This window comes from Achroia grisella, unplaced genomic scaffold (genome assembly GCF_030625045.1).
Source record: "Achroia grisella isolate CSIRO2021 unplaced genomic scaffold, CSIRO_AGI_Agris_v1 utg841, whole genome shotgun sequence".
NCBI lineage: Eukaryota > Metazoa > Arthropoda > Insecta > Lepidoptera > Pyralidae > Achroia > Achroia grisella.
The window spans coordinates 1333019-1405107 of record NW_026713039.1 but is presented as its reverse complement, the minus strand read 5'-3'; the positions used below and the strand labels follow the sequence as shown (position 1 = coordinate 1405107).

General features: G+C 32.9%; 3 protein-coding genes and 1 long non-coding RNA gene across 4 annotated transcripts; 2 read left to right on the top strand and 2 right to left on the bottom strand.

Annotated features, from left to right (window-relative positions):
* Positions 1-13423: 13423 nt before the first annotated feature.
* On the top strand, positions 13424-29486 carry LOC131852307 (cysteine dioxygenase-like). The gene is made up of 7 exons (XM_059202982.1): positions 13424-13569; positions 15402-15496; positions 18409-18561; positions 21394-21540; positions 23495-23742; positions 25220-25374; positions 28726-29486. The coding sequence occupies exons 2-7, from the start codon at positions 15405-15407 to the stop codon at positions 28735-28737; spliced, it is 807 nt and encodes a 268-aa protein (XP_059058965.1). The 5' UTR covers positions 13424-13569; positions 15402-15404; the 3' UTR covers positions 28738-29486.
* Positions 25890-27724, bottom strand: LOC131852308 (uncharacterized). Its single transcript, XR_009357920.1, has 2 exons — positions 27201-27724; positions 25890-26749 (listed from the first exon to the last, which is right to left on the bottom strand). It is a non-coding gene; the product is annotated as an uncharacterized LOC131852308 (long non-coding RNA).
* Positions 29487-34973: 5487 nt separating the features above from the next.
* LOC131852306 (cysteine dioxygenase type 1-like) lies at positions 34974-55718 on the top strand. Its single transcript, XM_059202980.1, has 7 exons — positions 34974-35087; positions 41507-41610; positions 42951-43100; positions 50143-50289; positions 52130-52386; positions 53938-54104; positions 55532-55718. The coding sequence occupies exons 2-7, from the start codon at positions 41510-41512 to the stop codon at positions 55568-55570; spliced, it is 861 nt and encodes a 286-aa protein (XP_059058963.1). The 5' UTR covers positions 34974-35087; positions 41507-41509; the 3' UTR covers positions 55571-55718.
* A 5407-nt stretch (positions 55719-61125) lies between these two features.
* On the bottom strand, positions 61126-70734 carry LOC131852203 (chondroitin proteoglycan-2-like). Its single transcript, XM_059202845.1, has 9 exons — positions 70708-70734; positions 69642-69884; positions 68838-69086; positions 67771-68013; positions 67117-67368; positions 66490-66568; positions 63558-63724; positions 62413-62757; positions 61126-61665 (listed from the first exon to the last, which is right to left on the bottom strand). The coding sequence occupies exons 1-9, from the start codon at positions 70732-70734 to the stop codon at positions 61126-61128; spliced, it is 2145 nt and encodes a 714-aa protein (XP_059058828.1).
* Between the last annotated feature and the right edge of the window lie 1355 nt (positions 70735-72089).

The window sequence follows — 72089 nt, the reverse complement described above, 5'->3', positions numbered from 1 at the left end:
TGTTTTGTATATGATAATGGAATGGTTTACGCTGGTGGGGCACCAGTGGAGGATGATAAGATGAGCATGAGGTCAGGTCAGTTAGCCAATCGTGACAAATTCACGAAGAATTTATCACGATGGTTTCCAGGGGGAACCGCATGGAGGACAACTTGACATGGTACATTTTTAGCACCCCATTGCTACTCAATTGCTCCACATTACTAACAATCTTGTTTTCCCCAAATTATTATGTTATATTTATGTTTCCTATTTTTGTATGTTGTATCATAAAAAAATGAAAACTAAAAATTTTGTCTAAAAAATAAAAAAAAAATTTAGTGTTGGATTACCCCTAACTTTTAGGGGGATGAAAAATAAATGTTGGCCGATTCTCAGATCTACTCAATCAAGCCGTTTCGGAGGAGTTGACCGATTCTCATGAAATTTTGTGAGCGTATTAAGTAGGTCTCGGAGCCGTTTCGGAGGAGTATGGGAACGAAAACTGTGACACGAGAATTTTATATATAATATATATATATATATAATCTGAATATAATATTACTATTATTAAGAAGAGAAGGAGGCCCGAAATTCGCTCTTCGATGAAATTTTTGGTCCCGATACAAGCCGTTACGGAGATGTATTGTTACAAAGAGTGCAAATCTGATAACTAAGATATTATTTTTATAAAGCTACAAACATCATTAATAACGAATTCTGCTCAGCATTACATATTAAAAATTTTGTATGAATATATCCAATTAGATGGATCTTAAAATTAAATAAATTTAATAACTAATTGAGTCACAAAATAATCAAGATCTGCTTACCGTGGGACTAGATGGCGCTGTGTTAATTATCCAGGATTATAATCTCAAGGTCTGGAAATTGTCTCAGATAATCTCGGGACAAAGCGCCATCTAGACTCAAGTTAAGCTAGCTAAAGCTTGTGTTATAAGCACTAGATAACTGATACAAATACATTTTTTTTTTCATAAATATTAAACATATATACACATCCCACCCAGATGGATACAAACAATTATACTCATGAGTACATATGATTGTACCGTGCGAGGAATCGAACCAGTGTTGTTAGGGTTGTACCGAAACTATAAAGATTCTGATAGGTAAAACTGATAAATTATACTGATAGAAACTTGATTAAAACTATGTTGAAACTAAAAATATAACTGATCAACGATTGAAATGATTACACACGGCGTTCTTGGTGATGATTGCAAATGAAATATGAAATTTAAATATATATAACTCAAAGGTGACTGACATAGTGATCTATCAACGCACAGACCAAACCAATGAACTTGTCTGTTCGCTTAGATCTTTTAAATTACGCAACGGATTTTAATGCAATTTTTAGAAATAGATAGAGTGATTCAACAGAAAGGTTTATATATTTGATAATATGTCTGTCTGTTTGTTACTTATTTTTAGCTAAACGGCTGAAAGGATTTTGATGAAATTTGTCATGGAGATAGATTGTATCAGTAGATCAGATATAGTATATGTTTTATCTGAAAAAAGAATCTGAAACCGAGTGAAATAGGGGATAAAAGTTTGTGCAGACGCTGTCATGGGTACTAGTTAGTCATTAATATTAGGTATATAGAGAGAATCGTTACTTTGCTACCCTGATAATTAATACATGACAACCACAATGGGGGGGTCGCGGGTTCGATTCCTCGCATAATGCAAATATTTATATTCATGAGTATGATTGTTTGTATCGGTCTGGGTGTTTTCTGATTTAACTAATACACCCAGCTCAAACAGTTGTATTAGTCAATTTAATAGTGTCAATAAATTAAAAAAATATATAAAAATAAACAAATTTATTAAAAAGTCAGAAAAGTTAGTGAGAACTCATACTAAATGTTTAAAATCTATAAATATTAGAAGACAAAAATTAGACCTGTTACAAGAACTTAAAAATTGTAAAACAAATTTACATGATAAGGATTTAGAACAAAATAAATTAAAGAGTAAAATTCAAGAGTTAGAATCTTCATTATCTAATTTAACAAAAAAATATGAGTGTGCTCAACTTGAAATTAATAATTATAGTAAATCGCTGGATAAATTAATTGAGTTGGGAAATTACAACATGGAGCGGTTCACCTCATTGACAGAGAAATGTTGTTGTGAGACACCTGAATCTCCTAAATCTTGTCAGTATAGCCCTAATGGAAATAACAATAAGTCAATCACATCGGTTTTGACTGAGTCAATCACTCCTTGTTCTAGTTTACTCAATTCTAACTTGTCTTTAAAAACTGATAATTGTAATGTTGCACCAGTACGAAGGACAATTATTTATTCAGATGAATATGGTAAGGGTCTGGGCCGTTCATTATCAGAAAGTCTATATCAACATGTCATAAATAATTGTCTTCCTGGTGCTTCATTGCCTAATATTTTAAATAAGGTGGTTAATGGTAGGTATGATAAGTTAACCACATTAGTCATTGCTTTAGGCAACTGTTTATATGTAAAAAAAAGTCATGTAATTAAACTTGTAAACTCTTTGCTTAATATTGCTGAGCTGGGCATAGGTAAAATAATATTATGTGCATTTCCTTACTGTCGTTCTCTGACCATTGAACAAAATAAGTTCATATATTATATTAATAATTTAATTTATAATATGACATGTCGTCATAATGACTTTTTATTTTTTGATAGTATCAAATTTGTTACAAACTTTTGTATGACTGGAGATAGATTTTATCTGCCTAAAAAACAAATAACAAATATAGCTAGTTTACTAGCTTATAATATAAATGACCCCATTATAAGTAATATAATGGGTTGCATTAATCCAATTAGTAGTACTTGTACTAATGTTAATACTAAACATACTGAAAATATTGACATAAATATTGATTCTAGTAAGAATCCTTTTATTTACAAAAATTTTAATATGACTGCAGATTTAAACTGCTGAAAAAGACAAAGGGAAAGCTATCAGAATTGAAAATTGTTCACCAGAACATACAAAGTTTTCTCGGCTGTGAATTAATTATTCAATTGTTCTTAGAAAAAAATAATATAGATGTTCTATGTTTAACTGAACATTGGCTCAAAGTGAGCAATATGATGTTCAGCTTAAACAATTATAATATTGTCAGCTGCTTTAATAGAAAAATAGTAAATAGAGGAGGTTCTATGATATTGGTGAAAAATAATATAAAAGTAAAAGAACGTAGTGATATTGGCAATCTTTCTGTTGAATGTTGTATTGAAATTTCCTGTGTGGAACTAGACAATTATATAGTTATATGCGTATATAGACCTCCAAATAGTGATTATAATTTATTTGAAGAGGTAATGGAGGATATTTTAAAAAGAGTATTTAATATTAACAAAAAGATTATAGTATGTGGTGATTTCAATGTTGACATTTTATCACATAATACCACAAAAACTAAATTAATGAGTTTATTTCAATCTTTTGACTTGAGTAATGTCTTCCACGAACCCACTCGTATCACTGCCACGTCTGCTACTTGCTTGGATAACATATTTAGCAACAGTGAGTATTTAGATAAAATAATAATAAACAACCTTCCTTCTGATCACTGTGGTCAAATAGTTATTTTTCCAAATCACTTAAACAAAATTGGGAAAATTAATTTATTAAAAAGAGACTTGACTAGTTATAAGATAAATAAATTTAAAATATCAGTTCGTAGTAAATTAGATTTTTATCTTCCATCTAATGAACCTAACAAACTTTATACAGATTTCTTCAATATTGTTTCTAACGAATATAATAAGGCTTTTAACAAAAAAACTATCAGTATTATTAACAAAACAAAATTTTCAGAATGGGCTACAAAGGGAATTCTTAAAAGTAGAAATATATTATTTGATTTATATGCTCAAAAAAAATACCGTTTCGATAGTACATTCGTAAATTATGTAAAAAGATACTCAAAAACTTTTAAAAAGGTATGTAATGTAGCAAAGTCTAATTATCTAAATAAAAAAATTAAAGAGTCCAAGGATAAGATAAGGACAGTGTGGAATATTATTAACAAAGAAACTGGCAAAGTTAAAAGTCCATATAACGATTTTACGTTAAATTATAATGATAAACTAGTAACGTCCACAAAAGAAATTGTCAATATTTTTGAAAATTTTTTCGCTAATATTCCAACTGATATTACTTCTTTAGAATAGAATAGAATAGAAAATCATTTATTCAAATAAACTTAATTTAAGCACTTTTGAATAGTCATAACAATTTGTTTTTTATCTACCACTCGTTCGGAAAGCTGTCTCATCACAAGAAGAACGAGCAAGAAACTTGTGTGTTGCTCTTTTAAATAATCCTTGTAAGTTTACATTTACAAGTCGAAACGTGTGAATACAAACTACCAACAAGCACTAATTTTTTGGGTCAAATATAATCATGCAATAAGATTAAATCAGTCGTAGTGATAAGAGCAGACCAGTCCCTACAAGCAGCACTCGTTCACGAGTATGACGGATGAGCCAGCCATCACTGCGCTCGACCATATTTTAGGGAGCCCATTGACCCGGCCCACCACGCCGCCACATGTCTGGACATTTTAGTGAGCATGACTACTCATTCCACACGACCACGTCACAGCTACAAAAATTGCTATATGGTAGTTACAGTATTCGCACTTTACATAAGGATGCATGCGGCAATCAATACAAAAGCCGCTACGCTATCATATATCAAGAAAGCAGTATGAAAATTAAAATTATAACGTTGTCCGCAAATAAACTTATTCTTGCTATATATTGCTATCATCTATAAATTCATCTATCTTATAATAGGCTTTTTTACATAACATTTGTTTAATATAAGATTTGAATTGCCTCTCTGTAAGATTTAGCGTAGACTCTGGCAGTTTATTATAGAATCTTACGCAATTACCATAAAATGAATTACTAACTTTGTGTAGACGGCATTTAGGTAAAATTAGCTTATTTTTATTGCGTAAGTTTCTACTTGTACAGTCTTTAAGTTTCTTGAAACTATCTAAGTTTTTCCTTGTATACATAATATTTTCATAAATGTACTGTGAGGCAACGGTGAGGATATTTGATTGTTTAAAGCATTGACGTAATGACTCTCTAGAACCCATACCATAAATAGAACGTATGGCTCTCTTTTGTAAAATAAATATAGTATTTATATCGGCAGCTTTACCCCATAGCAGTATGCCATATGACATAATGCTATGGAAATAACTAAAATATACAAGTTTTGCCGTCGCCACGTCTGTTAATTGCCTTATCCTTCTAATTGCATAAGCAGCAGAACTAAGTCTACTGGCTAATTTTGAAATATGGGGCCCCCATTGTAACTTCGAGTCCACTGTTATTCCTAAAAAAACTGTATCATTAACAAAATTTACTATTTCATCATTAAGCAATAGCTGCGTATTTACTTGTTTTACATTAGGCAGCGTGAATTTAATGCACTTAGTTTTGTTGGAGTTCAATAATAGATTATTACATGCGAACCAATTTAGTATAGCAGAAATAGCATAATTTACATCGTCTAATTGATTACATTGGCGACCAATTTTAAACACTAACGAAGTATCATCCGCAAATAACACTATATCTGCAACTTTCTCTACCATGTAGGGAAGGTCATTTATATAAATTAAAAAGAGAAATGGGCCTAATATTGAACCTTGAGGAACGCCCATTTTTATATTAGTTCCCTTAGACTTTACACCATCAATATCTACAGTTTGCACCCTATCCTCTAGATAAGTTTTCATCAGACTTAGGTCATTATCTCTAATACCATAATGTTTGAGCTTGTACAAAAGTGTTTCATGATCTACGCAATCAAACGCCTTCGACAAGTCACAAAAAATGCCGAGAGCATCTTGTGAGTTTTCCCATGATTCGAATATATGTGTAATAAGAGCTACACCTGCATCAGTAGTAGACTTGCCGGCAGTGAAACCATATTGCTGACTGTGAAGCAGTCCGTTATCCCTGAAGTATTTTAACATTTGGTTAAACATAATCTTTTCAAATACTTTACTTAGAACTGGCAAAATAGAAATTGGTCTATAGTTGCCTAGCTCAAATCTATCTCCAGATTTAAAGAGTGGAATTAATTTGCTAAATTTCATTAATTGAGGAAACACGCCATTATCAACACATTTATTGAAAATAGTAGCTAGATAAGGAGCAACAATATCTATGAATGAACTAACTACTTTAACTGACATGTCCCAGAGATCTTCCGTATTTTTTAAATTTAACTGTTTGAATATTTTTATGACATGAAAAGGGCTGACATGTGAAAATTTAAATGTTAAAGAGCAAGGGCTAACATTAGCCTCCAGTAATGTGTTTGCTCGAATTGGAGATGAGTCTAGAGAAGATGTTATATCAATCGGAATATTAGCAAAAAAATCTTGGAAAATATGAACTATATCTTTTGTTGCTGTTATTAACTTATTGTCATAATTTAATGAGAATTGATTGCAGGCTTTTTCAGACCGTCCAGTTTCTTTGTTTATAATTCCCCAGATGGTCTTAATTTTGTCAGAGGACTGATTAATTTGTTTATTTATAAAATTAGATTTAGCTGCAATACAAACTTGTTTGAAAATTTTTGAGTAATTTCTCACATAAGTCGTAAATTTGTCATCAAATCTATATTTTTTTTGATCATATAAATCAAATAAAATGTTTCTACTTTTAAGTATTCCTACTGTTGCCCATTCTGTAAATTTGGATTTAACACAATATTCTCTTTTCTTGAAAATATTCTGGTATTCTTTTGACAAAAGACTAATTAACTTGGTGTAAAGAATATCAGGATTATTAAGACTGACAGATTGCAACTCTAAGTCTAATTTATATTTAACCGTGCTTTTGTATTTATTAATATTGTAAGCATTTATTTGTCTTTTTGATCTTTTATTATTGGTATTTTTTTTAGTCTGATTACTAAACTTAACAACTTGACCACAGTGATCCGAAGGAAGTTTATTTATTATTAATTTTTCAATATACTCACAGTTACAAAAAACATTGTCAAGACAAGTAGCAGTCGTAGCGGTTACACGAGTGGGTTCCTGAAAGACATTACTCAAATTAAAAGACTGAAATAAACTAATAATTTTTGTACATGTGGGTGTATCACAAAGAATATCAACGTTAAAATCACCACACACAATGATTTTTTTACTGCTATTAAATACTTTTTTTAATATATCCTCCATCACCTCTTCAAATACATTATAATCACTATTAGGAGGCCTATAAACACATATAAGTATATAATTATCTAGTTCTATACATGAGATTTCTGTACAACACTCAATAGAAAGTCTAACAATGTCAGCACGTTCCTTTACTTTAATATTATTTCTTGCAATTATCATAGACCCACCTCTGTTAACTGACTTTCTATTGAAGCAGCTGACAACATTATAATTATTTAAACTGAACATCATATTGCTTTCTTTAAGCCAATGTTCAGTGAAACAGATAATGTCAATATTGTATTTTTCCAAAAATAATTGTATAATTAATTCACTGCCGGGAAAACTTTGTATGTTCTGATGAACAATTACCAATTCTAATTGTTTTCCCTTTGTCTTTGTTAGCAGTTTAAATCTGCAGTCAAATTACTTATATCACTATTTAAACAAAAATTAATAGAATCATTTGTTATGTCACAATTTTTATATTGAAGTTTACCATGTAAACTGTTCATGAAGTCAATATTATAAGCCACTAAAGTGGCTATTTTATTCTTAGAAGATTTAGAAAGATACATTGTATCTTTTGTCAAATAAAAATCACTAATAAAACTATTAGTGTCAAAAAATGTAAAAACGTCACTATGACGACATGTCAATGTATGTAATAAATTATTAAGGTAATGTACCTTATTGTTAATTTTTTTATGATAATGGCTACTTGTATAAGGAAGAGCGCACAATACAATCTTATATACATTCAATTGTAACAACTTCCTCTTTGGACTCTTCTCCTAGTACAGCTAAATCATTCCTTATTGACAATGTTGTTTCTTGTCCGGTTACATTTAAATTTACATTTATTGACATTGCTACAATTACTAAAACATTTAAACAATTAAATTTAAAAAATACTGAAGACCATTGGGGCATGTCTGTTAAAGTTATTAACACCGCTATAGATGTTATTGCTCCATATTTAGTAATTATTTTCAATAAATGTATTTCTGATGGTGTTTTTCCCAATTTAATGAAACATAGCAAAATAACTCCACTCTTTAAGTCAGGAGAAAAAACTGTGGTAGGTAATTATAGGCCTATATCTATCTTACCAGTATTGAGTAAGGTGTTTGAAAAAATTATGCTCAATCAAATGCTGCAACACTTTAAAGTAAATAAACTGCTTCACAGTCGACAATTTGGTTTCACGGCCGGTAAATCAACTACTGATGCCGGTGTAGCTCTCATTAAATATATATTTGATTCTTGGGAGAGGTCTCAGGATGCAGTCGGTGTATTTTGTGATCTTTCAAAAGCATTTGATTGCGTTGAACATGAAACACTTTTGCTCAAACTTGAACATTACGGTATTAGATATGAAGCACAAAGCATGATGAAATCCTATCTAAATAATAGAATGCAAGTTGTCGAAATAAATGGTGTAAAGTCTGAGGGAACTAGTATTAAAATGGGTGTTCCTCAGGGCTCTATTTTAGGTCCTTTCTTATTTTTAGTTTACATAAATGATCTTCCTTATATGGTAGAAAAGATAGCTGACATAGTTCTGTTTGCTGATGATACTTCATTAGTATTCAAAGTCAATCGACATATTGATGATTTGGACGAAGTAAACGGTGCTCTTTCTTATGTTTTAAAATGGTTTACGGCTAATAACATGTTACTAAATGCAAATAAAACTAAATGTATCAAATTTACTCTCCCCAATGTAAGGCCGGTAGATTCAAAAATCACGTTGGACAATAAACCTATTAATTTTGTGGATGATACTGTATTTCTAGGTATCACATTAGATTCCAAGTTGCAATGGGGCGCTCATATTACTAAATTAGCGAGTCGACTTAGTTCCGCCGCTTATGCGGTAAGAAGAATTAAACAATTAACAGACGTGGCAACGGCTAAACTTGTGTACTTTAGCTATTTCCATAGCATTATGTCGTATGGTATTTTGTTATGGGGCAAAGCAGCTGATATAAATACAATATTTATTTTACAAAAGAGGGCCATTCGCTCCATTTATAGCATGGGTTCCAGGGAGTCTTTGCGAGAGTGCTTTAAGGAATCAAATATCCTCACCGTTGCTTCTCAATATACTTATGAAAATATCATGTATGCCAGGAAGAATATAGACAGTTTCAAAAGAGTTAGTGATTGCACTAATAAAAGCTTACGTAACAATAACAAACTGATTTTACCTAAATGTCGTTTGGCTAAAGTTAGTAATTCGTTTTATGGCAATTGCGTAAGGTTTTACAATAAAATACCAGAGTCTGTTATAAATCTGCCAGAAAAAAGATTTAAATGTCAAATAAAACACTTCCTTTGCAAAAAAGCTTACTATAAAATTGAAGAATTCGTTAACGATAATAATGTTTTTGTAGAAAAATTTTAAATACATAGCACTGACAATATTATCTGATTACACTAATAATGAGTGCGTAGCGATTTCTATGTTGATTGTCGCATGCCTCTTACTTGTTACACTGTAATTATTTATATAAAAAAAAAACATCTATTAAAAAGAGCAACACACAAGTTTCTTGCTCATTCTTCTTGTGATGAATCTGCATTCCGAATGAGTGGTAGAATCAAAATATGACTATTCAAAAGTGCTTGTAATGAGTTTATTTGAATAAAGATTATTTCTATTTCTATTTCTATTTCTATTTCTATTTCATACAAATTGTGCCGTGCGAGGAATCGAACCCGCGACCATCGGTCGTAAAGGGGTGTGCTAGACCGCTAGACCACCGAGGTCGTCAATATAATAATATACATTTTTTTACAGAAAATGGACGCCCAGACAAAATACCTGAACTGCAAACTGAATCTTTCAAAAAACACCGACGTTTCCTGCATGGTTCCACGGCCTGTTCTGAAGGAGTGAGTCGTTTTTCTCTCTTCTAGGTTGTCTGTAGGAAATTGATTATATGTTAAAAGTTTTTAAATATTAAATTATTATATATTGAAATTTTAATTTAAATTTTTTTATATGTAATATCGTTTATATTACATATAAAAAATTGTTTATATGTTTTTATCATTACATATTGCGGTGAAACGCGCTCAAATTTACATATATAAAAAAATCTTTATATATAACAATTACGTCTCATGTTGTTTGTCCGCGATGGCGAAAAATTGAAATAAGAAACATATAATTCTAATTAAAAATGAATATATAATTAAATAAAATATTCATAAATTTTCTCTAATTAGAATTGAAGCTAGTATTCACCCTAAATTATTAATAGATGAAAAAGTTAATAGTTTGCGAAGGGAAGTTTGATTTAACCCTCCAATAGCTCCAATAATTGTATTTAAAATATGATGGAAACAAAATCAGAAATACACAATTCACATAGAACATTTTAGACGCTTATGAATATCAATTACTTTATCATCGGCCTGGCCTTGTAATTCCTCGTTAATTTTCTGCGCCTTCTCGAATATAGCCTGTGCGTCTCTGTCTCTCTCGGTATCAAGTTCGTATGTTGCCGTCGCATTCTCTCGTTGCTGTTGTACCGAAAGTGTTGTCCTTGATTCTTCAGCCTGGAAATAAATATTACTATTAAACTTAACAATAACATTGTAAATAAAGCGATATGCTATAATTAGTCACACCACCGAGCGCGTCGATGTTTTTGAGGTTTTATCTACACATATAACTAAAATTAGAGTGTCTGTTTGTAATATTGAAATAACCGTTTTTACTGCATGCATATGTGTATATATGCATAACACCAAAATAACAGTTATTACAATTATTGTCTCTCTGTTTGTTCCGGTTAATCTCTGAAATGGCTGGACCGATTTTGACAGGACTTTTATTGGCAGGTAGCTGATGTAATAAGGAGTAGCTTAGGCTACTTTTATTTTAGAAAAATAAAGTTATATTCCACGCGGACGAAATCGCGAGTAGGTATATAGATACATATGTTGGAAACTATGGATTTTCCATTTAATTGGTTTTTCGGGGCTTTCTGACTATTAGTAACAAACATCTCGCTAGGCGGGCCGCCCCCAAACAGTGTTGCCAGCTACATGCTTCACTAACCGGCTAGAAATTGAACAGAAACTTGCTAATTGTATATTGGCCTCGGTGGTTAGCGGTTTAGCACACCGCTTACCTTCCGATGGTCGCAGTTCGATTCCTCGTACGGACGAAATATTTGTATTCATGAGTATTGCTTGTATCGGTCTATATATATTATGTATGTATTTACAAATAAAAAATATATCTAAGTATTTATATCAGTTGTCTAATACCCATAACACAAGCTCTGCTAACCGTGGGACTAGATGGCGCTGTGTTAATTGATTGGGGTTTATTTCTTTATTTATTATTTGTTATTAATTTGATTTTTTGTATTACTACTCAACTCTGGACAATTCACACAGCACCACCTAGTCCCAAGTTAAGCAGAGCTTCTGTTTTTTGTTCTTATGGATTATATTCATTTGTACACAATAAGTGCTACAGTCTGTCTCCTTTGTCGGGGCTACTTGGAAGCCAAAGAAACCGCTCACTAATAATAATAATATATAATATCTAATCCTGGAGAGCTTGCAGTGTCCACACAACGAACACAAACCTTCGGAACGATGAGGTCGCTTCGTGAAGCCTGTGAAGACACCAGGACTTCTGCGTTCTTGGGAGGAGCTTGGCTGGCTACTCTAGTAGTCTTCTCTACAGGTACAACGGCCCAGATGAGAAGCTGATTGTGGGAATGGAGTCTACCTTATGCTCATCTTATCACTGGTGCCCCGCCAGCGTAAACAGTTAGCACCCGCCTGCGCTAACGGTTTACGCTGGCGGGGCACGTAATCCTGGAGAGCTTGCAGTGTCCACACAACGAACAGAAACCCTCGGAACGATGAGGTCGCTTCGTGAAGCCTGTGAAGACACCTTAGACTTTCTACACGCACAACGGCCCAGATGGGAAACTGATTGTGGAAATGGAGTCTAACTTACATTTTACATTTACATTTATGTCTTTTTTTAATGGTGATCAAATACAGACCATTGGGGGGAAGAGTATTAGTAATGTGAATTAATAATCCCCTTGCTAGCAATTTACCAAGTCAGGTCAGTCAGAAAGCTTGTTAAATTTCTGGTGAAATTATCACGATGGGCTATAGGACCTGGCCTTATGCTCATCTTATCATTAGTGCCCCGCCAGCGTAAACCGTTAGCACCCGCCTGCGCTAACGGTTTACACTGGCGGGGTACGTAATCCTCCAGGATTACGTACCCTGTTAATTATCGAGTAAAATCCATTAAAAAAAACCCATGTTTTTTTAATGGATTTTACTCGATAATGGTCGGAACTTGATCATCAATGTTTTTTGTTCATTTTTAATTATCAACATGGTAAATTAAGTTTAATTATATATATACATTTTATTTAATCTTTTTTTTTTCGTTTGCTTGTTTTTTATATTGTAACATTTTTGAATAGCACTGAATAAATATTTTTTCTTTCTTTCATAGAGAACGTCGTGGTCAGGTTTTCACACTGAATGTTTGTGCTCTCATACATACTAATTGTAGCGGAATTAAAGCAAAATAATATAGAACCGATAAGTAGTAAATCTGTCTTTTTAAAAAAAAAACCGGAGAAATTATTGCACTTTGTGAGGTTGGAAGGTTAATTATTACCGGAGTTTCCAAGGCAAACCTAGATATCTATAACCTAGGTTATACGGTTTTACCACTAAACTGATATAACAATCAGACCCGGCCACGCGTAACTGTGGCTAACGTTCTTGAGTAAAATAATATTGCGACTACAAATTGAGATGTAAGCTATCCTATCTTTCAAGTTGGATCAAAGTGTATTCGGTTCAGTAGTTTCAGTAATTTTTATATATAAAGATCTGACTTTCTTTATAGAAAAAAAAATAGAATATACTTGACTGATTAAAAAAAAATTATACAACGGATAAATTGCTAAATCGGCCTGTATAATTGCTAATTTAGCAAAATCCCCCAGCGTGAACATCACGCTATCCTCAATGGTAACAATATATGAAGACTCAAATGACTCACGCATGAAAGGACTGGCGTGATCGTATATTTTTTCTGTAGTTAAACAAATTCATGGCTCTCAGACGGGGATGGTCTCACTCTACAGTCTACACGGACCAAAATAACCGCTAACAACCGATAGTATATAGCCTGCACGATGAAATCTATAGCTTCATTCCTTAATTTCATCTTGGAAACAACACATCCAGTTTATAAAGTTTTTGCAACCCGTGCAGTTCAAACGTTTCAATTTTTAATTTTGATTAAATAAAACCTTTGAGTTATTGTGAAACTTTTATATCGGTAAGTTTATTTTGTATTTAATTAATTAAATATAATAATTATATTTATTTAGTTTTGTTTCTTTATACATCAAAATAAGGTAGCCATGATGTAATTTTATATATTCTGCTGAAGTAACTTGTATGTACAAGTTATAAATTGTGAAGATACTTGTGGGTTTTTTCAATTGTATATTTAAATACAATATGATTTTTTTTCTTCTCACATGGTACATGATAGATATTATTAATAAAAAGAAAATTAGAACCGACCGAAGAAAAACAGTTTATTTCGGAATAATAAAGTTAAATTCCACGCGGAATAGAAGTCGCGGTAACAGCAAGTTTATTTCTATAATTAAATTAAATAACATTGCAATGAATTAAATATAATAATTATATATATTTAGTTTTGTTTCTTTATACATCAAAATATATTACCATTGTATACGATGTAATATCATATTCTGCTGAAATAACAAATGTACACAAGTTATAAATTGTGAAAACACTTATGTTTTCTTTACTTAGGTTTTCATAATTGTATATTTAAATACAATATAATTTTTTTTACACGCTTCTCACATGGTACATGATAGATGTTATTAATAAAAAGAAAATTAGACAACCGATTATATATACATTTAAATAAAATTGGAGTTTCTGTTATGTTGTATGTACCGTATGTAATATTTATATTCATAAAGAAAGAAAGAAAGAAAAATATTTTATTCAGTGCAATGTAAAAAATGCAATATAAAGAACAAACGAAAAAAAATAACTTCACAATAAATAAAAATAATCGGAAACTTACTATTGATCATCTTATCTATAAAATTCTCGTGTCACAATGTTACCATACTCCTCTGAAACGGCTTGACCGATTTTAATGAAATTTTATATGCATATTTAGTAGGTCTGAGAATCGGCTATTATCAATTTTTCATACCCCTCAGTGATAAGGGTTGTCCACCTCTAACATTATTTCTTTATTGTGTCATTAAAAATACATACAACCCAAAATTTTTATTCTTCTATCACCAAGCCCTATTTTTTTTATAGCGTTATTAATTTATATGGCAAAACAACGTTTGCCGGGACAGCTAGTTGTCATATAGATTTGTTTCTTCTTTATATCTCCAAATAAGGCAGCATGCGATGTACATACTGACTTTAAATAACTTGTATATACAAGTTACAAATTGTGAACACACTTCTGCTCTCCGATCGATCAGATGGCGCTATGTAAATAGTCCTGAAAAAAAAAGTATAATCGAAATATCGGAAGATGTTTATGGGTCACAGTTACCTCGATACATCAATGTAACTCTTGCAATTAATTAATGATAGTACGACACGAGAATTTTATATATAAGATATTTTAAAAGTACAAGAATGTTTCTCTATTTTACTCAGTATGATATTAAGATACAGATAAATAATTTTTTTAATTATTAAAATGTAATTATTTTGGTTATTTAATTAATTCTTTTTACCAACCAGTGGTCTAGTACTCATAACACAAACTCTTCTATGCATAGGGACTAGGGAATAGTGGAAGAAAGTTAAAAATAATAATCTCAGGACAATTCACACAGTGCCATCTAGACCGAATTTATGCTAGCTAAAACTTGTGTTACGGCTACTAGATTACTGATACAAATACATAGATATATTTTTTGCAAATACATACATATTATACATAGAAAACACCCAGACCGATACAAACAATCATACTCATGAATACAAATTGTGCCGTGCGAGGAATCGAACCCGCGACCATCGGTCGTAAAGGGGTGTGCTAGACCGCTAGACCACCGAGGTCGTCAATATAATAATATACATTTTTTACAGAAAATGGACGCCCAGACAAAATACCTGAACTGCAAACTGAATCTTTCAAAAAACACCGACGTTTCCTGCATGGTTCCACGGCCTGTTCTGAAGGAGTGAGTCGTTCTTGTCTCTTCTAGGTTGTCTGTAGGAAATTGATTATATGTTAAAAGTTTTTAAATATTAAATTATTATATATTGAAATTTTAATTTAAAATTTTTTATATGTAATATCGTTTATATTACATATAAAAAATTGTTTATATGTTTTTATCATTACATATTGCGGTGAAACGCGCTCAAATTTACATACATATATAAAAAAATCTTTATATATAACAATTACGTCTCCTGTTGTTTGTCCGCGATGGACTCCTAAACTACTGAACCGATTGCAAATTTGATTTGCACATTGTGTGCAATTTGATCCAACTTGAAAGATAGGATAGCTTACATCTCAATTTATAGTCGCAATATTATTTTATTCAAGAACCTTAGCTACAGCAACGCGTGGCTGGATCTAGTATATATATAAAAAATCTTATATTATCTTTGTATTCACACGTTTCGACTTGTAAATGTAAACTTACATGAATTATTTAAAAGAGCAACACACAAGTTTCTTGCTCGTTCTTCTTGTGATGAGACAGCTTTCCGAACGAGTGGTAGATAAAAAACAAATTGTTATGACTATTCAAAAGTGCTTAAATTAAGTTTATTTGAATAAATGATTTTCTATTCTATTCTATTCTTAATCTTAATAATATTATAAACGTGAAAGTTTGTGAGTATGTATGTATGTTTGTTACTCTTTCACGCAAATACTACTGAACGGATTTTGATGAAACTTTAAAGTAATATAGTTTATACGTCAGAATAACATTGGGGCTATGATTTAAAAGGATACTATGCAACTTGGGCGTAGTATAATAATAAATGTTGCAGACGAAGTTGCGCGAGTCAGCTATATCTATACATATAAATAAAATTGGAGTGTCTGTTTGTAATATTGAAGTAACCGTTTTTTACTACATGCATATGAATATAAATACGGTACATACACCAAAATAACACTTTTTACAATATTTGTCTGTCTGTTTGTTCCGGCTAATCTCTTAAATGCCTGGACCGATTTTGACCGGACTTTTTTTGACAGGTCGCTGATGTAATAAGGAGTAACTTAGGATACTTTTATTTTAGAAAACAAAGTTAAATTCCATAATAATTAATATATTAAATAATTAATAATAATAATTACAAAATAAGTTTCTAAGTATTTATATCAGTTGTCTAGTACCCATAACACAAGTTCTGCTTAGCTTGGGAGTAGATGGCGCTGTGTGAATTATCCTGGAATAATTATTTTACATCACTTTACGTTTTTAAATTTCCATTTAAAATCTCGAAAATAATCGGTATCATTTATTATTATTATTTCTTCTTTTTTTTATTTAAAAGAAGGTATGGTAAGGTAAGGTATTGGCTAAGAGTAGGTAAGGCTTCTAGCTTTAAAAATGATGATACTTCCATAGAGCGTTTCATCTCCTCTTTCAACCCCTTAAAACACTTTCTTCGCATTAAAACGTAGCCTATATCCTTTCTCAGGGTCTAGACTATCTGTATACCAAATTTTATTCTAATCGGTGCAGTAGTTTTGGCCTGAAAGCGAGACAGACAGACAGAGTTACTTTCGCATTTATAATATTAGTCAGGAAGTAAGGATGTAACGAAGAGAATATGTCAAAAACATATGTATTTATTTATTAATGGAAAACCAAGATCAGCTAGACATATATATTTACGAAAAAGTTAGTAATTCATTTTATGGTAATTGCGTAAGATTCTATAATAAACTGCCAGAATCTACTCTAAATCTGACAGAGAGGCAATTCAAACTTTATATTAAACAAATGTTATGTAAAGAAGCCTATTATAGGATAGATGAATTTATAGATGATAGCAATATATAGCAAGTATAAGTTTATTTGCGGACAACGTTATAATTTATTTTTCATACTGCTTTCTTGATATATGATAGCGTAGCGGCTTTTGTATTGATTGCCGCATGCATCCTCATGTAAAGTGCGAATACTGTAACTACCATATAGTAATTTTTGTAGCTGTGACGTGGTCGAGTGGAATGAGTAGTCATGCTCACTAAAATGTCCAGACATGTGGCGGCGTGGTGGGCCGGGTTTTTTTTTTTTTGAGGGTTGATAATGGAATGGTGCACCCGCCTGCGCTAACGTTTTACGCTGGCGGGGCACCAGTGGAGGATGATAAGATGAACATGAGGTGAGGTCAGTTAGCCCATCGTGCAAATTCACCAGGAATTTAACATGATGGTTTCCAGGGGGAACCGCGTGGAGGTCGACCTGACATGGTACATTGCTAGCAATGGGGTTATCAATCCACATTACTAACAATCCCCTTCCCCCCTGGTGGGCCGGGTCATTAGGCTCCCTAAAATATGGTCGAACGCAGTGATGGCTGGCTCATCCGTCATACCCGTGAACGAATGCTGCTTGTAGGGACTGGTCTGCTCTTATCACTATGACTGATTTAATCTTATTGTGTTTTTATATTTGAGCCTAAATAAATTAAACTGGCTGGTAGTTTGTATTCACACGTTTCGACTTGTAAAATGTGAACTTACAAGGATTGTTTAAAAGAGCAACACACAAGTTTCTTGCTTATTCTTCTTGTGATGAGACAGCTTTCCGAATAAGCGGTAGATTTAAAAAAATGTTGACTATTCAAAAGTGCTTAAATTAAGTTTATTTGAATAAATGATTTTCTATTCTATTCCAAAAAAATAATGTATATTACAGTTATCTACTACCCGTAATACAAGCTTTAGCTAGCTTAACTTAGGACTAGATGGCGCTGTGTGAATTGTCCTGAGATTATTATTATTATTAAAATTATTGTTATAAAATACCAGACAGTATGATTATAAAATTCAAAAGTTTTTATAAAAACCTATCAACAAACAAAACATGTCTACAATTATTAATTTTCGTTTCAGGAAAATCGAGAATCTGAACACTTTGATCGAAGAACTCCAAAAACTGTTTGAACACGATGGCGTATATGCGTCGGAAGTTGAAGCCCTGATGTTGCAATACGAATCCAACAAAACCGATTGGGAACGATATGCATTTTTCAACAGCAAAGGACTGTGAGTGCATATTTTACAAATTTTTTTATGGATGAAAATGGAAAGGTAACATCTACTGGCATGCCAAATTTCAGCCCGATCCGTCTAGTGTTTTGGGCTGTGCGTTGTTAGATCTCTATGTCAGTCAATCACCTTTGAGTTATATATATTTAGATAACAGAATGGTGCACCCGCCTGCGCTTACGGTTACGCTGGCGGGTCACCAGTGGAGGATGATAAGATGAGCATGAAGTGTTAGATATACGAACTCTATGTACTAGTAAAAGTATGTATTATAATAAAATAACAACTATAAAACATTAATTTAACTATGTCTCTAACACAATTCATTTTAGCAGTTAAAATACAACCAGCACATCCTGTGCTCAAAGACCAAATGCCGCGGCCTACAAAAACCCTCCCTTTTATACAGAGAAGATATGAGTGGGGGTTATATGCAACTAGTTTAACGATACCGAGTAATAATGAAACTACATTCTTTTAATATAAAATATCAGATTTTTCGACAATATCGATGTGAACCCTAACAGAAGTCAGACCAGTTAGCCCTTCTTAACAAATTCACTTAGAATTTATCACGATAGTTTCCGTGGGGCACCGCGTGGCGGTCAACCTGACATTGTACTTTGCTAGCAATGAGGTCAACGAATGAATTACTAACTTTCGACAAACGGCACTTAAAGTAAGATTATTAATTCCAGTCAGTATTTCAAAAGAGCCACACACAAGTGTCTAGCTCATTCTTCTTGTGATGAGCCTGTATTCCGAATGAGCGGTATCTAAAAACGACTTGACCGATTTTGATGATATTTTATCTGTATATTCGGTAGGTCTGAGAACTTAATTTTTTTATTATGTCAGCCTCCCTAATTATACCTATCTACCAAACCCTATTTCCTTAAAGATAATACATACAATATAATCATATAAATAACAATTTATCAATACTTATGTATATAAAATATGATGACCGTATATAAATATATAATAATAATAAAAATATGAAATAAAAAAACATATACATAAGATAAACTATTGGAAGCCAAAATACGTATTTTCGCGAAGCTGAAGAGTTTGTTTGTTTGTACTGGTTCGGATTGATTTTTTTTTGTATTGGATAGTCCATTTGGCGAGGAAGGCTTTGAGCTATATAACATTACGCTACGACTAATAGGAGCGGACCTACAATGAAAAACTTTTTGCAATATATTATATTATACATGAAACGCAGACGCAGTTGCGCAGGTCAGCTAGGTGTTAAAAAAAGTGTCTGCTTCTCTGGTACACGTTTCTTTCTTCATTTGAAGAAATATCCAGCTCCTAATGAGCGGAGAGTCCCATAGGTCTTTACCGAACATATGTCCCCTCTACACGTTATTGTTGATCTGTGCAACGTATGCAAAATACACTTTGTGTGCTCCTGCATTGGTTTTTCCGTGTAACATCTGTGGAGACATTGAGGTTCTTCCCACTGTTAGTAACTAGAGTTATTTGTAACTAAGAATTGCGTTATTAATTTTATGGTAATTATAAGGTTTTACAAAAAACTACCGAGTCTATTCTAAATCTGCCTGAAAAAAGATTTAAATGTTGTATAAAACACTTTATCTGTAAAAATGCTTATTATAAAATTGAACAGTTTACAAACGACAATAATGTTTTTGTAGAAGAAACTTAAAATTAGCGCTGACAATAATGACGACCTCGGTGGTCCAGCGGTCTACTACACCGCTTTACGACCGATGGTCGCGGGTTCGATTCCTCGCACGGCACAAACATTTGTATTCATGAGTATTATTGTTTGTATCGGTCTGGGTGTTTTCTATATATATCATGTATGTATTTACAAAAAAAAATCTATGTATTTGTATCAGTTATCTAGTACCCATAACACAAGCATTAGCTAGCTTAACTTGGGTCTAGATGGCGCTGTGTGAATTGTCAAAAAATAAAATAATGTCTGATCGCACTAAGATAAGTGTGTAGTTTTTATATTGATTATTACATGCCTCTTACTTGTTATTGTGTAATTATTTATTTAAAAGAGAAGATAAAATATAGATATATAAAATATACTTTATTTGCAACATACAGTAAAGAAGATGCACAAATGATATATCAAAGGACACATGTATAATTTACAATAAGACGGCTTTATTGCTAAAAGAAATATTTTCAAAAAGAGAGACTCAAAGGGCGACTAATTTCCGAATGAGCGGTAGATTAACAAATGTGTGATGACTTCAGAATATTCTATTCTATTCTATTTATGTTTTTCTGATTCATTATCTTAATATAAATACTACTCTTATTATATGTATTCTATTTATTATTTTATCTTCTTCCACTGGTGCTCCGCCAGCGTAAACCGTTAGTAACCGATTAAAAAAAAACTTTGTTTCATTTACCTTGCAGCAGGTATGTTAAGGAGCTCCGTATCCGTAACCGAAACTATCCGATATAAAAAAATATCCGTAACCGTAACCGAATCCGAAATAAGAGTTTCGGATAATATCGGATAGGGGCGGAGCCTAATTGTAACAATTTTATTAGCAATTTGTATTTCACTTTTGAAATTCCTTAAAAGATTAATATACTTAACCGAAAACCGAAACTGACGGATACTCCGAAATAATGTCATATCTGCATCCGTATCCGTATCCGGTATAATAATAGTTCCTATATCCGAAATTTCATATCCATAACAGATGCTTGTAGCTACACCAGAAACTTCTTCCACTGGTGCCCCGCCAGCGTAAACCGTTAGCGCAGACGGGTGCACCATTCCATCATCAACAATTAAAAAAAAACTTTGTTCCATTTACCTTGCAGCTACACTAGGAACCTAGTTGACGAAGGGAACGGAAAATACAATCTGATCCTGTTATGTTGGAATCCAAATCGCGAGTCACCTCCTCACGATCATTCCGACTCGCACTGCTTCATGAAGATTCTCGATGGTAGCCTCAAGGAAGTCAGGTGGGTATTCATTATTATAATTATTTATTAGCTGTACTCGCTATTTCATCCGCGTGGAATTTAACTTTATTTTTCTAAAATAAAAGTAGACTAAGTTACTCCCTATTACATCAGCTACCTGCCAATAAAAGTCCTGTCAAAATCGGTCCAGCCATTTCAGAGATTAACCGGAACAAACAGAGAGACAAAAATTGTAAATTTGGTGTATGTGCCGTATATACACATATGCATGTAGTAAAAACGGTTATTTCAATATTACAAACAGACACTCTAATTTTAGTAATAAAAATAATTTAATTGAAGAGTGATTTTGAAGATATTGCCAAAAAGACAGAACGCGAGAGCTTGTTATCTGTACTTATAATATTATAAAAAATACATTCATAAACGGCTAAACTGTCCTATATGAATAAATGTTTTTTATTTAATTTGATTTGTATCTTTTTTTTTAGCTTTTTGTTAATTAGTTCAAAATCAGTGTTGTTATATTTCACTATTGTCAATATCGGTCAAATATATAATCGGTACTTTGCATTCACACACTTAAACTTAAATTGTAAAGTAAGAATAAAATTATTTAAAACAGCAACACGCAAGTTTCTTGCTCGTTCTTCTTGTGATGAGACAGCTTTCCGAATGAGCGGTAGATTAAAAGAATGTGATGACTATTCAAAAGTGCTTCAATGTAAGTTTATTTGAATAATGATTTTCTATTCTATTCTATTTTATTTTAATTCTAAATAATACAATTGATTGATGCTATTTCGAAATATATCACAATTATATTACTAGCCGTTATTTGTCATTTGGCCTAAATGTCGTTTGGCTGAAGTTAGTAATTCGTTTTATGGCAATTGCGTAAGGTTTTACAATAAAATACCAGAGTGTTATAAATCTGCCAGAAAAAAACATTTAAATGTCAAATAAAACAGTTCCTTTGCAAAAAAGCTTACTATAAAATTGAAGAATTCGTTAACGATAATAATGTTTTTATAGAAAAACTTTAAATCTATAGCACTGACAATATTATCTGATTACATTAATAATGAGTGCGTAGCGACTTCTATGTTGATTATCGCATGCCTCTTACTTGTTATACTGTAATTATTTGTATAAAAAAAAACATCTATTAAAAAGAGCAACACACAAGTTTCTTGCTCATTCTTCTCGTGATGAATCTGCATTCCAAATGAGTGGTAGAATCAAAATATGACTATTCAAAAGTGCTTGTAATGAGTTTATTTGAATAAAGATTATTTCTATTTCTATTTCTATTTCAAGTATCCATGAACATACGCGTTTTTTAAAGAATGTGGTATTGAGACTTTTAAAATTGTCTGGTAATTTATTATAAATACGGATCACCATACAATATACATTATTTGTATAAATGGTCAATTTCTGTGTAGGATTTTGAATTTTATAAATATTAGTGCACCTTTTGCTCGTGTCGTGCTTTCAGAAAAGCAGGATACAGAGCAATGGGAGCAGTTACTTATTACTTGTCAAATTATAATAAACTTTTTAACACTTGTTAAAAAGTTTATTATAATTTGACATATCATTATAGTCTCTAATATATATAATACTAGCTGTCCCGGCAAAAGTTTTTGCCATATAAATTAATAACGCTATAAAAAAATAGGGGTTGATGATAGAAGGGTGAAAATTTAGGATTGTATGTATTTTTGTTTGTTGTATCATAAAAACATAGAAACTAAAAATTGTCTAAAAAATAAAAAATAAATTTAGGGGTGGATTACCCCTAACATTTAGGAGGATGAAAAATAGATGTTGGCCGATTCTCAGACCTACTCAATACGCTCACAAAATTTCATGAGAATCAGTCAAGCCGTTTCGGAGGAGTATGGGAACGAAAACTGTGACACGAGAATTTTGTATATAAGATTTATTTTGATTTAATTTCTATCGTAATGTTTATATTTTATCATAGATACGAACAGCCAAAATCAGAAGACAACAATTCTTCAAATATTAACCAATGTGGAAATGGAAAAGATAATGAAATAAATGCATGCTGCAAAATTTCCGCCGAAAATAAAGTTAAGCCCAACATTTGCGACCGCATCGTTGGAGATGGCGCGAAAAAGGAACAAAATGGAGAAGTGGGCGCTATGGAAGGCAATATGATTGTAAAAAGTACTAAAGTATTGAAAGTTAACGACGTCCATTACATTAATGGTAAGTACACGTAGAGACGTGCTAACTCGTAATAAACATGACTCGAGTTAACTCGAGTTAATATTTAGGTAACTCGAGTTGACTCGAGTTAAGGGGGCTTGACTCGAGTTGGTCGAATTTTAGGGGGCGATTAGAAATGGCACCTTCTTCCAAAGTCGCGGAAGGACTTATGGAATGGATAATCATTTTATTGATAACATAATCGGACGAATATGCGAAAAAAAATGATAACAACCTCAAATCAATATTGAAATATTTGTGACGAGTGAAAATTGATCATGATCGCAAAATTTCATGTCATTGTCAGTTCGATGACAAAGTTATGCTCTCGATCTTTCACTTGATTCATTAATTTACCAATTGAATTCTTCCAACTCACGTTGGCAAAATTCAACTCGAGTTAACACATCTCTAAGTATCCCAGATGGGGTCGATAGAAGTATTGTTGATTAAAAGCATTTATGACGACAGTCTAGTGCACCGCTTTACGACCGATGGTCGCGGGTTCGATTCCTCGCACGGCACAAACATTTGTATTCATGAGTATGATTGTTTGTATCGGCCTGGGTGTTTTCTATGTATAATATGTATGTATTTAAAAAAAAAAAACAAAAAATATCTATGTATATGTATCAGTTATCTAGTACCCATAACACAAGCTTTATCTAGCGTAACTTGGGTCTAGATGGCGCTGTGTGAATTGTCCTGAGATTTATTAATTATTATTATTGTTATTGTTAATTGCCGTGGAATACGTAACACTAATATGCCTGGACAAAAAACACTACGACTTCTTTTATCTTTGAGACGGCCTCGGTGGTCTAACGGTTAAGCAAACCACTTTACTTCTGACGGTTGCAGTTCGATTCCACGCACGATGCAAACATTTGTATTCTTGAATATGGTTGTTTGTATCAAGACACCCAGACGGGTGTTTTGTATGTATATTATGTATAGATACAAAAAAAAATAACTAAGTATTTATATCATTTGTATAGTACCCATAACAAGCTCTGCTTACCGTAGCACTAGATGGCGCTATGTTAATTGTCTAGGTTTATTTATTTAATGATTATATCCCTGGACAATTAAGGAAAGAAGGTAGGAATGAAGATAATATCTTAAGGAAGGTGATATTCATATAATATTTGTATTAAATAAAATTGGGGTGTCTGTTTGTAAGTTTGAAATAACCGTTTTTTACTACATGCATATTATTATGAATATAAATACGATACACACACACACCAAAATATTTTTTTTTACAATTTTTGTCTGTCTATCTGTCTGTCAGTCTAGGTTTCGGCTAATCTCTGAAATGGCTGTATCTATTGTGACGGGACTTTTTTTGGCAGGTAGCTGATGTAATAAGGAGTAACTTAGGAGACTTTTATTTTAGAAAAATAAACTTAAATTCCACGCGGACGAAGTCGCGGGAACAGCTAGTAATATATGAAATTTGCTTCTCTGATTCCAGATGACCAGGGTGTACACAAAATGCAGAACACTGAAAATAAAGGAGCCGTGTCACTCCATCTGTACTGTCCACCGTTCGGCACTTGTAAAGTCTTCGACAAAAATGGAAAAGCTTCGGTTGCTGAGGTCACATATTACTCTAAATATGGAGTCAAGGTACCTGAACTTTATATGTGATAAATATCTAACGTTTCTTTTTTATGAATGTCAACTTTAAAAATACCGTCTTTGCTTGGTGGTTTGCTACCCTGATCTTACACCTTAAAGATCGTAAGATCAAATCTAAAATGACTATATAAAAGGACAATTTTATGTAATGTCTCGGTGGTCTGTTTTTTTTATGGATGATAATGGAACGTTGCACCCGCCTGCGCTAACAGTTTACGCTGGCGGGGCACAGTGGGAACTTTGACTCATTTTCATCTCATAAATCTATAACTTCTGTATTAATAAAGATATGTACATGATTTTTTTTCCTGATAATCTTAAATATATATACTTTTAAATAATGTATGCTTTGTGAGTAAAAAAATATTTCTAATTGTTATAAATAATGTAGGAATACAAGAAATATAGAATTTGTAGACTTACATTTATGTCCTAAGAAGTTTATACAGAAATAAGTAAAAGTATCTACGTAAAAAACAAAAATTCTTATAAAGATGGCTTACAAGTCACTCAAGAGCTCCTTTGCTTCATCAAAAAGTGCTAAATATTTTTAATTTGAAGGTTTTCTTAAACTTGTTATGTATGGGTCAGAGGTATATAAAAATGCGTGTAGAACATCTTTGTTAGAGGCTACCCTCGAACATTGTCTTGCATGATGAAGCTTGAACTGTTTATAGTCTTTGTTCCGTAACTCTTGAGCATCTTCTGAAACTTGCCCGAGAGGCAAGACAGAAAAGTGACGTGTCACACGTTCACATTTCATTTCATAACATAACAGTTTTATTAATTCCTCATATATACCAGTGATATTTAATGTACAATGATAATTTTGGAAAAATCTTCTGGCTGTATTGCCGTCATTAGTGTTGCTATCAAACAACTCCTCATATTTTTATACTGTGCCTTGTTCAGATCCAATTTTATGAACATGCTAAGAGCTTAATGTTTTGAATATGCTGCTATATGTGCCGGTTCATTAATAAGATTACTCATTAAGATTGCTCATTTCATTCTAGTTTTCTGCCGGCAATGCTCGTAAAATATCAACGATGAAACCCTTAAACCCTGTACATATTATGAGTTCAGTATGAAGTCCACAGGTATCAAGCAATCCCTTGTTTTTCCGTTTCTTTGTCCGAACTGTCTTCGTACGTTTTAGAAGGTCTTCCTCTTTTCTCTGTCGAAGTAGGAGGTGTAGGTTCGCATGTAGTTTTTTCTAGATTTACAGTGAAAATACCATCCTATCAATTGCTATTTTATTTAAAAACTGTTCTTTCTTTCGACCACATTTCGTATAGCGTTGACGAAACTGAGTTATGAAGGACTTCTAAATACTTGCGATAATTTTTGCTATATTGGCTATCTGAAGATTCGGTAAAATTATTTCGTATATAGTTTGGATAGAATCAACATAATTTGTATAACTTTAAATCAATAAGAGACTTAAGTCGCCTCTGGTACACGAGAATTCACTCATTGGGGCGAGATGAGTAATTAACAATTGTTTAGTAATGACAAATGCTTATGAAGAACTGTAATATTTCATATGCAAATACATACACTATTTTATACTTGATAATGATCATATACGTGTGCAAAATTACTTGATAAAAAATATTTATCATTATGCGGTATAGAATAGGTCTGTATGGGAATGGGAACTATATACTGTGTGAAATAGTTGATAAAAGTAAGGCAATAGATAAAATATAAAGTAATAATTGAGCAAAAAGTATTTTTTTGAGTATTCAGACAGAGAATCTCAAATAAAGAAGAAAATCTTAATATACGTACTTAGAAAAAACAAATCTCACCATGATATTATACTCGATTTAAATATTTTACGCAGTGAAACTGCAAAAAAAAATGTTATGCCATCAAATTAAATTATATTTCCTAATAAATAAAACCAAATTTAGAACTTCGGCAAGCTTCGGCAACTGTCAAATCTCCAAGTGAAAGTCTGAGAAAAGAAAATAGTACATATAACGATATATGGATTTTTAGTTAAATAATATTCGACTAAACTAAATATATTTTTATATTATAGTAAAGTACACATTCCAAGGATTCTAAAATGGTATCACACTATATGACTTGATATTGTTTTGATACTATAAACTTATACTAAACAAATTTAAGTTACAAAATTATTTTTGTATTTTTTTCATTCCTTGACTTTAGAGGCTCTATTCTATGAAGTATGAATAGTCAGAGATTTGAATCATATTTATAATGATAGAGTAACTCTTTGGCTACAAGTTGAGGTATTATACATGCACATCCACGGAGTTTTAGAAAAAGTATTTATGAGATGGCTTTCTTAGGCGAGTTCCCACTGTGCGGGGCACCAGTAGAGGATGATAAGACAAGCATGAGGTCAGGTCAGTTAGCACATCGTGATAAATTCACCAAGAATTGATCACGATGGTTTCCAGGGGGAACCGCGTGGAGGTCAACCTGACATGGTATATTGCTAGCAACGGGGACATAAGTCAACTTTACTAACAATCCCCTTCCAATCTTATGTCTGGGAATATCGCACCAAAATTAACAAATGACAATGTCAAATTTACGGTTAGGTTGTGTACTAAGCTAAAAAAGCTACTATCCCATGGGAACTCTTTAATTTTCCCTGATTTAATGTATCTAAGATGTTGACCAGGAATATGAGTTACCTCCATGCAATATTTCATTTAAATCGGTCTGCCAGTTCCGAGATTATTAGCCTCCAAACAGACAAAGAACAGTAAATGTAAAAAAAAACTAAATAGGTTCTATTTCACATCTCTCTGACTCGGTTTTTGGCGTATTTTTGTTTCTATGTTCCAAAAATGAACCTCTACTAGATGTAGATATAGATATTATAAATCATCGAGTCGATTACATTAAATCAACACATTTCTGTTTTATTTGTATTTTATTGTTTATTTTCTAATTTATTAGAAAATAAACAGCTTACAATAAAATACAATAATCAATTATCCTCAATTTCTAATAAATAATTATAATAAGATGAAAATATACCAATTTGGAAGGGTCGTATTGGTTTTTACCATTTGCCGTGGAGACGCTGAGACTAAGAGCCCGGAAACCAAATTTTTTTTATCATATATATCAGCGCGGCTGATCGATGTTACTAGGTGACCCGACAGCTGGTAGCTACTTTGCCCAAAGGCTAAGTATGGTCATTCAAAGAGGCAACGCTGCCAGTATCTTGGGTACGCTGCCTCGATGTGCCGCGTTGGATTACAATGATTGTTTTTTGTGATTGTTTGTATTACTGTATTATGTAAATTTTCTAAAATATTTATTCTGATACATTATCCTCTATTTCAGAATAATAATTGAGCACAACAATGATATTGCATTCGCCACATCTTCTGGTGCAAACTCATGATAATTTGCGGCGAATACAATAACAACATCCTGTAGAAGATTTCCCCAAACACAAAATTATAGGAACAACACTTTTGCTAATGATGAGTGGATTGCTTGACCGGGAAATATCAGGCCTAATCAGACAAGTCCAGGTTCCCGACGCTAATTCACTTCCCTTCGATAGCATTCTTAATATCTTCGATTTTCAACCTCTTTTAAAAAGGCTGGCCTTATACCACCCGTAATACCAAAGGTATTGCAGACCTTTGGTATTACGTGTCGTTCGTTTCCTATGCTATAAAAAAAATATACCTACCTCTTCTTAAAGGGCCGGTCTTATCTGCAATACCCCTGCTTTTACCATATCCACCTATGGACCATAATGTGACCTTGGCAAATTCGATTGCTTTGCTAAAAAAATAATAAAAAAATAATTATATAGGCAAAGAGCGGAGTTTCTTGTCAGTTCTTCTCAGCTCAAATTGCATTCCGAACTGACGGTAGATTTGACTTATTATAAGTGTCTATAATACACCTACATGAATAAAGATATTTATAATTGAGATGATTAAAAAAAATGTATTTATATATAATATATATGTTAGAAGTATAGAAATTTACATATTTTCATGCCAGTTCTTCTTGGTTGAAATTAATTTCAGAACTAGAATATAAGAGAGAGAAAAAAATGTAAAAAAAAGAAAAAAAAAAAGAAGAATTTTGTATTCATCAATAAATATATTTATATATATGATTTTCATTATTAATTTCCCGTTAATCATTTCGAGATTTTGTATGTGTAGCGTATGGTAAATGGTACTGAAAACGGTTCACTTGATGGTAAGTGGTAACCGTCGCCTATATACATGAACAGCATTACGGACAGCAACTGTATCCTGCTACTAAATGAAGTTCATTCATTCATTCATAATTTAAGAGCTGTGCTCTTGTTGGTGGAGCTCCCGCCACCTTCTACCATCTTCTATCAGTCTTTTTAGCTGATACGACATGAGTCAAACTTTTTTCTTTAACTTGCTTGATATAGCTGTGTCTTGGTCTTCCCCTTCTCTTTCCATCTATTTTTCCTTCTATAATGTTATTAATTAGTTCGTCGCGTAAATGAAGAATGTAAATGAATGACCTATAAATGAAGTAGGAAGCAGAAATTCACAGTACGGTTTTCTAGAAACTTTTTGCCTCGCACAACCACATTGTGGAATCACCTTCCAACAATGGTATTTCCGAACCGATACGATATTGAAACCTTCAAGAAAAAAGCTTATTCCTTTTTAAAAGGCCGACAACGTACTTGCAATTCCCCTGGTGTTGCGGGTGCTCATGGGCGGCGGTAATCACTTACCATCAGGTGAGCCGCATGCTCGTTTGTCCCCTGTGTTATAAAAAAAAATATTATACTAAGAAAAGGGACTCTTAAATTTTGAAGACAATGTCCAGATATGTGGCGGTGTGGTGGACCGGGTCATTGGGTTCCCTAAAATATGGTCGAGCGCAGTGATGGCTGGGTTGTGAACGAGTGCTGCTTGTAGGGACTGGTCTGCTCTAATCACTATGACCGTTTTAATCCTATTGTGTATTTAATATCTGATAAATTAGTCCCCCTAATAAATTAGTGCTAGTTGGTAGTTTGTATTCGCACGTCCATTTCGAAGGAAATGTAAATTTACAATAATTATTTAAAAGAGCAACACGCAAGATTCTCGCTCGTTCTTCTTGTGATGAGATAACTTTCCGGATGAGCGGTAGATTAAAAAACTGATATCTATTCAAAAACGCTTCGCACGGATGCACATGTAATACATATAAACCACTCTATCTATTACTAAAAACTGCATTAAAATCCATTATAGTGGTTCAAAAGATATAAGCGGATGGACAGCAGAAGTGATTTCATTTTATACTATCTAAAGATTATTTATTTATTTATTTGGTTGCAGAGTACAGTGTTACAAGTAGGTCTTTCAACATGAATATTCGTCGAAGGTTTGCAATTCAGCTTGCATACAAGCATGCAAAAAGTGTATACATTACTAGCTGTCCCGGCAAACGTTGTTTTGCCATATAAATTATTAACGCTATAAAAAAATAGGGTTTGGTGATAGAAGGTCGAAAATTTAGGGTTGTATTTATTTTTTAATGACACATAATAAAAAAAATTGTTATGACTATTCAAAAGTGCTTAAATTAAGTTTATTTGAATAAATGATTTTCTATTCTATTCTATTCTAAAAAAAATTACCCAAAATTAAAAAAAAATGTTAGGGGTGGACAACCCTTATCACTTAGGGGTATGAAAAATAGATAGTAACCGATTCTGAGACCTACTGAATATGCATATAAAATTTCATAAAAATCGGTCAAGTCGTTTCAGAGATTAGCTGGAACAAACAGACCGACAGACAGACAGACAAAAATTGTAAAAAATGTTATTTTGGTGTATGTACCGTATTTATATTCATATGCATGAACAGACACTCCAATTTTATTTATATGTATAGATTTCAATAATCATTTAATTGTAACTATTTTTTTTTATTTACTAAAGATACTACCAATATATCAGTAAAAGCTACTATCGTATAACTCGTGAGATGTTGTTATTTTTGTTACTGGTTTTTCCATCTTCGTTATTACTAGGGAAAGAACAGAATTGGATTACATAATAGACATCAGACAGAGTGGAAACTTTACAGCCAGTGCCCAAAATAGTCAGTCATAACAATAGCATAGAATCATGATAAGTATATTCAGTCTTTGCGAGAGTGCTTTAAGGAATCAAATATCCTCACCGTTGCTTCTCAATATATTTATGAAAATATCATGTATGCCAGGAAGAATATAGACAGTTTCAAAAGAGTTAGTGATTGCACTAATAAAACAAAGCTTACGTAACAATAACAAACTGATTTTACCTAAATGTCGTTTGGCTAAAGTTAGTCATTCGTTTTATGGCAATTGCGTAAGGTTTTACAATAAAATACCAGAGTCTGTTATAAATCTGCCAGAAAAAAGATTTAAATGTCAAATAAAACACTTCCTTTGCAAAAAAGCTTACTATAAAATTGAAGAATTCGTTAACGATAATAATGCTTTTGTAGAAAAATTTCAAATACATAGCACTGACAATATTATCTGATTACACTAATAATGAGTGCGTAGCGATTTCTATGTTGATTGTCGCATGCCTCTTACTTGTTACACTGTAATTATTTATATAAAAAAAAAAAACATCTATTAAAAAGAGCAACACACAAGTTTCTTGCTCATTCTTCTTGTGATGAATCTGCATTCCGAATGAGTGGTAGAATCAAAATATGACTATTCAAAAGTGCTTGTAATGAGTTTATTTGAATAAAGATTATTTCTATTTCTATTTCTATTTCATCTATATATATATATAAATAAAATTGGTGTGCCTGTTTGTAATATTGAAATAACCGGTTTTTACTACATGCATATGAATGTGTATTGGCAGATAGCTGATGTAATAAGGAGTAACTTAGGCTACTTTGATTTTAGAAAAATAAGGTATAATTCCACGCGGACGAAGTCGCGGGAACAGCTAGTAAACAATAAAAAAAATCTAAACAGGCGTATTCTGATACTGACGGCCTCGGTGGTCTAGCGGTTTGGAGCAGCGCCGTACTTCCGAGGGTCACTGGTTCGATTCCTCGTACTGTACAATTTGTATTCATGAGTATGATTGTTTGTATCGGTCTGGGAGTTTGTGTGTGTTTACGAAAAAAAAAACTATGTATTTGTATCAGTTGTCTAGTACCCTTAACACAAGCTTTAGCTAGCTTAACTTGGGTCTAGATGGCGCTGTGTGAATTGTCCTGAGATTATTATTATCTGATATGATATTTAATTTAAACTTACTTCATCATTACATAGTATAAAACAAAGTCGCTGTCGCTGTCTGTCCCTATATATGATTAAATCTTTAAAACTACGCAACGGATTTTGAAGCGGTTTTTTTAATAGATAGAGTGATTCAAGAGGAATGTTTATATGTATAATATATGTACAGCCGTGCGAAGCTAGTCTAGTTATATTATAAATGCAAAAGTAATGTCGCTATACAAGCTAACGTCACACAGGTCTCATTGAGTAATGGTACTTGGGGTGATCTATGATCTGATCTCCTTATCTATACATATAAATAAAATTGGAGTGACTGTTTTTTCTTTATTTTTATTTTTATTAACCACAGACACAAAGTACGTGTTCTTATTAAGTTAATTTTAACATTTTTGTTTGACTTAAATTGATTTATTTAAGTTAATCTATTTTGGTCAGGCCCCATATAACAATTCTATGGATGTCAATATAATATAAAATAATATAATAATACAAATTTACCAAAATTAAGTACAAATATGTCAAGTCGGAATTGAATAACTAATCAAATTTAACAATAAAATAATAAAATAGTCATATAATAAATTAAATTACAATTAAAAATAAATATTAAATTAATTTACAATTATAATTAAAATAAATACTAAATTATATTGTTTTCAGGTGTGAGTGAATATATCCTCAGTTTCAGCTCTGTCACTACCAACTTCCATCCTATCTATACTTATAATTTTTGAAGTAGTATTTTCGTTTGTTTTTAATGCCTCCAGAACTGTCATGAGGTTTTGAATGCTCTTCCATTCTCATTATTTAATATTATAATCATTTTGTTCTGGGTGCGTGCCACTTTGCATTGTATGGAGTGACTGTTTGTAATATTGAAATAACCGTTTTTACTACATACATATGAATATAAATACGGTACATACACCAAACTATTTTTTTTTACAATTTTTGTCTGTCTGTCTGTTTGTTCCGGCTAATCTCTGAAATGGTTGGACCGATTTTGACGGGACTTTTATTGGCAGGTAGTTTATGTAATAAAGAGTAACTTAGGCTGCTATTATTTTAGAAAAATAAAGTTAAATTCCACGCGGACAAATTCCAGCTAGTTAATATTATAAAAGCGTATATTTGTGAGTATGGGAAAATTAAATAAAAATTTACGCTAAAATTACTGAATGCGAAATTAATGTCGCTATACTAGTTAACGTCACCCAGGTCGCAATGAGTAATGGTAGGTACTTGGGGTGAGCTATGATCTGATCTCCTTACTAATATAATAAACGTGAAAGTTTGTGAGTATGCGAAAATTAAGTAAAAATTTACGTTAAAATTACTCAATGGATTTTAATGAAACTTTACAATAATCCTTACAGGACTAGGAAGGATTATTGTAAAGTTTCATTATAATCCATTGAGACTTGTATTATAAATGTGAAAGTAACTCTGTCTGTCTGTCTCGCTTTCACGCCAAAACTACTGAACCGATTTAAATGAAATTTGGTACACAGATAGTCTAGACTCATAGAAACGACGTAACCTACTTTTTGATGCGAAAAGTCTTGCAACGTGTTTAAAGAAAGATGAAAAGTTGTATAGAAGTATCGTCATTTTAAATCTAAAGTGAACTTACTTTTAGGCTGTTAATAAAATATAAGTAAATATTATTATTATTACATTTAGAGTTTGTAAAAAGTTACCCTTAAGGGGGTAAAATAAAATAGGGGATGAAAGTTTGAGAAAGTATGAAAATTCGTCATATCTGAAACTAGATTCATGAAACTTTTTCTTTACCTTTTTTGGATTTATTAGATTACTAGATGTTCCCGCGACTTTGTCTGCGTGGAATTTAACTTCATTTTTCTAAAATAAAAGTAGCCTATGTTACTCTTTATTATATCAGCAACCACCAAAAAAAGTCCCGTCAAAATCGGTCCAGCCATTTCAGAGATTAGCCGGAACAAACAGACATACAGACAGACAAAAACGTTTATTTCAAAATCACAAACAGATATGTTTATTTCTATTTTATTTATGTGTCTCATTTTTATTTATATGTATAGATTAAATGATTTTTCTTCATTAGATCTAAGTGAATCATCACGCGGACGAATTGCGGGCACAGATAGTATTGAATAAAAATATTAAATTATTTAAAAAAAGCCGCAAATAACAACTAGTTGAGTTACCATAAGGTTGGCAACACTGAAGCATTGTCTATTCCCCCAGCGAGCCAACGGTCGCTCTCGTTTGGGACGAAAATAAATTGAACTGTCAATATATAGGGAAAGCGCGGGAAAAGTTGAACACTTGATGTTTATCTACGCACCGAGACGCTCGTTTTAAAAGTAAAAAAACCGCGTATAGTCTGTGCAGTGAAAAGTTGTTTGTTCTGTGTATTTGTACGTGATTTATTGAAAGTTATTTTACGCCATCAGGTATGTTTGTTAGTGAAACTATGAAGTAATTTTAACTATTTGCTGTTATCTTTAAAGAATATCTAACTAATTAGATATATTAATTTATTAGTTCAATAACTTGGTACATTTTCTATATACTTCTTATATTTATGTTTAAATTAAAAAAGGTAGTAAAGTTACATTTTTAAATGTTAATTTTTAAGCGTAATTTTGTTTGTAAAGGAAGTGAAAGTTAAGTTAAATGTAATGAGAGTTTAACTAAGAAATGAGAACAGTTACTACTACTAGGTAATTGTAAATACTAGCTTATACTAGCGACTTTGTCTGGAATAGTTTTGTAGTGGATTATAACGGAATGGTGCACCCGCCTGCGCTAATGGTATACGCTGGCGGGGCACAAATTGAGGATGATAAGATGAGGGTGCAATCAGGTTACATACTTAGCAGATCTATCAGTGAACAATATTTTCTTTAAAATGTGTGCAGTAGTTTCTGCGTAAAAGGGTAACAAATATTGTATCTTACAATATTAGTAGCATTGGTTAATTTTTATTAAAGAAATTAAATAAAAGGAAAATGGTAAAAACCTGTATTAAATAAAAAAAACTAAATTTTGGTGACAGTACTTGAGTTGCCCGTTAAATAAATATATCAGTTATTACATTAATAAATTAAAAATAAATTATATTAAAAAAAAACGCATTTCTTAGATGTTATTAAATAAAAATGTATTACTACTTTAGAAATAGGGTGCATGCACCTGTTAGCAGTCTATGGATAACACTGATTATTTCAATTTTACTATAGGATAAATATAGATAATATAATATACATTCATTATACAACACACAAGAAGAAATTATAGAAATTAATGAGTGTTTTTTTTTATTCAACATGAAAAAATTATAAAATATATAGTTTTTTTTATATGTGGAACCACAGAATTAGATATTTAGAATAGAATAGAATAGAAATTAATTTATTCAATTAAATTAAATTTAAGCACTTTTGAATAGTCATAACATTTTTTTTTAATCCACCGCTCATTCGGAAAGCATTACTATCACAAGAAGAATGAGCAAGAAACTTGTGTGTTGCTCTTTTAAATAATCCTTGTAAGTTCACATTTACAAGTCGAAACGTGTGAATACAGACTACCAACCAGCACTAATTTATTAGGGTCAAATACAAAAACACATTATTTTTTCTATCTGAACTATGTAATATTATGTTATCTGTGATCTGAACCAATTTTGATGATTCATTTTGGAACCTCAGAACTTTTTTCTATTTAAACCAATTTTGATGATCCATTTTTTATTTCATATATGTGTGTTTTGTAAGTCTATGTCTGTCACAATTATCATCAAATCAAATCAAAAATAGAACATTTTAGTGGCTTATGTACAGATTGGATTGAGAAGAACTGTCAAGAGACTCAACTGATTTTTTTCTTCAAACAATCCCTCGTATGCACACACCTTTATACGCAAGTATTTAACCAGAACTGGCCGTAAATAGCAACATACCAATCTATTAATTAACTAGATACCTATTACTTAACTGATCTACCTATTGGAATCTAGACTAGGCATATACTCTCTCGTTTTATGCAATAAAAATTATAGAGATAGATTATTATAAACATATTTGGTAGGCTTACGGCCCGCCTGATGGTAAACGAAACCATTGCCAATACACATGAACAGCACTATAGATGTCACTTCAGCATGTGAGAGAGTGTGTGAGAGATTTATCACACCCGTGATACCACTCCTGTGTTGCCATTCTAGAGACAGACATGTCATCCCGTGCACATCACAACTGGACGTAAGATCCCAGGCAGCTGGCAATTATTTGATTTTCTATTATTTTTAAGAATTGTTCCGATTAGTTTGTAATAATTGGGTTGACATGTTTGAAAACAAAAACCCCAAAATAGATTTAGATTATGTTGTAGGTGGGTTAACATTCATTATTGTATTACTTACCTACTTATTTAGAATAAAGCAGTCATCGTCAAAACATATTGTTTCATTGACACAGCAGATTAAAAAAAAACCGGAACATAAAGTTAAAAAAAAATCAAATTACTTAGGAATATATACAGGTTAAAACATAAAAAAATCACAAATAAAGTAACAGATATAACTTTACGATAAAAAAAAATAATTTACAAATGAATTTTGCGTGATAGCAAGACAGACAGACTTACTTTCGCATTTATAATACGAGTTTTAGTAGTAAACTAATATTATAAAGCTGCAGAGTTTGTTTGTTTGAACGCGCTAATCTCAGGAACTACTGGTTTAAATTGAAAAATTATTTTCGTGTTGGATAGCTCATTTGTCGAGGAAGGCTTTAAGATATATAACTGGCATAGGTGAGACTGATGCGTCTACCTCGAGAAGAATGGCATTTTTTTTTATAATACGATGATGGTAAAAGAAGCATACGGCCCATCTGATGGTAAATGGTTACCTTGGTATCTCAGGCATCTCGAGACACCAAGGGTGTTTTTTTTTACTACGGTGGTGGCAATCAAGCATACAGCCCATCTGATAGTAAATGGTTACCGTAGCCTATGGACGCCTGAAACACCAGGGGTATCACTTGCGCGTTGCCGACCCTTAAGAAACCTTAATATACCCTTCTTGAAAAACCCCATGCTGTAGTCTCGTGAGAAAACCTCGGCAGGAAGTTCATTCCACACTCTAAGTGTACTCGGGAGGAAGCTCCTCTAAAACCGCACTGTTCGGTGTCATGTCATATAGAGCATCAAGATCAAAAAGTAGTGAGTTCAAATCTGTGATTAATTGATATCCAATGATTAGAATAATAGTCTTCTAAATATATATAACTCAAAGGAGATACCTTTGACTTTGACTTTGAAAGGTGACTGACATAGTGATCTATCGACGCACAGCCCAAACCACTGGACGGATCGGGCTGAAATTTGGCATCCAGGTAGATGTTATGACGTAGGCATCCACTAAGGAAGGATTTTGATTAATTCTACTCCCAAGGGGATAAAATAGGAGATGACAGTTTGTATGAAACTTCGTCATTTTTAAACCGATCGGGCTGAGACTTTGCATGCATAAAGCTACTATGACCTAGGCATCCCCATAAAAGGATTTTGATAAATTCCACCCCTAAGGGTATAAATTAATGCGAGCAAAGCCGCGGGCATAAGCTAGTAATAATATAAATGCGAAAATAACTCTGTCTGTCAGTCTCGCTTTCACGTCAAAACTACTGAACTGATTGAAATGAAATTCGGTACACAGATGGTCTAGACCCTGAGAAAGATCATAGGATACGTTTTAAAGCGAAAATAGGGTTGTAAAGGGTTGAAATTGGGGATGAAAGATTTTATGGAAGAATCGTCATTTTTGAAGCTAGAAGATTGAAACTTTAATGCGAAAAAAGGGTTCTTGGTGGGTTGAAAGGGGAAATGAAAGGTTGTAAGTATTGTATTGTTGTGTTATTGTTGGAAGTATTGTCATTTTTAAAGCGAGAAAGTTGAAATATATTTTTAGGCTGCTGATTCAATGTAAATAAATAATATTTAGAAGTTTGTAATAATGTTACTATTTTTGGGGGGTAAAATTAAATAGGAAATGAAAGTGTGTACGCAAATACGTCATTTTTTAAGCTAGAACGATGTAACTTTTTTCTTTGGATTTTTCGGATTACATTATTGAATATATTTTCTTTATTTGGTCACAAACTAGTATATGTATATGTGTATATATTATACACTTCGAGCTCTTTAATATATACATTTACAAATCATAATACGTATAATGTTTTGGTTACACCATTAACGTCTGTCTGTACAATTATTTACAATGGAAGCTTTTATTGTGAACGCAAAGGTCAAAAACATATGATAAACTCGGTGAATAATCAACAGTATGTAATTTAGTCATATGATTAAGATTCGCGGTCCATTTATTGTTTATATGCTAAATAATCATTAATAAAGAACCAGAAAAATCGGTACTCTATGAGTTTAATAGCGTAATCTTCTTTGATAAAACTTCTTATAACCATCCAGAAAGAATCAAGATCTGTTGTCTATGACTTAAATAGTCTATTCCCTATGCCTCGAACTATTTTAAATCAATAATAAGGGATCAAAATTATATGTTCTCTATGACATTAATAGTCTATTCTTTATGCCTCGAACAACTTTCAACCATCAATAAGGTATCAGTATAGTAGTTATCTGTGGTATCAGTAATCTTTTCTCTATGAGTTTAATAGTGTAATCTTCTTTGATAAAACTTCTTTTAACCATCAAGAAAGAATCGAGAACATCTATTCTCTATGACTTTAATAGTGTAATCTTCTTTGATAAAACTTCTTTGAACCATCAACAAAGCATCAAGAACATCTGTTCTCTATGACTTTAATAGTGTAATCTTCTTTGATAAAACTTCTTTTAACCATCAACAAAGCATCAAGAACATCTGTTCTCTATGGCTTTAATAGTGTAATCTTCTTTGATAAAACTTCATTTAACCATCAACAAAGCATCAAGAACATCTGTTCTCTATGACTTTAATAGTGTATTCTTCTTTGATAAAACTTCTTTTAACCATCAACAAAGCATCAAGAACATCTGTTCTCTATGGCTTTAATAGTGTAATCTTCTTTGATAAAACTTCTTTTAACCATCAACAAAGCATCAAGAACATCTGTTCTCTATGACTTTAATAGTGTATTCTTCTTTGATAAAACTTCTTTTAACCATCAACAAAGCATCAAGAACATCTGTTCTCTATGACTTTAATAGTGTAATCTTCTTTGATAAAACTTCTTTTAACCATCAACAAAGCATCAAGAACATCTGTTCTCTATGGCTTTAATAGTGTAATCTTCTTTGATAAAACTTCTTTTAACCATCAACAAAGCATCAAGAACATCTGTTCTCTATGACTTTAATAGTGTATTCTTCTTTGATAAAACTTCTTTTAACCATCAACAAAGCATCAAGAACATCTGTTCTCTATGACTTTAATAGTGTAATCTTCTTTGATAAAACTTCTTTTAACCATCAACAAAGAATCGAGAACATCTATTCTCTATGACTTTAATAGTCTATTCTTTATACCTCGAACTAGTTTCTATCGTCAACCTTAATAGTGTAACCTTCTTTGCTCGAATATTTGGATCATCCATAAGGAATCACGAACATCTGTTCTTTATGCCTTGAGCAGTCTATTTTTCTTTGCTCGAACTACTTTCAATCTTCAACAAGGAATCATAAAAATTGGTTCTTTATGCCTTTAAGTTAGCCCATCGTGACAAATTCACCAGGAATTGGTCACGATGGTTTTAAGAAAGAACCGCGTGGAGGTCAACCTGACATAGACATTATTACCCTTCCACAATATACCACAATACACAGAAAGGGGTTCTGTGTATATTGTGAATGTATTTAAAAAATATATATTTATATCAGTTGTCTAATACCCATAACACAAGCTCCGCTTACCATGGGACTAGATGGCGCTGTGTTAATTGTTAAGGTTATTTTTTTATTTGTAAACGACCTCCGTGGTCTAGCGGTCTAGCACACCGCTTTACGTCCGATGGTCGCGGGTTCGATTCCTCGCACGGCACAAACATTTTGTATTCATGAGTATGATTGTTTGTATCCGTCTGGATGTTTTCTATGAACATTATGTATGTATTTATAAAAAAAATTATCTATGTATTTGTATCAGTTATCTAGTACCTGTAACACAAGCTTTAGCTAGCTTAACTTGGGTCTAGATGGCGTTGTGTGAATTGTCCTGAGATTATAATTATTATTATACAAATATACTGTAATGATTATTATTCCAGATGGGGTGGTAGTCAGAGGTACTGTCCACTGTCTATGTTGTGGTGAACGCAACACTTGACATGTCCACATTTCCCTCGATATATTTAATGATAGCGCTGTGTGAATTGTCCTGAGATTATTATTATTATTTTTTATATTTCCAAAAGAAATCTCATCTCCCCTCTTAAGGAGAGGAGATGGCAACTTACCCCCGGCAGATGCACAGTCGGCCGCGGTTCAGGGCCCCAGGGAGAGAAACCGGCGTACAATGCGGGCAGAATCTAAGAGCACCGCTTTCTGCATCTTTCCCGGGAGTGAGCCGCCGCGGAATCACAACCATCTGAGATGTTGCTCCAGACTGGTTGGGATAAGACCGTTCACCGATATAACGATTGGAATTATTATTATTATTATTATTATACAAATATACTGTAATGATTATTATCCCAGATGGGGTGATAGTCAGAGGTACTGTCCACTGTCTATGTTGTTGTGAACGCAATACTTCACATGTCCACATTTCCCTCGATATATTTAATGATGGCGTTGCGAATTGTCCTGATCTTATTATATATGAGATTATATTTATTTGTTTCAGAAAATGGATAACTTGGATATCGAATCAGTTAATTGCAAAATCAGATTGTCTGAGTATACCGACACAGGGAAACTGTGCGCTCAGAGACCAGTGGATATAAAAGAGTAAGTTATTTATACTTTTTCTACTGACGCTCCCTGGCTTCGCACTGATGCATTACAAATCTTTGCGTTCTATACTATTACACGCATGTATTATACATATAAACCTTCCTCTTGAATCACTCTATATATTATTGAAAACTGTAATGTAACTTAAAATCCGTTGCGTACTTCATGACATAGTAGAAAACAAAGTCACTGTCGCTATCTGTTCGTCCTTGTATGCTTAAATCTTTAAAACTACGAAACGGATTAGGACGCGATTTTTTAAAAGAAGTGACTCTACATGTAAACCTGGCCGAAGCCGGGACCAGTAGCTAGTTAAAAGATATAAGCGTACAGACAACAGCGACGACTTTATTACTAAGTAAGGAATATTTAGACAAATCTGGAGGGTAGGGAAGGAAGGGAGAAAATATTAATATGTACCAAAAATCTTGATGTTCATAAGCGACTACAATGATCTGCAGGATTTTTGATTTGATATCTGTTTTATGACACAAAATAACAGAAAATTTTAATTTATAAATTCAAAGAATATTATTTTTATAATCTACCAGAAGACTTTAAAAATGTCAGCCACCAAGCAGTAACAATCATAAGCCTGATCAATTCATACAACGCCCTCTAGTTCCAAGCTAAGTAGAGCTTGTGTTATGTGTACTAGACTAACTGACCTGACCTCATGCTCATCTTATCCTCCACTGGTGCCCCGTTAGCGTAAACCGTTAACGCTGGCGGGTGCACCATTCTAAGATCATCTATTGGGGGTAAGAAAATTGTTAGTAATGTGGATTAAAAAACTCATAGCTATCAATGTAACACATCGGGTTGACCTCCACGCGGTTCCCCCTGGAAACCATCGTCATAAATTCCTGGTGAATTTGTCATGATGGGCTAACTGACCGGACTTGCTCATGCTATCAGCCTCCACTGGTGCCCCGTCAGCGTAAACCGTTAGCGCAGCGGGTCCACCATTCTGTTATCTAAATATATATAACTCAAAGGGGACTGACTGACATAGTGATCTATCAACGCACAGCCCAAACCACTGGACGGATCGGGCTGAAATTTGGCATGCAAGTAGATGTTATAACGTAGGCATCCGCTAAGATAGGATTTTGGTTAATTCTACCCCCAAAGGGATAAAAGAGGGGATGAAATTTTGTATGAAACTTTGTCAATTTTAAACCGATCAGGCTGAGACTTTGCTGAGATAAAGCTATTGTGACGTAGGCATCCCCTAAGAAAGGATATTGATAAATTCCACCCTTAAGGGGATAAAAAACGCGAGTGAAACCTCGGGCTAAAGCTAATCATCTATAAACAAAATCCACTTTCAGAGAGATTCCAGACTTGGAGACTCTAATTGATGAATTGTACAAGATATTCTCTTACGATCACGTAAATGTTGATGATGTTCAAGCTTTGATGTCAAGATACAAGTCCGATAGGAAACATTGGAAGAAGTACGCCAAGTTCGATCGTCTCCGGTGAGTTTTTATTTATTTATTTAATTTATTTAAAACTTTATTAACCAATAAGTTTATTGGTGAGTTATTACAAATAAAAATAGACTATATTCCAGTAAATTATTTTTATTATTGTACCAAATGAACTATTTTCTTTCTTCTTTCTAAATTTATTATAAACATGTTTGTTAAATTTTGAAAGAAAGATATATAAAATACTAGCTACTCACCCCGACTTCGCGCGGGTGTACATGTATTATACACATACATATAAACCTTCCTCTTGAATCACTCTATTTATTAAAAAATCCGCTTCAAAGTCCGTTGCGTAGTTTTAAAGATTTAAGCATACATATTAACGGACAGACAGCGACAGCGACTTTGTTTTATACTATGTATCAGTGCTTTTTAGTTATTGACAACATAAACAAAAACGATAAAAAAATGTATAATATAATTAAAGATAAACAAACATAAACAGTGTGTACATACATATATATAGGCTCTGAAATGGCTATGCTCTCCATTATGGCACAAGTCGTTGCTTTTCAGTGGCACCAGTACGAAAAGAGAGAGTGAGAGAGAGATAAACAGAAAGAGAGATATTTTTTTATCAATAACCCTGTAATAATATTTACTCTACAATTCACATAGCGCCATCTAGTCCCTAGCTAACCAGTGTGTGTATTATGGGTACTAGATATGGGATATAGCCACCTCATCATCTGCTTCTTCCTTATCCCATTTATTTGTGGTCGTCGTAATATGTTTTTCGCTTCCATTCATCCCTGTTCGCAGTCATCTCGTTATTTACTCCCTTTCTTTCCATATCATCTTTCACACAGTCCATCCATCTCTTTTTCTGCCTTCTAACCATCCACATTCATCATTCCTACACACTTATCTAGATACATCATAATAATGTCTAGTAAGACAAATCCAATATTGTGTACTAATTTTTGAAGGTTTCAATATCATGTCGCTTGAGAAATACCATTCCTGGAGAGTTATGTTTCGGAAAGAAATTTATACAAAACTAGCTGTCCCGGCAAACGTTAGGGGTGGACTACTCCTAACATTTAGGGGGATGAAAAATAGATGTTGGCCGATTCTCAGACCTACTCAATACGCTCACAAAATTTCATGAGAATCGGTCAAGCCGTTTCGGAGGAGTATGGGAACGAAAACTGTGACACCAGAATTTTATATATAAGATAAGTTAATAAGTTCTTTGTCTTAAAAAGTGTAAATGCATTCAGAAGGTAGATACATACATATAGCAGATGTACAATATATTCTGCAATATTTCTAGTGTTCTACATGCCTGTATGGGAAGTTTAATAGATTTTATACCTATGTGTACAATTTCATACAAGAATGGCATTCATAATGAATAAATACTTTTTATTGGATTTGAAACAAAAGTTATGGGACACAGATACCTAGAAATAATAATTACATGTAATAATGTCTAGTAGGACAAATCCAATATTGTGTACTAAGCACTGCTGTGTCTAAACTGTGTCACTCCACCTAACATTTTTCTATTGTCATTTAGGCTGGATTTCACCAATCGTAGTATAAACACGTTCAAGGAAACGGAGTTCAGCGTGAACTTGAAAAAAAGAACGACGTTGATCTCGTTTTACTTTAAATGGAATTCACCAGCGTTATACAGATCACGTTTACCAAAATGAAGTTTAGATTTTCATTCGTTCTCAGTGTTACACGCTAATTAAATAAAATACTTCTAAGAACTATTTGTAATTCAATCATGTGATAATTAGGATAAGTTTATTAATTTTTAATTTAATAAGTACCATCGACTACAAAATATATAACGACAACCTTTACCTATTAACTAGTAAAAAAATATTTTATTGAGGATATTTTTTTACACTACTGGCAATTTTCTTTTTATTCTCGATATTGTATTGTCAAAAATTTGATTGATGACTGTTTGACAACTGACAGCTGCTTTAAATACGTTTAAAGAGTTAGAAGAGAGAGTAGAGAGAAGAGAAGAGTAGTAGAAAATCAGACGTTCAGAATTTATAAACGTGTTCAGCGAAATTTGTAGTGGTGAAATGCAAAATGAAGCTTTGAACACGTTTAAACGTTCAGTTTGAACTAAACGTGATCAGTTTCTTTGGTGAAATCCGACCTTAGTATGTAAGATCAATATTTCTATGTACATATTGTCAGTCTATTATCATATATAATATACATCGTCTCAACCAACAACATAGTATCTATCACCCGCATAGGTCTAGCCGTATAGCACGCCGCATTAAATCAGATGGTCGCGATTTCGATACCTCGGATAGTACAAACATTTGTATTCATGAGTATGATTGTTTGTATCTGTCTGGGTGTTTTCTACGTATATTTTGTATGTATTTACATGCGCCGACCCCAAATAATGGGATAAAGGCAAGGCAATGACGATGATTTTGTATGTATTTAAAGAAAAAATGTGATAATAGGATAAAGGCAAGGCAATGATCATGATTTTGTATGTATTTAAAGAAAAAATGTGTATAAGTATTTATATCAGTTGTCTAGTACCTATAATACAAGCTTAACGTAGCTTTTGCTTAACGTAGGTCTAGATGGCGCTGTGTGAATTGTCCTGGATTATTATTATCAATATTATAAGGTAAGACAGTTGAAAATATGCAATTCCACGACGTAGTAGCACAGGTAATTAGGACCTATAATAATTCCACGTGCAATAATTTGAATAAAGGTAAACTATTCAGAAATTATCGTTGTTTATTTTCCGCAAAGAAAAGAATATATTCTCTATGATATATCATAGCACCAGGGGCTGACCGTGAATTTGTGGGGCCCCGGACTAAATCTACTTAGGGGTAAACCTTTTTTTTTTTTAACGTGTGGAAAATCTTCAAAAGACCGTCACCCCGCCGGAGGGAGGGCGGGGCGGTGAGTGAGATTTGTACTCACCAAAAACCACACGGTGTACCTACGAGCGCCTATGCCGGAGCCAGGGGATTCGCAAGTGCATTTCTATCCCAGCTCCGACGGCGACGGCCCGCCCTGTAGATGTTGTAGGGCAGGCCCCATCTCGCTATGTGGTTAGGGCGACCTACTTCGCCCTACTCCATTGTGGAGGCGTGTGGGTACACGCGCACACCTCCGGGGCCTTTGGATTGGGGTACTGCCTACTACCTACACCGACCAAAAACAAGCGACCAGAAATTCCCTGTTCCTTTCTATAGACGCGGACTTGCAGGTTTATTGATCTTAGGGTTTGCCAACTCTATGATAGGTTTTTTAACATTCTAGATATTTTTTTATTTTCTAAACATCGTTTCAGTGGGGACTGGGGCCCTTTGTATACGCTGGGCCCTGGGCTGCAGCCCAAAAAGCCCTCAGGTAAATCCGCCCCTGCATAGCGCAATACTTTAGTACAATCCGCAACAAAATCTGTTAAGCTGTTCTTGCGATTAGCGACCACAAACGTACAGACATACAAGTAAACAAGAAGTATTATACAATAATCTTATTATTAATATTATAAACGTGAAAGTTTGTGAGTATGGATGGATTTTTGTTACACTTTCACGCAATACTGAACGGTCTTTGATGAAACTTTACAGTAATATAGCTTATTCATCAGAATAACATATAGGTTATAATTTAAAAAGATATTATGTAAATCATTACATAGTATAAAACAAAGTTGATGTCTGTCCGTCCCCATGCATGCTTAAATATTTAAAATTTTATTTTTATATTTATTTGATTTTTTTTATATAGCATATGCTGGTGGTCACTCTATTCTCCCAAATTTGAATTTAAATGAAATAGTATTATGGTAAATATGTTCAACATTAAAAAAAAAATACGAGCTGAGTTTCTTGTCAGTTCTTCTCATCTCGAAATCATTCCGAACTGACGGTAGATTTGACATATCATAAAAGTCTGTAATAGAATAAAGATATTTTGAATTTAAATTTGAATTTTTGAAAACTACGCAACGGATTTCGAAGGGGGTTTTTTTAATAGATGGAGTGATTCTAGAGGAAGGTTTATATATATAATACATGTACACCCGGGCGGAGACGGGGCCAGTACCTAGTTGGACATATTATTATAAATGTCAAATAAGTGAAATGCAGACGAAGTTGCGCATCAGCTAGTACATCCATAATATATATAGTAAATACGCAGATCAACACAAATAATCATACTCGTGAATGCAAGTGTTTGTAACGCGCTGGGATTCGAACCCGCGATCATCGGAAGCGAGGCGGTGTAATTAACCGCTAAACCACCGAGGCCGTCGAGATATGTAGTATTTCTCATTTATCTTCCGTGTAGAGACTGCGTTCGGTTCTTTTTATTATATGGTATATATATGGTTAATTGTTTCTTTAATGACTTTGGTTATATTCTAGTTTAGTCTTAAGGATGTGATATTTATAAAGCTATAAAAGTACTAGATGATCCGGTAAACGTTTTCCTGACTAGAACAGAATAGAATAGAAAATCATTTATTCAAATAAACTTAATTTAAGCACTTTTGAATAGTCAAAATTTTTTTAAATCTACCGCTTATACGGAAAGCTGTCTCATCACAAGAAGAATAAGCAAGAAACTTGTGTGTTGCTCTTTTAAACAATCCTTGTAAGTGCACATTTTACAAGTCGAAACGTGTGAATACAAACTACCAACCAGCACTAATTTATTTAGGCTCAAATATAAAAACACAATAAGATTAAATCAGTCATAGTGATAAGAGCAGACCAGTCCCTACAAGCAGCACTCGTTCATGAGTGCTGCATGACGGATGAGCCAGCCATCACTGCGCTCGACCATATTTTAGGGAGCCCAATGACCCGGCCCACCACGCCGCCACATGTCTGGACATTTTAGTGAGCATGACTACTCATTCCACTCGACCACGTCACAGCTACAAAAATTACTATATGGTAGTTACAGTATTCGCATTTTACATGAGGATGCATGCGGTAATCAATACAAAAGCCGCTACGCTGTCATATATCAAAAATTAATATCGCTAATAAAAAATAAGGGATGGTGGTAGAGGGGCGGAAATTTGGGAGTGTATTTTTTAATTGTCACATTTTGTTATTGCCCAATTTTGTTACATTATTATAATAATAATAATAATCTCAGGACAATTCACACAGCGGCATCTAGACCCAAGTTAAGCTAGCTAAAGCTTGTGTTATGGGTACTAGATAACTGATACAAATATATAGATATTCTTTTTTTTTCGTAAATACATACGTATTGTATATAGAATCACCCAGACCGATATAAACAATCATACTCATGAATACAAATGTTTGTGCCGTGCGAGGAATCGAACCCGCGACCATCGGATGTAAAGCGGTGTGCTAGACCGCTATACCACCGAGGTCGTCAATTGTAATATTATTGTAATTAATAATAAATTATTGTCAATTTTTATGTTTGTTCATTTTGTTAGTAGTAGTTTAGAACTTAAGTACAATCGTCGTTGTTCTCTTATTATATTAATTTAATAATCTATACATATAAATAAAATTGGAGTGTCTGTTTGTAATATTGAAATAACCGTTTTTTACTACATGCATATGAATATAAATACGGTACATACATCAAAATAATTTTTTTTACAATTTTTGTCTGCCTATCTGTTTGTTCCGGCTAATCTCTGCGATGGCTGGACCGATTTTGACGGGAATTTTATTGGCAGGTAGCTGAAGTAATAAGGCTACTTTTATTTTAGAATAATAAAGTTAAAATCCACGCGGACGAAGTCGCGGGTGTTTCTAGTAAAAGGCTATAACAGAATAGCAGAGAAGGTGGACTCACTGCCCCCTATGAGTTATAGACCGTTTTGTCTTCTTCATTACTTTTAAATTTTATTATTGTATGGGCAGCAATTGTGGTAGTTTTTATTTGAGACAAATAAATATTATTCATCATCATCATCATCGCAGTCCGGATGACGTCCACTGCTGGACATAGGACTATATAGCACTGCCCGCTGTTTGACTGACATAAAATATGTAGCCTATGTGTTATTCTGATGTATAAGCTATATAACTGTAAAGTTTCATCAAAATCCGTTCAGTAATATTTGCTTGCAAGAGTAAAAGATATCCATCCATACTTACAAACTATAGAGTTTATAATATTAGTAAGATATAACGAGAATCAATTGATACAATATATTACAAATAGTAAAGTTTATAATTTATCGACAGTTCAAAATCACGCTACATAGATTGTAAACTAAAAGTGTTCACTAACGTAAAGTATCTTGTACATTATCAGAGATAACACCGGAAACTATTGAGGTAGGATACAGCTAAAGGTCACCGTTATAAATATGGTCCATATCATATATCAGTAAGGTCTTAAATGATAACATAGTCATAGAAGCTGCATCTTGAGAGATTGATTAATGTAGTATAATCTAAAGGGAAAGAAAGGGGATTTTTGTAATGTGGATTTTTAGTCAGGTTCACCTCCGCGGGGTTCCCTCTGGTTACCATCGTGATAAATTACTCGTGAATTTTTCACGATCACCTGACTGACCTGATTTCATGTTCATCTTATCATCCTCCACTGGTGCCCCGCCAGCGTATACCGTCAGCGCAGGCGGGTGCACCATTCCATTATCATCCATTAACAAAAATAGTTCATGTATTTATGTTGTCTGTATATGTGTATCTATCGTAGGCATGGTGCAACGGTTTGTGTTGGTCTGGGTGTTTTCTATGTGTATTATGTATTTATTTATGAGAAAAATCTATATATTTGTATCAGTTGTCTAGTACCCATAACACAAGCTCTAGTTAGCTTAACTTGGGACTAGATGGCGTTGTGTCTTTTGGTCAGGGTCATTTATTATATATATAACATATCGGAAGAAATCACAGATAAATAAAAAAAATTAGTAATATGACCGGTTGAATGCCAGTGAGGCAAGAAATAGTGCGGCTGTGCCTAAAAACCGCTTTACCGAACGAAACGAACTCCCAATTTTGACTTAAATTGAGATGAATTCTCCAATTTCCAGATACACGAGGAATCTAGTGGATGCTGGTAACGGTGCATTCAACATCATGATCCTCTGCTGGGGACCAGGACACGCCTCTCCTATACACGACCACGCTGACTCACACTGCTTCATGAAGCTACTCAGTGGAAGCCTGGAGGAAGTCAGGTAGGTACCTATTTTATATCCTAAACGGCAAATAAACTGATAGTCCATATGGTTAAACGGCTTATACACACCGCGGTTCGATTCCCTAGTAGTGCCCTCAGACTGAAGGAAACTGATAGTCCATATGATAAATAAATGGCCTATACACGCCGAGGTTTCATCCCCTAGAGGTACCCTTAGACTGAAGGAAACTGATAGTCCATATGATAAATGAACGGCCTATACACGCCGAGGTTCGATCCCCTAGTAGTGCCCTTAGATTGTAGGAAACTGATAGTCCATATCATAAATAAACAGCCTATACACGCCGAGGTTCGATCCCCTAGTAGTGCCCTTAGATTGAAGGAAACTCATAGTCCATGTGATAAATAAACGGCCTATACACGCCTAGGTTCGATCCCCTAGAGGTACGCTTAGTTAGTTAATCTATATGATAAATAAACGGCCTATACACGCCGAGGTCCGATCCCCTAGTAGTGCCCTTAGATTGAAGGAAACTCATAGTCCATATGATAAATAAACGGCCTATACACGCCGAGGTTTGATCCCCTAGAGGTACCCTTAGACTGAAGGAAACGGTTAATCTATATGATAAATAAACGGCCTATACAGGCCTTCAGACCGAATGATGCTATCAATAGTGTCCCGCCAGTGTGCTGTTGTATTTCATAATATGAAAAACAGACAAGAAATTTAGGTAACAATTATGAACTATGATACAAAGTTATCAAAGGACATTAACTTCATAATATTTTAGTTACAAAAGAGGTGAACTTACATTCCTTTAAAACCGGTTATAACTAAATACGAAACGATATCTCGCCGCTAGCTTATCAACAATGAATATTTCGTGAAAACATTTTACATAAATATTATTGTGTATACAGATAAACGTCACTATTAACTATTAAAATATGATCTCTTTTTGCATCATTTTATTTTTATTATTATGACTAAATAATTATTGATGCTTGCGTGCTGAAACAGTTTTTTTTTAATTTATTTACTGATCAAGGATACATTATATACATCTATGTATACACTACATTCCTCTGATCGATCCCGTTATCTCGTTTTTAATCAGATCTGGTATGATTTTTATGTCAAATCTACTCTACTCACTGATCTGTAATAGTTAATTAATTATTTGGCAAATCTTTTGTGGACTCCCGCGATACAGGTGCGGTGTCCAATGTATAATCAATTTTATAATATTTGTATGAATAAATAAATGTAATGAAATGTGCCCCTTCAACCTCTCTTTAATATTTACTAAGCAAGCTAAATCATATAATACATATATTAGATAGATATCCACGCAGACTAAAGACACGACCATGTTCAAAATTATATACATACAATATAATAACCCAAGACCATTCACACAGCGACATCTAGTCCCAAGTTAAGCAAAGCCGGTGGTCTAGGTATACAACTGTATGTAACGGTAGTACTGATATAAATAGTCTTATACTATCCAGACCGATACAATACAAACAATCATACTAATGAATACAAATACGAGGAATCGAACTCGCAACCATCGTTAGTAAAACAGCGTGCTAAACTGCTGGACCACAGAAGGTACAATACAAACAATCATACAATTGAATACAAATACGAGGAATCGAACTCGCAACCATCGTTAGTAAAGCGGCGTGCTACACCGCTGGACCACAGGGGGCGTCAAAAAAGCTGTAAAAAATATAAACATGATATTTGTATGTATACATAATATAGTCTAAATATTAAAATCACCTTTAAACAATGCTCCCGGATTTTCCCACAACCGTTATCAGATAAAAAGACAGTTACCTATTTGTTTATTTAATCTACACAGATACCAGTGGCCCCAGAACGTCCATTCAGAGGTCAAGAAATCATTAAAAAACAAACAGTCCGGATGCCAGAGACAAATAAATGATACGTGTTGTCAAAGTGACAGCTGTCAGTGTGCAGAAATGGCCGACATCTGTGAACGCACTGTAAGAATTGGCGCGAAATGCGAACAAGATGGCGACCAAGAATGCAATATTAGCGATATGGTTGAAATAGGAAAGACATCTTTGAAATTAGACGACGTATGTTACATAAATGGTAAGTGAAAAAAGATAATTATATTATTAACAGTATTTTTTTTTAACATATACTAGCTACCGGGTGGGTAGATTTTGCTACCGGCTTTGCACCGGTGTACATGTATTATATATATGAACCTTCCTCTTGAATCACTCTATCTATTAAAAAAAACTGCTTCAAAATCCATTGCGTAGGTTTCAAGATTTAAGCATACATAGGGACAGACAGCGACAGCGCCTTTATTTAATACTGTTTTATGATTTAACTTAATAATCTCTATAAATTTGACCATATATCTGTCTCAGCTTAATTGACTTTACAATACATTAGTGCAGGCAATATACATTGTTATGCAGTCTCTTCTCTATTCGTCATACTCGTGAACGAGTGCTACTTGTCTAGACTGGTCTGTTCTAATCGCTACGACTGATTTAATCTTGTTGTGTATTTAATATTTTGACTCTAATAAATTATAAACATTAAACTTCAAAATGTAAATGTTACAATGATTATTTAAAAGAGCAACACGCAAGTTTCTTGCTCGTTCTTCTTGTGACGAGACAGCTTTCCGAATGAGCGGTAGATTAAAAAAAGATAAATGTGACTATTCAAAAGTGCTTCACTCCTAGCTGTGTCCTCAGACTAAAGTCGTATCCATCAGGCGGAAGTTGGCTTCAGCCACTTCATAAGTCCTTCCTTTAGTTCGGAGTGCCATCTGCACTCGCCCCTTATCGTCCGGTGAAACTGTAAAGGCTAGCTGCAGCGAACAGCATTGGAGTAGGTCGAAAAAAAGTGCTTAAATTTAAGTTTATTTCAATAAATGATTTCTTATCTGAAATGTAAATTGCAGTATCCCTATAAAGTTAGTTCAAATAAATTTCTAACTTTTGCAGTCATCCTTTATGATATACAGTAAGACCCTGCCTAACGCGAGGGATACGTTCCAATAATTTCCAGCACTAAACGAAACAGCGTTAATGAGGCTATCTCCGAAGAAAGACTTCGGAATTTGGAATCACTACAATCAATATTATTGTTTTCTTCTCGCTCAGTTAATTCTTTAAGCTCTTTAATAGAAATACTAGCTAGTATTTTTTGACCTATTTCCTCGTCGACTTTCTGTTAGGTTCCGGGGAGGGTTAATATAGGAGCGCTAAACCGACACAGTGAAAAGCGGGGTCTTACTGTACTCTTATATACGGGGATCGAAATTACGACGGCCTGAGCCGAGGTTCGAACCACTAGCGGTGCCCTCAGACTATAGTCGAATCCGTCTGGCGGGAATTGGCCCTCCGCAGATTTGGAGTCCCATCTGCACGCGCCCCCTATCGTCCGGTGAAGCTGTAAAGGTCAGCTCCGGCCAACAGCATTAGAGTAGTCCAAAAAAATGTACTGTTACATTGGGAGTTCTGAAGGGTGTGAAATGACTGTTGGATGTAGACTAAGGTATCATACGTAGGTATGATACCTTGGGAATGAGAACAGGTATCAAATAAAACTCTTTTCATAAAACCTGCCTCGGAAAGTCAAGTTGCTCTTCTTCAAATGCTCTTTCTATCTCTATTCCAGATGCCCAGGGTCTTCACAGAATGCAGAATGGACACGTCGATGAGGCGGTCTCGTTGCATTTATACTGCCCACCATTTGACAGTTGTCAAGTCTTTGACGCAAGGTCTGGGAAGCCAACTATAGTGCCCGTTACTTTTTGGTCTAAATATGGCACCAAAGTCGATAGGGTAAGTTCTAGTTATCTATATCTGGATAAAACACAGCGCCATCTAGTCTCAAGCTGAACAGAGCTAGTGTTAATGGTATTAGACAACGGATAGAAATAAATACATATATAATATGTATAGAAAACACCCAAACCAATACAAGCAATCAAACTTATGAATACAAATGTTTGTATTTTACGAGTAATCGAACCCGCTACCATCAGAAGGCGGTGTGCTAAACTGCTAACTACCTAGAATACACAAGGATCACCTAAAATCGTAGTCCTAAATACAAAACGTATTGTTTATTTATTTATTTATTTAAACTTTAATGCACAAATACAACATATAAATGTACATATGGCGAACTTAACACCTAAGGGCGTTCTCTACCAGTCAACCATAAGGCAAACTGAGAAGTTAGTAAGCGGCGCATTATAGTTTATAAACATTTACGTAGTAACTTTAAAATAATACATATTATTAGACATACATACTTACATACGACACATAAATAAATATATACACATATACATACTTGGATTAAATATTTAGATACAGGAAAATTACCCATGTATGAGGCAGAAAATAAGTTCAATAGAGCGGAAAAGAAAGAGATAAATAAATATATTGTGATATTGTGTTTGAAATCTGCGTATCTCAATCCAGATTATTTATTAATATGTATAGAGAGCATCAGGGCCAAGTGGTTTACTGCCTTAAACTACACCCATGAGGCCAAATCTGTTAAAAAAAACTTTGTGAGTCAATGTGGATTTCTGACTGAATCTCTGGTGATGGTAACAACGTCATATAATCAAATCAAATGTACCTTTGTTTGTTCGTGCATAAAGGTCTAATTAAAAAATCCCAAAGTAAAATAAAGAGTAAAAAGGTTTATTAATTGATACTTAAATAAAATCTATAAGATAAAAAATTTTAGCCTAGAGTCGGCAGTGGATCGCTCTTGCCACGTTATATTTAAATATATCGAGGGAAATGTGGACATGTCAAGTGTTGCGTTCACCACAACATAGACAGTGGACAATACCTCTGACTACCACCCCATCTGGGATAATAATCATTACAGTATATTTGTATAATAATAATAATCTCAGGACAATTCACACAACGCCATCTAGACTCAAGTTAAGCTAGCTAAAGTTTGTGTTATGGGTACTAGATAACTGATACAAATACATAGATGATTTTTTTTCGTAAACACATACATATTATACATAGAAAATACCCAGACCGATACAAACAATCATACTCATGACTACAAATGTTTGTGCCGTGCGAGGAATCGAACCCGCAACCATCGGTCATAAAGCGGTGTGCTAGACCGCTAGACCATCGATGTCGTCAAAATACAAAATTGTATGTTTTATTATATTCATTTACTTTAAAAACACTTATAATAAAGTAAAGTATGTTTTCTATTTCAGAATATCGCAGCTAAAACTCAGATCGCTGACAGTCAATAAGATGATATCAATCATAAAAACCTGATAAAGCAACATTTATATATATTATTTACGGGGAGTTAATCTAGAGCAACAATTCATCATTTTATCATCATCTATATATACTTCATAGACGCTACTTCGAAGAATTACATATATTAAATGGTACTTCCATTTAATATATGTTAAAGTAATACGTAAGCAGATTTATTACAATTCCCCCCCCCCCCCCCCAGACCCCTTGTCAGAAAAGTACGCAAAGCTCTTATGATTACGTAAACATGAACGAAAAAATAAATAATTACCGATGACGTAATCAATCAAATCAAAATTCATCCAGAATAAGCAAATAAGAGAATATCACATTAGTGATATTCTCTTATTTGCGCTTCTACGCTATTTGCCCTTTTGCGCTAAGGTTTAACTCGTTTAAACAATTATAGAAGAAAATATAGAAGCTAAAAAAATATCATCTGGAAATGTTATAAATATATATGAGTTAAGCAATATATAAAATAATAGAAGACATATCAATTATGTTTTTAAAGTGGTAAAGAATAATCTCGTGGATAGAATCTACTAGTAGTGTTGTAATAGTGAATCTAAATCTTAAAAATATAAGCATGTAAATGTAGAAAAAACTATCTAAGGCTTTAAAACGAAATCTTATAAAGATCTGATCTTATTTAAGTAAGTAATGCTAATAGTAGTATGTAGTAAGTAATGTTAATAACACTTTATGTCATCGGAATAGAAAATAAGCTAACGGCACTAATGTCCACTCTATTCACTCGATTCATAATAATAATAATAATAAAAACCAGCAAAAGCTGAGAAAAAATAAAGAATAATAATAATAATAATTTATTTGCTCATAATATATTGTGGGATTCCGGGGCGGCTCACTCCCGGGAAAGATGCAGAAAGCGGTGCTGTTAGATTCTGCCCGCATTGTACGCCGGTTTCTCTCCCTGGGGCCCTGAACCCCGGCCGACTATGCTTCTTGCCGGGGGTATGTTGCCATCTCCTCTCCTTAAGAGGGGAGATGAGAATTTTTGAAAAAAAAAAAATTATTTGCTCATAAAGTCTGTAATAGACCTACATGAATAAAGACATTTCGATTTGGTTTTGATGGTAAGTGGTAATAGTCGTCGGAAGTGTCAGGTTGACCGTCAGTTTATTTGCTATTTCAATTGCATTATTAATATTGTTTTTCTTTATTTAAATCCAAATTAGTATACCAATGATATTATTTACTACTAGCTTTTGCCCGCGGCTTCGCTCGCGGTAATTTATCCCCTTAAGGGTGGAATTTATCAAAATCCTTTCTTAGGGGATGCCTACGTCATAGTAGCTTTATGCGTGCAAAGTCTCAGCCCCATCGGTTTAAAATTGACAAAGTTTCATCCCCTGGGTAGAATTAATCAAAATCCATTCTTAGCGGATGCCTACGTCATAACATCTACCTGCATGCCAAATTTCAGCCCGATCCGTTCAGTGGTTTGCGCTGTGCGTTGATAGATCACTATGTCAGTCACCTTTGAGTTATATATATTTAGATATCAAAGTGCCTTACTATTGCAGATGCATACTCGATATTACAATTGCTTATCACCATATAATCATGTCAGATAAATGCTCGTAAATTTAATGTAAATTACACTCGGATTTTAATATTAAGTTAATCCAATATAAATATGAATTTATATATGTATATTTATAAATAAAAAAATAATTTTTCCTTTTTAAAATTATAATAATGATCGTCAATTTGTAGTAGATTTTGTAGAAAATCATCTGCGTACGTACCCATTTCTTACCTAGCCGCCAACAAGCCAGCTAAAATGTCATGCCTCTTATAATTTAGATAGATAGATAGATATTTTTTTATTTGTGTTAAAGACACACATACACAATGCACTGTAATATTAACAACAAACAAAAAATGATTACATTAGTCAGTCAACAAAATACAATACAATACAGGTACTAAAAAGAAAATGGCTTTTTTTTTCGGACTACTCTAATTCTGTTGGCCGCAGCTGGCCTTTACAGCTTCACCGGACGATAGGGGGCGAGTGCAGATGGCACTCCAAACCAAAGGAAGGACTTATGGAGCGGCTGAAGGCCAACTCCTGCCTGACAGATACGACTTTAGAAGAAAATGGCGTGAGTAACGTATGTGTGCATAGTCTATACACAAAAAGGCAGTACCACAGTGTATTGTTTGCAAACTACTGATTTTCAGGTACAATAATTATAATTTCAATGCCTAATTCCTTTCTACAACTGAAATACATCTTACAAAGTGAGGTGATTGGTGATTGAAACGAATTGAGAGCTATACGGATGGTATAAAATGAGCAAGTTAGGTCAATTGTGATTTGTTTTGTTTGATTTATTTTCTGCTGTGCCCGTGGTTACTCGCGTGAATTATATTTTATCAGAATAGCCTATGTGTTATTCTGATGTATAAGCTATGTCACTGGAAAGTTTCATCAAAATTCGTTCAGTAGTTTTTGCGTGAAAGAGTATATTTTAAATTAATAATGTTTAGCTATACCTACAGCATTTGTATAAAAATGCAATAGATACATTTCTTGCTCATTCCTATGCTGAAACTGCTGCTTTCCAAATACGTGATGCATTAAAAGTGCTTATATTTAGGTTTATTTATAATATACATATATCTTATATATAAAATTCTCGTGTCACAGTTTTCGTTTCCATACTCCTCCGAAACCGATTCTCATGAAATTTTGTGAGCGTATTGAGTAGGTCTGAGAATCGGCCAACATCTATTTTTCATCCCCCTAAATGTTAGGGGTAGTCCAACCCTAATTTTTTTTTTATTTTAAGGCAAAACAACGTTTGCCGGGACACCTAGTTTATTTATATTTTAAACTACTTATATATCCAGTGTTCGTCTGGTACAGGCAGCAGCAGGAAAAGTGATGATAAAATGAGACCAGTCGTGGCTTTGTATATATATATGTGTATTCTTATATTATTTACAGTAGTCAATGATAATAATAATATAAATGGAAATTATATAAGAAAAGAAGAGATTCGGTCCGCTATGACAGGATTCTTATTCTTCTGGTCCCATCGTAACTAGGCAACGGTTTTGCCGCACGATGATAGTAGATTTGCCACATACTGAAATGTTGCTTTTAGCTGGATATTTTAATATAGAAACTTCTAGAAAATATTTACAATTCGGGATATATTTTAAGACTATAATATTTACTTAAGTGATGTTTTAGATAGATTTAATAATTTTTAAATTTTATTGTAAGTTGTATACATTGTAGACATAAATTTAGTTTGTATATAATGTTCATTTATGTAATGTGTACAACAGTGACTATATTAAATACTAAAACAATATTTTGATATAAATATACACGTAATTTAAAAAAAATTACTCATATGATTTATACGATCATATTGTAGAAAATAAAATGACAATTAAATATTATTGTACAAAATTTAATATTTTTTAATATTTGTATTAATATTGTTTATTATTTACAAAATTTATTACATAAATAATTATACATATGTATCATTAGTAGCTTTTGCCCGCTAGGGGTGGAATTTATCAAAATTCTTTCTTAGGGGATGCCTACGTGAAAGTAGCTTTATGCATGCAAAGTCTCAGCCCGATCGTTTTAAAATTGACGAAGTTTCATACAAACTTTCATCCCCTCTTTTATCCCCTTGGGGGTAGAATTAATCAAAATTCTTAGATGATGCCTACGTCACAACATCTACTTGCATGCCAAATTTCAACCCGATCCGTCCAGTGGTTTGGGTTGTGTGTTGATAGATCACTATGTCAATCACCTTTGAGTTATATATGTTTAGACGTATAATTATTTATATAATACACCATGTATTTATACATAGTATTTATCAATATACATTTTAATTTATTAATAAATAAAATAAAATAAATTAAATTATATATTGATAAATATTGTATTATTAATCATTGAATGTTTTGTATTTATTAATTTATTAGTATTGGATTACTTTTTAATTATTATAAACTGTTGATCTTCTTAATATATATAATTCTTTTATAGTTGTGTTTATCATTTAACTCCTCTAAACGACTGGTACAACTTGGATGAAACTTTATGTGTGTATTTATTATGGGTTCCTGAATGATATTGAAACACAATTTGACTCTGCATAAAAACTCTGCTTAAATTCATATCGAATAGAAAGAAAGAAGAAAAATGAAAAATATTTTATTCAGTGCTTTTGAATTACAAGTTACAATATAAAAAACAAACAAACGAAAAAGAAAGAAATCAAATAAAATGTATATATGATTGAACCTAATGTAGTGTATATATAATTAAACCATGTAGATAATTAAAAATAAACATAAAATAATCATATTTTAGCCACTGAAATTTTTTTTTACTCTGCTTTAATGTATAAATTATCAAATTACCCCCTTGACAATCAAATTGCCCCCTGTAGGGCGTGGGCCCCACGTTGAGAAACACTGGCATAAATTATTTCCTAATAGCGTCTTTTGATAACCCACAATTTCAAATGCACACGCGTGTTACGGGTACAAACCCCCTAGGTCCATACAGCTATATACTTTTTACACAATCAGCATGGATACAATGATTGTTCTTAAAAAGTATGTCCCAATACTTTTCAACAGTTGATGACTCAAAAGAACGGCATCCAAGAGGTACGAGAACAAAGGACGGCAGGCGGACGGTCACTGTATATTTAAACTACTGTTGAATTATGTCCAGTGTCTATAAGGTGCTTTGCGAAATGCGATCTATCTGGTTTAATGTTTCTGAACACCGATAGATATTCTTTTAAATGAGTTTCGAAACTACGACCCATTTGGCCTGTAGATTTAGTTGCGAACGCGAATAAGTTAATTTAGTTATAAGTGGAATCAATCGCGATTACTAATTGAAATTAAATTTAAGTAAATATGTTAACTGAACTTTATTTGTTTTTAAAAAAACCCATTACCAACCGTTAGAACGTAATCCGCGTTTTAAATAAAGAAACACCTTCATTATCATTACATAGTATAAAACAAAGTCGCTGTCGCTGTCCATCCGTCCCTATGTATGCTTAAATCTTTAAAACTACGCAACGAATTTTGAAGCGGTTTTTTTTAATAGATAGAGTGATTCAAGAGGTTCATATGTGTATTACATATACACCAGGGCGAAGTCGGGGCGAGTAGCTAGTTACATAATGTAAAACAAAGTCGACTCCGCTGTTCGCTTGTATCTTTTAAATTACTCAACGGATTTTAATGCAGTTTCCACCAATAGATAAATGATTCAAGTATAATACATGTACATGTACGAAGCCGGGGCGAGTAACTACTCGCTAGTTCATGCATAATTTAAAAGCTACGCTCTTGTCGGGGGTGCTCTTGTCATTTATCTCACTATTTATTAAATAAAACATGATATTAATTATGCCAAATATATTTTATTATTTATATAACATTTTAATTAACTTATAAAAATATATTTACATTAAACAGTTAATAAATTCATATTTAACAACAATATTTACTGTTTTGACAGCTCGGCAATAAGCGAATCGACTTGGTCCAACGGGACATATAACCTCACACCGCTACCATCTGAAGTCCTCTGTATTTTGTTTCTTACACAACCCGCATTACATATAAAGTCGCAAGTCAAAGTGTTGGGATTGAAATGTAAACCTTCAGAGCATGTCACTAGGATTTCATTTTCTCCTTCGCAAATCCAGTATTTGTCGCAGTCGTCATCTGCCCATGGGAGTGGGTTGCATTCTTCCACGCATTTAGAGGGAGGGCTGGTAGGAGCTACAGTAGTAGTAGGAGTAGTTACAGCCTCTGTCGTATTAGTGGTTGCAGGCTGAGTACAATTAGGAGTGCTAGTTGTACTAGTGCTAGTTATAGCCTCTGTCGTATTAGGAGCTACAGTAGTAGTAGGAGTAGTTATAGCCTCGGTAGTGTTAGGAGCTAACGTTGTAGTAGTAGTAGTGCCTCCGCAACCACCGCCTCCTGGCGTGCAAGGAGGTCTGGTCGGTTCACATCCAGCATTTTGTGGCCAGTCGCATACCTGTTGAAGATACATAGACATAATAATGAATTTGAATTTAAAAATAAATATGTATTATAGTAAACATGTACAACATTTATTTGAAAAGAATACGAGGCGAATTTCTTGTCAGTTCTTCTCATCTCGAAATCTGTAACTGTACCGTCAGTTCGGAATGATTTGACATATCATAAGAGATTAGCCGGAACAAATAGACCGACAGACAAACTGACAAAAAATTTTAAAAGTGGTTTATGTTCCGTATTTATATTCATTATCCATGCAGTAAAAAACGGTTATTTCAATATTACAAACAGACTCCAATTTTATTTATATGTATAGACATAGATATAAATGTTTGTATCGTGCGAATCGAACCCACGACTATTATAAGATGGAGAATAGCGCACGATACACGCCAATTATTGTAGATATTATTCACAAGTTTGGACATATTTCTCCTAGTTATTTTCACCCAAAAAAGTACAAGTAGTCCTACTAAATTTAAGTTGATGAAATCTATGGGACAAATCTGCAAGAATATTTTTTATAGAAACAAGAAGTTATTAAATGCGTAAAGTCATAAAATTAAACTGAAAAACTCATTTTTGTGTAATTAGTTAAAAACATAGTTTATGTGATAATAATATAACAAATATTTCACCTGTAGAACAGGTGAATCATGTTCTTGGTATAATCTTTAGTCTATTTGCAGATATCATCGTCTTTTAAATAATAACTAAATACTTAAAAGGTAAATTATTGTACCTGCAGCACAGGATTGAAGTGAAGTCCGGCTGGACAATCTGTGATAACTTTCTCTCCGGACACGCAGTAGTAGAACTGGCCGCAGTCTTCAGCAGGCAGGAGCAAGCTTACGTCGGGACATACGGGGCAGCCGTTCGGTAGTCTTGCGTCCTCATCGCACGGTGCTTCTGTTTCACATGGCTCTTCTGTGGTAGTAGTACTGGGTGTGGTACTTGTAGTTGTGGTACTGGTAGTAGTGGTACTAGTTGTGGTACTGGTAGTAGTGCTGCCACCACAACCACCACCTCCTGGCGTGCAAGGAGGTCTGGTCGCTTCACATCCAGCACTTTGTGGCCAGTCGCATACCTGTATTTGGAAAACATATTAATATTTTAACAACTATATAGATATATAGATAAAACTTTTTTTACGTTAAAGGACACAAACTCAAGGTACAGTAATATAAAGAAAAAAAGTAAATGCATAACTACATTGGTAGGTAAACAAAATACAATATAGGTACAAAAAACGTGTGAGTAGTTAACCCGCGCAACTTTGTCCACATTACACTTACTTGACTTTTATCATTGTATCCGCCCAATTTACGTAATATTTTTTTAAATTATTCCCCATGTGTCATTCTGTTGTATAAACTATATAACTGTTAGGTTTCATCAAAATCCGTTTAGTAGTTTTTTAATGAAAGAGTAACAAACATCCATCCATCCTATCCATCCGTACTTCCAACTTTCGCGTTTATAATATTAATAAGACTAGTGAGATAAATAATATAGAACAATTCACACAGCGCCATCTAGTCCCAAGCTGAGCAGATATTGTGTTATGGGTACTAGACAACTGGTATAAATACTTAAATACATTTTTTGTAAATAATACAATATACATAGGAAACACCCAAACCAATACAAACAATCATACTCATGAAAACAAATGTATGTACTGTGTGAGGAATTGAACCCGTGACTAGAAGTAAAGTGCTGTACTAAATCGTTAGACTACCGAGGCCGTCAATTCTTGAAGAACTCATCATGTTACGCTGTACGTTACAGTTACTGAAAACAAAGCCTCTTATATACCTTTGTACCCTGTAATTTCACTGCTATATCTTACTCTTAATGATAGGTTATCCACAATAAATTATTTACCTGCAGGACAGGATTGAAGTGAAGTCCAGCTGGGCAATTTGTTATCACTTTGTCTCCGTGTACGCAGTAGTAGAACTGGCCGCAGTCTTCAGCAGGCAGGAGCAGGTGTACGTCGGGACATACGGGGCAACCGTTCGGTAATCTTGCGTCCTCATCGCACGGTGCTTCTGTTTCACATGGCTCTTCAGTTGTGGTAGTGGTACTAGGTGTGGTACTAGTACTGGTAGTGGTACTGGTACTAGTAGTGTTGTTTCCGCAACTGCCACCGCTTTCAGGGGTACAAGGTGGAATGGTTGGTTCACAACCAGCATTTTGAGGCCAATCACAAACCTGTAGAAGGAATTTTATTGTTATCAAATGGCTTTTGAATATGGTGAAGATACCAAAATATTTTTTTTTACCTTAATATTTTAACTTTATATTTATATAATATATACATATTGTATAGTTACTTAAATATATTAGTAAATTTAAAACAGTTCTCGCTAATATCCCACAACGCTTTCTGAAACCCTAAGGTTAGCTAAGAGAGAATGCCACACGACATTAAGCTCGCCAGTTGTACAAAAGTTTTTGTTCAATAATTAATTAATTAATTAATGGAAAACAAGTTGTCGGCTTAAAAATGATTAAAATTATTGCAACTAAAAATGTTAGATTAAACGATATGAATTAAACAAAACGGAAACGAATACGTCACAGATTAGTAAGATTAACAACGACTGAGGTTAATCGTATAGATACAAAGATTACGATGATTAACAACTTATTATCATAATGTTAATTATCATATATAAAAGGTAATTTGTTATCGAAAAAATTCACAAAAACAACGCAATTGACAGTTTTTAATGTATATATGGACGATTATAACATTGTACTTAGTTTTATCGCGACCTCCAACAAAGTTCGTCTTCAAACGATCGTGTACAGTATTGTCAACACAAGTTTCTTGCTCGTTCTTCTTGTGATGAGGCTGCGTTTCGAATGAGCGGCAGAATAAAAAAATATGACTATTCAATAGTGATTATATTAAGTTTATTTAAATAAAGATTATTTCTATTTCTATTTAATATAATGTAACATTAAAATCTACGAGTATATGAATTATTAGATATAATATAAAATATATACATAATATGAATACTAGCTGGCTCAACAGACTTTGCCCTATAATTAGGAATATTTCATTCGTACTATTCTAATGTTCTGCGCAATTTTCTTAAGTTTTTCTGTCATAAGTACCTTCTTCAGAAATAGCGAAATTGGTAGAGTCGTTCACGCGTGATGCCGTGATTAAGCGAAATGCAGATTAATTTTTATACATATATATCTATTATATACTAATATTATTATACATATAGAGAGAGGAAGTTTTTTTATGAGATTAGTAAACTCCGGCCTTATTTTAAGAATATAACAATACGAGTGATTTGTTTTGTTACTCAATTATGTGTTTACTTTGATTATAATGAATTCGTGTTAATTGCTTGTTCTTATTCACACAAAATCTTAAACAATTTTGAGCAATATCTATTTGATAAAGCAATAAGCAAGTTTCTTGGTGACTCTCTTTGGTTGAATCTGCATTCTGAATAAATTGTAAGATATTTCAACTCTATGTACTAGTACAAGTATGTATTATAATAAAATAACAACTATATAGCATTAATTTAACGATGTCTCTAACACAATTCACTTTAGCATTTAAATTACAACCAGTATATCCTGTGCTCAAAGACCGAATGCCGCGGCCTACAAAAACCCTCCCTTTTATACAGAGAAGATATGAATGGGGGTTATACGCAACTTGTTTAACGATATCGAGTAATAATGAAACTATCTTCTTTTAATATTTTTAATTATCAGATTTTTCGAATATCGATGTGAACCCTAACAAAATGTTAGAATAAAAACATATGACTATCCAAAAGTGCTTATTATTTGAACGATAATTTCAATAATTTTTTCTCCTATACGTATAAATAGTTCATCGATCATAATTAGTTAAGATTTTAGAGAAACTCTTAAGACCAACAACGGCATTTGAATTGCAATAATCAGAACAGATAAAGTTATCCTTTAATAACAAAATGTCTACTTATATTCACAATATTGTTTCGACCATAATCCATCATAAGTTTTGAGAGGATTAAATTTCTTGATGATATCTCTATAAATGACTCTTCGAAATGGCATTAAATATTATTTACTTATGTACGTACCTAAGTACTTTTGTGGAATTTGGGTTTCGTTGGCTTCGTCTTCTTATTTGTTTAATTTGTTTCTTAAACACCAATATTGCCACCTATATCCATTTGTAATTAACCAATCATCAAACTGTAATTAACTTACTACTAACTAGTAATTAACTATAAAGAAGCAATGTTGTAAATTTGTTTTATCACAATTTTCGTCTGTTTCTATTACTACCATTCATATACTATTAATATCATCGTCTACATAGGCTATATCACCACAATTATATTAATACCTATTTTTAAAATATTCATTCTGACCAAACTTACAAGATAACATTAAGCTATTATCACCATTATCATTAACTGTCTGTAATTCATTAGGAGATTATGATTTTATAGTTTATTTGCTGATTTACTGAATTTTAATCTTAATTCGGATTAATGATTACTTCATTATGTTACTGCTAAACAAAGTCTTCAATTTTATTTTTAATTAATTCTTAATAAGGAATATTTTTTACACAATGATAATTTCTGACTTCAATATTATTACGTCTCTTCAAAACTGTTACTACAGCTAAAAAAATTAAAAGACAACTTAAATATTATTATAATTAGTCTATATTAACGTTTGTTGTAATCTGTTTCATGAGGTAGATGACGAGGTTCATCATAAATGGTTGGTCATTTGTTTGATCAAAAATCTTCTCCAGAACCTATTTCAGGATCACCACTGCCTTCAATCTGCTCGCTGTCTTCAGTGCTTGATGAATTGTTTTTACAACCTGCTGCTTCGGGCCAATCACAAACCTATTTTGTCAAATAATTTGTTAGTACATTATCACAAGTTTATAGTACTACTCTATTAGATTCAATAATACATTTCTCAGCGTTCTTCTTGAACATAGGCGTATCATCACTTAAATTTAGGCACGATTCTTTAGGAGTAACAAAATTAGAGTTCTACGATTTATAAATTACAATCGTCACTGAATCATTTATTAGTTCTTTCAAGATATCCAACAACTCCAACTCTATAAAACTTATAATAATTTTTAGTCTGACGTTTAGCTAAACATCAGGCCGAATATAAGTTATCGTGATTTTTTTCATTTTCACTTTGAACATAGGCATCAACATCATCACTGTTATTTATGTCAGATTTACTATAAGATATCAGAAGGCAGAATTCTGTCTGTCATCTATTATGTAGACTATCATCACCCACATATGATTTTTTAAATGTTACTGAAAGAATTTGATACTCAAGTAACATACTGTACTATATTAATTATTTTCGATCAGGCTACTACAACTAACTCATTAATAATATATAAATTAGATATATAACCACAGACCTGCAATACGGGATTAAAATGTGTTCCAGGGCCGCATTCTCTTAACACTTTTTCCCCAAATACACAGTAATAGAATTTGTTGCAATCTGTTTCATGTGGCAACAGAAGATGTTGATCAAAATCGTGTGGACATTCGTTTGATATATCTTCTCCTGAATCTATCACAGGATCACCACTACCTTCAATCTCCTCGTTCTCTTCAGAACTCAATGTATTGTTTTGACAACCTGCGGCTTCAGGCCAATCGCAGATCTATATTATCATTGACAAAAGGGATTTTGTCAAATAAAATGAGATAAATATTAATGTGCGAGTTTTTTACTATTTCTTTGAACAAAGACTTACATCTTTATAAATTTTGCAGATTTTGTTAATAGTTATTAAAATCAGAAGTCTGTAAGTTAGAGCAGATCAGGCTATAATCATCACTTTGAGAGTATATGTACTCTTTTTTCGTAATATCTTTCAACATAGGCTTATCATCAGTTATAATACTGAAACACAGTGAACACTTGCTCAGTACTTGAGTCCTATATCAGTATTAAAATAATAATTTATAAGATCAAGTTTTGGAATAGATTCTATTGTTATTTAGTTAAATATACCTAACTCATCAATGGAATAAAAATTATGTAAATATATATGGCCACAGACCTGTAATGTTGGATTGAAATGCGTTCCATAACCGCATTCCCTTAACACTTTTTCCCCAAAAACACAATAATAGAATTTGTTGCAATCTGTTTCATGTGGTAACAGAAGATGTTCGTCAAAATCGTTTGGACATTTGTTTGACAGATCTTCTCCTGAACTTATATCAGGATTACCACTACCTTCAATCTCTTCAGAGTTCAATGTACTGTTTTGACAACCTGCGGCTTCAGGCCAATCGCAGACCTATATCACCATTGACAAAAGAGATTTGTCAAATAAAATTACCTAGATAAGATAATGTACGAGGTTTCTTTACTAAATTCCTGGAACATAGGCCTACCATCTGTGTGATTTAGGCATAATTTTTAAGAACTGTCAATGTTTAAATCTACAATTTATTGGCTACAATGACCACTTTTACAGTATTTGTATTCTTTTATCAAGATTTCTTTCAACATAGGCTTATCATCACTTTGATTTATATGAAATTTTGTTACGAATTCTAAAAATCTGTAATTTTAGGATCTATCCTCATGTTATATATAGATGTATATATATATATTATATCATAAATATCGCTTAATACTAAAGCGAATATTTCCTCGTAAGAACTTTAAGTAAAGTCTACGAGTATGTAATAAATTCTTGTAATTCTAATATTGTACTTATCTATAGAATAAACTTAATGTTATCTTCTAATGTTCAAGATAATATTTTAATACATGTTTATCACCCGTTCTATTTATATAGAGTGTTACTACTAATTTATCAAAAGTTGAAATTCCGTAGCATATACGTTTATAATCGATACCTATATTAGATGCTGAAGGTACAAATAATAAGCTAATATCATCACTATTATCATCGTTGTTGACAACGGTTTTGAATTATTATATACTCTGATATTTTTCTTAAAATCATTATTAGGGTAAAATTTTGGAATAGATTCTACATCTCTATTAATAGGAACTTCTATAGCTACTCTAATAGATTTAAAGACTTACTCACTTATCTATTTCGATGGTAATCTAAAAATTAGATACATGTTCTTTACAACAAACACAGACCTGTAATGTAGGATTGAAATGTGTTCCGGGACCACATTCTCTCAATACTTTTTCACCAAATACGCAATAATAGAATTTATTGCAATCTGTTTCATGTGGTAGCAGAAGATGTTCATCAAAATCGTATGGACACTCGTTTACATCTTCTCCAGAACCTATCTCAGGATCACCACTACCTTCAATCTCATCATTTTCTTCAGAGCTCAATGTACTGTTTTGACAACCTGCGGCTTCAGGCCAATCGCAGACCTATATTATCATCGACAAAATAAATTGTGTCAAATAATTCGATAAAATATTACCATCTATTATTAAATAGTTTTTCTCCGCATTTATAATGAACATAGGCTTACCATCAGCTCGGTTTAGGTTCAACTTAATACCAAACGTATTTGTTTATGGGCTAGATTATCCAAATTAGAAGTCTACCATTTTAGGCTATAATTACTAGCTTAGCTTTATTTGTACTTGTCTTTTAAGATTTTTTGAACACAGGCATATCATCACTTTATTTTTTTAATTTATTTCCAAATATAAATATTACAATATCTTCTTTGATGGTTCACATTGTAATTTTTGAAATATATTCTAAATGCTATATTATGTTGCTTTTAGAATTCTATTTTACAAAATGGAGATAATGAAATAATTGAAATTTGTCTAAACATTCACAAGGTATCAACTTTTCAATTTGTAACTACAAATTTAATGTACAACATTTCTTTTTTTAATTTAACCATTTTGTTATGAACTCTAATTTACGATTAAAATATTACGTACAAGTTTATTATTATAACTACAGACCTGCAGTATTGGATTGAAATGTGTTCCGGGACCACATTCTCTTAATACTTTCTCACCAAATACACAATAATAGAATTTGTCGCAATCTGTTTCATGTGGTAACAGAAGATGTTCATCATAATTATCTGGACACTCATTTGTTACATCTTCTCCAGAATCTATATCAGGATCACCACTACCTTCAATATCCTCTTCAGAACTTGCATTACTTTTACAACCAGCGGCTTCAGGCCAATCACATACCTATATTATCGTCGACAAAAAAGGTTTTGTCAAATAATTCGATGCACTCATTAAGCAGTTATCATCGCAATCTCTTTGAACATAGGCTTATCATCATTATGTTTACTTATTTAATTTTTTCATATGTATAATCCATAGCATAGCATTTAAAATAGGCACAACCCTTTAAGAATCATCAAAATCAGAAGACTTCAATACATAAACTATTATCATCACTTTAAGATCAGTTGATTCGGGAACCGGTAATTGTTAACTTACATCTAAGATCTTTTTTGAAACAACATTTATATTTTGTAAATTATGAATGCAAATAACTACTATATTAAATTATATATCTGTAATTTAATATTAATATAGAAATGTCTTTGCACAATATTAAATAGATCTACAGAGAATTAATGAGTAGTAATTTCAAGAATAAATAATTTTTAAGTTTTTACTGTTTAACATTTCTTTTAAAGTAGTATTATAAGTTTAATTTGCTTTGATTAGAAACGGTAAGTATAATAATAAAAAAATTGCTACAGCTTATAGGCTATAATCATAACATTAAAACCTTAAAAATGAAGCATGAAGAAATGATTGGACCCTGATTAAAGCACTTAAAATATCACACAGAATAAGTTTAACTGTTGGCGACCGACCGCCGAACTCTTTTGATATTGTTAAATATAGTTTTGAAGAGTTCTTTTTTATATATCATGTTATTTGATATACTTAACTTTATTGTATTATTCTCTAATTGTCTTTTGGTTCGCAACTGTATTTAAATATATTTCACTATCATATTCTATACGTGTTTTCATCATTTATACATCCATACAGTCCACAGATCCATCCACATTAACATTTCATTAAGTTCTTTTAAATTTTCAGTATATATCATAAGCTCATTAGTATTAATAAAAAGTTTGAATTCTGTAGTTTATACACATTAATAATTGCCTACTTATAATTAGTAGTTTATAACTTAAATGATGTTAAGATACATTATGTGGGTAATAAATTTTTAGTCACTAACGGAGATAGCTTTGTTGCAAACTGCAATTATTTATTTCCACGTAATTCTGAATTATAATCACCTTTAGAGGTTCAATCGCAATTATTTTTAACACAGGCTTATCATCACTGATTTATTTGATATTTTGAAACGATTTGTTAATAATAAAGTCATTCATAGGTTTAAATAATCATCATTTCGCCACTGACAGGGAAGTTCAACACCACACGCTGAAATCTAAGTGGTCTCGGATGGTGCGGTCTCAGAGGAGCATCCTCCCGCGTATTCTTAGATCGTAGAATGAACTACCTGCCGAGGTTTTTTCGAGAGATTATGGGGTTTTTCAAGAAGGGTATATTAAGGTTTCTTAAGAGTCGGTCGCGCACGTGATACCGCTGATACTACAGGCGTTCATAGGCTGCGGTAACCGATTACAATCATCATATAGTCCGTTAGCTTGTTTACCATTTACGTAGATGGTAAAAAAATCTTTAAGCATTACTAACAAAACATACGTGTTTATCTTAATTTAACTTGTTCAGATTTTTTTTTTCATATATATTTATTAGTATACTCAGGTTCTTATCATTACTTTAAAACTTACTATAATTAAAATGGACTATACAATATCACTTTGGTTGCAAACTACTAGCTGTATTCGCGACTACGTCCCCGTGGAAATTAACATTATTTTTCTGAAATTTTTCTTAATAAAAGTAGCCTAAGTTACTCCTTATTACATTAGCTACCTGCCAATAAAAGTCCCGTCAAAATCGGTCCAGCGATTTCAGAGATTAGCCGGAAAAAACCGACCGACAGACAGACAAAAATTGTAAAAAGTGACTTTTTGGTGTTTGTACCGTATTTATATTCATATGCATGTAGTAAAAATCGGTTATTTCAATATTACAAACAGACACTCCAATTTTATTCATATGTATAGATAAATCATCAGAAAAGAGAATCCTGTAATTGATAACTTTTAACCATTAAATTTATATTAAATCTCTTTATTATTAATAAACATTAACAATAGAATAGAAAATCATTCATTCAAATAAACATACATAGAAGCACTTTTGAATAGTCATCACATTTGTTTTTTAATCTACCGCTCATTCGGAAAGCTGTCTCATCACAAGAATTCAGAATTGCATTCACATAGTATTTATTGAAAACAATTTTAAATTCGTTCACCAAAAAAT

Coding starts and splice junctions, on each gene's coding strand:
- LOC131852307 (XM_059202982.1), top strand. CDS start 15,405: ATGGACGCCCAGACAAAATACCTGAACTGCAAACTGAATCTTTCAAAA. Junction 15,497..18,408: donor CCACGGCCTGTTCTGAAGGA/GTGAGTCGTTCT, acceptor TTTTCGTTTCAG/GAAAATCGAGAATCTGAACA. Junction 23,743..25,219: donor CGACGTCCATTACATTAATG/GTAAGTACACGT, acceptor CTCTGATTCCAG/ATGACCAGGGTGTACACAAA.
- LOC131852306 (XM_059202980.1), top strand. CDS start 41,510: ATGGATAACTTGGATATCGAATCAGTTAATTGCAAAATCAGATTGTCT. Junction 41,611..42,950: donor AGACCAGTGGATATAAAAGA/GTAAGTTATTTA, acceptor ATCCACTTTCAG/AGAGATTCCAGACTTGGAGA. Junction 52,387..53,937: donor CGACGTATGTTACATAAATG/GTAAGTGAAAAA, acceptor TCTCTATTCCAG/ATGCCCAGGGTCTTCACAGA.
- LOC131852203 (XM_059202845.1), bottom strand. CDS start 70,734: ATGTTAATGTGGATGGATCTGTGGACT. Junction 69,087..69,641: donor ATTTCAATCCAATACTGCAG/GTCTGTAGTTAT, acceptor ATGATAATATAG/GTCTGCGATTGGCCTGAAGC. Junction 66,569..67,116: donor ATTTTAATCCCGTATTGCAG/GTCTGTGGTTAT, acceptor TTGACAAAATAG/GTTTGTGATTGGCCCGAAGC.